This window comes from Parasteatoda tepidariorum, chromosome 8 (genome assembly GCF_043381705.1).
Source record: "Parasteatoda tepidariorum isolate YZ-2023 chromosome 8, CAS_Ptep_4.0, whole genome shotgun sequence".
NCBI lineage: Eukaryota > Metazoa > Arthropoda > Arachnida > Araneae > Theridiidae > Parasteatoda > Parasteatoda tepidariorum.
In genome coordinates this window covers 61760275-61819117 of record NC_092211.1, presented here as the reverse complement: position 1 = coordinate 61819117, position 58843 = coordinate 61760275, and the positions used below count along the sequence as shown (strand labels likewise).

At 27.9% G+C, this 58843-nt stretch overlaps 5 protein-coding genes across 6 annotated transcripts in view; 3 read left to right on the top strand and 2 right to left on the bottom strand.

The window, feature by feature from the left end:
- Positions 1-3873: 3873 nt before the first annotated feature.
- Positions 3874-8116, bottom strand: LOC107447085 (transmembrane protein 256 homolog). The gene is made up of 3 exons (XM_016061899.3): positions 7777-8116; positions 5455-5576; positions 3874-4116 (listed from the first exon to the last, which is right to left on the bottom strand). The coding sequence occupies exons 1-3, from the start codon at positions 7991-7993 to the stop codon at positions 3973-3975; spliced, it is 483 nt and encodes a 160-aa protein (XP_015917385.1). The 5' UTR covers positions 7994-8116; the 3' UTR covers positions 3874-3972.
- A 243-nt stretch (positions 8117-8359) lies between these two features.
- LOC107447080 (angiomotin) lies at positions 8360-25553 on the top strand. Of its 2 annotated transcripts, none has more exons than XM_016061892.3 (15): positions 8360-8780; positions 9117-9211; positions 11616-12459; positions 12562-12700; positions 14087-14231; positions 15098-15138; positions 17056-17134; positions 17243-17388; positions 17656-17805; positions 19262-19378; positions 19512-19579; positions 20231-20365; positions 20878-21122; positions 22730-22873; positions 24980-25553. In XM_016061892.3, the coding sequence occupies exons 2-15, from the start codon at positions 9145-9147 to the stop codon at positions 25063-25065; spliced, it is 2406 nt and encodes an 801-aa protein (XP_015917378.1). In that variant the 5' UTR covers positions 8360-8780; positions 9117-9144; the 3' UTR covers positions 25066-25553. The 2 variants fall into 2 exon arrangements, with proteins under 2 accessions (XP_015917378.1, XP_015917379.1); XM_016061893.3 differs by having other exon boundaries at positions 22730-22878.
- Positions 25554-31419: 5866 nt separating this feature from the next.
- Positions 31420-40927, top strand: LOC107447084 (TBP-associated factor 9). Its single transcript, XM_043052262.2, has 6 exons — positions 31420-31675; positions 33300-33436; positions 35762-35896; positions 35973-36024; positions 38681-38824; positions 40451-40927. Exons 1-6 carry the CDS (start codon positions 31528-31530, stop codon positions 40801-40803), a joined length of 969 nt encoding a protein of 322 aa, XP_042908196.1. The 5' UTR covers positions 31420-31527; the 3' UTR covers positions 40804-40927.
- A 1554-nt stretch (positions 40928-42481) lies between these two features.
- Positions 42482-47340, bottom strand: LOC107447083 (Regulator of cullins 2). The gene is made up of 3 exons (XM_016061897.3): positions 46943-47340; positions 45635-45682; positions 42482-42772 (listed from the first exon to the last, which is right to left on the bottom strand). Exons 1-3 carry the CDS (start codon positions 47121-47123, stop codon positions 42654-42656), a joined length of 348 nt encoding a protein of 115 aa, XP_015917383.1. The 5' UTR covers positions 47124-47340; the 3' UTR covers positions 42482-42653.
- A 304-nt stretch (positions 47341-47644) lies between these two features.
- Positions 47645-58843, top strand: part of LOC107449443 (DNA-binding protein Ets97D) — a 21656-nt gene continuing 10457 nt past the window's right edge. Inside the window, exons 1-9 of the mRNA XM_071183909.1 lie at positions 47645-47760; positions 49571-49785; positions 49867-50020; positions 50673-50757; positions 53784-53861; positions 53944-54096; positions 55340-55552; positions 57706-57807; positions 58838-58843. The exon at positions 58838-58843 is cut by the window's right edge and continues 218 nt beyond it. Coding sequence (XP_071040010.1) covers positions 49583-49785; positions 49867-50020; positions 50673-50757; positions 53784-53861; positions 53944-54096; positions 55340-55552; positions 57706-57807; positions 58838-58843 — 994 coding nt within the window. The 5' untranslated portion in view covers positions 47645-47760; positions 49571-49582. The remainder of the gene's footprint in view (positions 47761-49570; positions 49786-49866; positions 50021-50672; positions 50758-53783; positions 53862-53943; positions 54097-55339; positions 55553-57705; positions 57808-58837) is intronic.

The following is a 58843-nucleotide window of genomic DNA, read 5'->3' as shown; positions in this document are numbered from 1 at the left end:
GGATCTATTTATTTGATTTTAGTTCTTTTATAATGCAAGACTTAAATGATTTTCGTGCATAGCATTTGCTTTTTTTCACTGACGATTTTTAATGCTTTTTATTGAATATAATTTTCTTTGACAAAATAAATATATGTATATATATATTTAGGCTCATATTCATAGAACAAATTTTAGCCACCTTAATTTGGAACAAAAAACAATTGAAATATGTTTTTATATAAATTCCCTTAAATGTTAATAAATGATTAAAGACAAATTTTCTTTTTAAAAAATGGCAAAAATATAATAAAAGAAACAAAATATTAAAAAAAAACTTTCACAAATCGATTCACTATTTTATAACAAACGGTGCATACATGAAAGTTCCCTATATTAACACTGGTTGGGTTAAAACATTTGACTTCCTTTAAGTACTCTTTGAAATTTGCAACATTTATAAGATAAAAATTTTATAAACAATACAAATGTATTACACAATTTAAATTAACAGACACAATGCACAGTTAATGTTAAAAAAATATTTATCTTATAGTTTTGAAACAAATTAATTAGTTTTAATAAAAGGGCTGTTTTTTTATATAATCCTCAAAGTGTTAAAACCTACCTCTGGGGTCGGATTTGACTGAAATTTCTCTGTTACACATTATTTTTACAATAAATAAAATCAAAATCAATTTTTCAATACTGAAATGTTAACGAAATTAAGTACTGAAAAAAAGCCCAAACTGAAACTCAAAAAACTAAATTTGACAAAAGTGTAAATAATATTGTGTTTCTAATGTAAATAATATTTGATATAATAAAGTAAAAATATCTATGCAAATAAGGGGAATAAATTTGGATTGATCATAAAAATAAACTTATGTAATAAATTTAAATTATTCAAGAAAACTACAACTGGAAATTAAAAAACATTAAATTGCATGAAATATCGCTTATGAGCTTTTTTTTTTTCAAGTCACACCTCACAATGCTTTTTTGAAGGAAAAAAAACACAACTAAAATGTGTATTTAAGAAAATAGGCAACAAAAAAATGCACCTTTTCATTATCCAACCAGCCGAGCGTCCTGTGTAGGGGGCAGGGAACTGTCCTTGCATCAGAAAGATTCAGGGTTAGAATCCCGGGCAAGGTATGAATGTTCTTTCATTCTCTCTACTATCTGTCCTTACTGTGGGAGCGACGCTGGCCCACCTAATATGGTGCCCCTATAAAAGAGGTCAACAAAATCGCCCTGTAGATGCCTAAATTGACGGATGTTAACACAGGCGGGCATTAGAAAAAGAAAAAAAAATTATCCAGCCCAAATTTATCAACCAAATGCAGAATTTTGCACTAAGCAAAATCATTATGGGGCAATGTGATAGGATTTGAGGTTCAGTATGTAACACAAGTAAGTTTTCAAGTGATTTCTTGATATTCTGGACACTATGCAATTAAATGGTTTTTTAAAAAAAATCCAAATTTGTATTACATAAATTGAATATCACTATTACAAACTTATAGGACCAGTAATAACCTTGTAAAAAAGCTGATATTTAAAGTGTTTTCAAAAAAGATTAATTTAAAAAAATGTGATTTAGGCAAATGGATACTTCACTATACGAATTTATTTAGATCTATTAGCAGACTTCGTAGTGGGTCAAAGAAAAAAATCATGACAACATTTTTAAAAAAATCAGGCCTCATTTTGAAACTTATACTTATACCAGACTATTTTTTAAAAATTCAAACAGCAAACTAAAAAATTTTAATTGTTCTACTTAAGTGCATTAAAAGCAAAATTTATCACAAAAGAATAACAAAATATACTATTTTTAATTTCAGAATTACTTTGTTTAGGACAGAAATTGTAACAGTATAATTATATCGATACTGAAAAACTGATAATAGCTTCAAATTAATGTATGCAAAATTTTTATAGTACTGTTACATTAAAAAAAGAAGTATGAATTAGTTAATATTCCCCCATAGCAACATATTAATCCAAGATTTCCTCAATCAAATAATTTTAAAGTAGATCTTGAATAATTTCGAAATGAAAACATATTGCATATGCCACTTAGCATTTTTGTAGAAAAGTAATTTTAGTGGATTTATCATATCAAAATTCTACGATATGATTAATGTATAATTGATTGGAATATATCATTTTTAAAATCAGGTGGGAGAGACAAGTCAATAATTGTGAGACTCCAAAAAATCTATCTTACAAAACCTTTTACTTCATTTGCTTAAGCATATGTCCCCTTAATTCATCACTATAAAAATTAGATAATATAAAATTGCTATATGAGTTTCTTTTTTAGACAGATTTGCTAAAAAGATTTAAACAATGAATCCTGTGGATAAGGCAATAAGCCTAAATCACGTACAGTGGCATGTATATGGCAAAATACAAAATTGGAATGACATGGGTCATATAGTCCTTCAGAAATCCAACATTAAATATCTGACTAAGATTAAAATTTGATTTCTCAAGAATGAACAATTTTGCTCAAATTTTGTATTTTTCCATATAAAATTACATTCTTTAAAATTATGTAAATATTTGTATACCTTAGAATTCAAAATTTCCGTGACTATTATTAAATAAAACAATAAAAAAAAGTATTGAACATTATCTTTTGCATGGAATTTTTTCTTGGAAAAATGAATTTTACAGTTGCAGGGTAAAGTTTTTCAATTCATAGTGATATGACAAAATACGCATAAAGCAAAATGAAAATCAAGGGGTCGAAACTTTAGACTGTTCCCTGACCAAAATATAAGGATTGTACACCCCAAACTACCCCCTATTTTTGGGGGACAGTAATCATAATTTGTCATAAAAAAGGTATGTTTATTCAGAGAAAGTGTGCTTTTGTGTTTGATTTTGTAACTAAAACTAATTCCCGCACTGACTAACTAGCATATTTAATGTTGTCCCTACGAACAATTAAGCTTGAACCCTAGTAAATGAAAATCTGATCATCAGATCTAAAATTATCCAAAGTGTTTCGCTTGTTCTTTTTATTCCTGCACACTGTACATAATCAGTAGGTGGTTCCCTACTAAAATTGAACTATCAAATTATGTGATTTCTACTGTCATTATTATTTCCAATAAAAAAAAATGCTGAGTCGAAAATTTAAACTTTTCGATTCTTCAACTCTATTTTTTAAAGATCCGCATTTATATTCTTAGACAAAGGGAAGTTCTGAACACACACACATCAGGATAAAAAGCTAGTAATCAGTACAAACTATCTTTTATCGGGAATAACAGGACCACTAAGAATTCTGTATTAATTAATTCGATAAAAAACATAAAATTTTCATAAGAGAAGTTTGATAAATAAAATCAAATGCGTTGTCAATTTTTTAAAACGTGCATTTTGTGCTAATCAGGACAAAATGTTTTTATCAGTAATAGCAAGACAACTACAAAACCTGAATTAGTTTATTCTATGAAAAGCAAACAATTATCATAAGAGAAGTTTGAAAGACGAAATAAAATGCTAAGTCCATTTTCTTAAAAGTGCATTTTGTGCCGAGCTCATTTTTTCAAACATGTATTTTGAGTTGCATACAGTTCCATAAACACACATTTTGATCTGTGTTCATTTTCTTAAACACATATTTTGAGCTATGACCAGAATAAAAATTTCACCTAAGCAAAGTAGATTGTTAATCAAAATGATATATGATAAAATTAATGGAAAAAAGTACATAAACAAAAAGAACAAATTTAGATTGATCATAAAAAAATTAATGTGATAATTCTTAATTATTCAAAAAAATTGTTGCAAAAAATAAAATAGCTTGGAATGTAATTATTAATAAGAGAAATAACACTGTGAGATAATAAAATGAGTAAAGTAATCATAAAGTAAGTATGTAAACACCAAAATTTATTTCATAACAATAAATGAGATATCAGAGTATAATAAAATTCAACATTCTATCAAAAATATGGAGAAGACGAGAAATCATAAAAGCATTGCAAGCCAAGAAACAATTAGTAAACTTCCACCATAAGGAGTAACTCGTATAACAGTTGTATTTCCAGTAAGGGCATAATAATAACAAGATCCACAAAATATGAACATGCCAGTTGTTAATAAAGTTCCAACCTGAAACAAATAAAAAATTAAATAAAATTGAAACAAGGAAATAATGACATTAACATAAGGCTGAAATCAAACAAATTTAGGAGAGTTTTACAGCATCTTATTGCATTGAAATACATGTGCAACGTAGATTGCATTTTTATATTTTATAGAACTTTTTTTCCTCTAGGTTAGTATTTTATGAAATAAATGAACCCTTTGATGCAGATGGAAAACTTATGTCTCTTTTATATATTTTTTTTCTGATAGGTACTCTAATTACAAGCAAAAATATATTTTGGTATGTTTAATTATAAAAACAGTCCATAGTTACTAAAAAAATAGATTATCAGAAATATTTTTGCACTAATAGGAAATATAAAAATCCAAAAAATCCTTATATTAAATCCCAAAAAAAAAGGTTGCTTGAAAAAAAAAAATTCTTTCATATTAAAATATTTATCAATAATTGATTTCGTAAATTAAAAATATTTCAATCATAAATAACTGTTTCAGATTTAAATAAGCAAATTTGAAAAATTATTGTTTGGAAGTGAGCCATGTTTGGAAGATTTTAGCTTTAAAGCAAAAAAATACCCCACTCTTTCATAACTATAAAATTATCAAAATGCAAAATTTATGTTCCTTTTTATATATTTTGATTTAAATTATTACAAAATAATGAAAAAAAGTATGAAAAATATGTTTAATAAATGCATCAAAGGGTTTAATGAAAATCGCACAATGTTTGCTTAGATTAAAAATTCATGTTGCTGGACTTTAAGGGAAATAAAAAAATTAAAAAAAACAAAACAATTATAAGACTATGTATCTAGGATATAATTGTGCTGGAAAAGTGCTCTGGTGCTTTTTTAATAACTGGAATACAGTATAACTATAATTTGAGTATTAAGCGTTTTTATTATTTATAAATTATTAATTATATATCTTTAAAGAATTATTATTTATAAATCTTTTTTCTCAAAATTTTTGGATTTCTATTTTCAACTTTACTGGTTTTTTACCAAACTCATCCCAGTGGTATGAATCAAGATAGAGTTATATAAAAATGAAACATTTTTAAAACAATCAGTGATTTTCAAACGAATTTTATCAAAATGGGGTGGCAACGAAAATGTTGAAACTAGTTACAAGAGCAAATAAATGTATGCAGAAAGTTTTTTAATGGAGACTTTGTGTTCGCAGAATGTTTTTCGTTTTATCTAAGTCTCGCAGTAATATAGTAAAATAATTTACAACATATTTATTTTGCCGTTGTTTATTTTCCACCTACTTTTGCACTTATATTGCTTTCAAGAATACTATAATAATCTTAAAATAGTAACAATATTGAATACTTACTAATAATGGTTTTCTTGTAAGGGGTACACCCATAAGTGCTAATGAATGGATGAAATGATAAAAATTTGCTGTTTTATAAACATCTTTTAATTCAGCAGGAACATCTGGTTTGGGAAATAAACCTGCAAATAAATTACTTTAACGAAATATTACATAAATTCTATATACTTCTTTTAAATTGACAAGCAAAGTAAGGTTAATAAAACATTTAATTTAGATAAAATTTCACTTAATTTTTCTCAAAGTTAAATTGTTTCACAGATTTTTGGATAAAAATGTAATCAAAACTCAAACCCTAAGATCATCTTGACAGACATCATCACATCACATTAGTATCAAGACTTGCAGAAATTTAAGGTTTATTTCATAAAGTTTGACTTTATTTTTTATGGAGATTATATAAGTCTAGATATAATGTTTAGTTGTGATTACTGCCATTACCATTATTTAAACTATAAAAATTAACCTTTCAATGACTCAATAAATAAAACATAGTGATGCTTCTTTTAATTTACAAAATTTATTTCATGAATTAACTTTGTAACTAAAGAGTCGAATGATTTTCAGAATAAGATTAATATAATTTAATCTAGTGTTAAACATTAAACAAATCAATAAAACATAAAATTAACAATATACTATTTATTAATGTGTTGTACAAAATCAAATAATCACACTTTTAGTTTATAAAAGTTATTTGTCACTTCACTTTATCATAAAATTTTTTATTATCAAATTTCAAAGTGTAAACAAAGAATGCATCAATGTTTATAACCATATTTATAAGATATAACTAAGCTAACGTAACTTGACAATAAAATAAGACAAATAACTCAGCCCAGCCATTTCTGTTTCAATTACATTCGATGAAATCAATGCAAATGGATTACAATTCAATAAAAAAAAAAACATCATTTATTGACAGAAAAATTATTGAAGACCACATATGAGTAAAGTTTAAATTAAAGAAAAGTGTATATATATATATATATATATATACATACAGTCAAACCCCTCTATAGTGAACCTTCAAGGGACCGAAATTTTGGTTCACTATAACCGGGAGTTCACTATATCCGTTATGCAGGCAATTTAAGTAATGGTTCCCAAACTCCTGCTTTTTATCACACATTATTCAAATAAATGACAGAAAAATATAATGTAGTAGCAAAAAATGTGTCATTTTTCATTACTTGCGTACAAATAAAAATTAGTAATCTTTAGCTGATGAGCAATCCTCAACATCAGATATGGAAACACTTCCCGACTCTCAGATAATTTTTCCTGAATTTCTCATTCCGCTTTTTAAACCTGTCTAACTTCCCTTTCGAGCACATGAAAGTAGTAACATAAAATCGCTCAGCAAATTCACCGACATTTGTCTAGATACTGGAAGATTGCGGCTTCTTCGATTGGTGAACCATTTCAGTAATGCTTCTTCAACATCCTTGTGATCTGCTTTTCTCAGCTTTTTACTGCCATCTAAATTTTTTTCATGAGCAGAAATTATTAATTGCCTATTTTTCCATATGTTACAAACTGCAGATTTGGATGGTTTATATTCCCTGCAAATATCAGCTTGATTGCATCCATTTTCAATTTTTCTGATTATGTCCATTTTATCATCAATGAAGAACGTTTTACGTTTACTGCTCACCATAGTTAAATTTGAGACACTTGTTTGCAGGATTTTTTTAACTGAACTGAGAGCAAAAAGGAGTTGAAATGAGGGCCTTATCAACACATATTAGTGCCCAACCCTTTGACCAATAATAATTATTCTGACAATGAATAATTACTCATTCCCTCTGATAGAAAATGCATATTGATCTCACTGACACCTTACAGGTACATCATCTGCTTGGTTTGTTTAGGGATGGTAAAGTGAGATTAAAGAACCAAACACCAAAAAATGCTTATCGCTACATTCCCCTCTATAGATGGTTTTAAATGGTATATGTATTTATTTCGAAGTAGTAATTTCAAAATTATTACAAAAAAATTAAACAAAAATCAGCCGAAGACAGAAAAAAGTTCATTATATCCAACTTACTCAATTTTTTGGTTCACTATATCCACAAAAAATAACATTATACGACAACAAACAAAATAACATTATTACACAAAAATAACATTATATAGCAAGGCACGGGACCGAACATTTCGTTCACTATATTCTGGAATTCACTATAAGCCGTGTTCACTATAGCGGGGTTTGACTGTATTTCTTTACTTCTAATGTAGCATCTGATTTCTCTTTGAATTATTAGTTTCAACAACTACAAACAAAATACGTAGCCCTTTGAAAAAATTAAAACATACCATGAGATCCATAAGCGCCCATAGCAACTGCAATAGCTCCAGAAACCCCAGCTAATTTTACAAACATACTACCAGCTACTTTTGATAAATTTAGAGCGCAAACGTGAGGGGTTGAAATAGCATGAGTTTTGATTCCGTGTTTCGGTATTACAGAGCCATGAATCATATTCAACCAATTCAAAGGATTCGCATAATCCCATGCTTTACTAGGAATCATCTTATTAAATCAATTGGAAATCAGTAGAAATAAAATGAGAATCGAATTGTAAGTGTATCTATCAGTTTCCTGTGCAAAGAACGAAATGAAAAGTAAACAAAACAGAAAACAACACCTCTTGATTGCCACTTTAAGAAAGCAAAAACTAAAATAATAAAAAGAGTTGCCAAACTTGAAATTAGAAAATAAATTTCCTTCTGAAATAATTAATTCTACAATAACATTTTCTGTTTTTAAAATACAAATAAAAAGAACTTTGTTGTTTTAAAATCAGAGCCACTAATTAAAAAAAAAATTAGAATTAATATTCATAACGATTATTTAGAATCGATTGTTTTTAAACGATAACTGAGGAATGTAAACATTTCTTTTCGATATATTGATAGACGACAAATTGTTTTGATTTGATTTTAAAGGAATTTAGGTGTGAACTCACGAAAATGTTTATTATTAGTGGAAAAACTTAGTTTAATGTTAATTTCTATGAACTGAAAAGGTCTATCTAGTCAAGTTAAGTGAAATTAAAGTCCACAGAAAAGTCAAATTAATTTTTATTCGTGTTAAACGAACCAACTTAATAATAAGCCCGCCGGGAAATATTTGTGACGTCAGAGGTTTACTGAATTCCTGAAATTTTTTACGCGATTTGTTATACGCTGTTGCACGACTTACTTTATTGAGCTATTACTTTTATAACAGTTTACCTTTAAACTATTTTATAAAGTTAATAGATTCACAAAGACGCCAACTTCGACAGTTATTTCTTTTACCAAGTTTCCATTTAAATGTAAGTCTTAACTTTTGTTTTTTAAAAATAGTTTTAATTGCAGTGCAATACAAGCTTTCTTTGTTATAAAAAAAGTTTCATCATTTTACTTAATACCAAGAGTGAAACTTTCTTTTTGTTAAAATTTTTGTATCTCAGAAAATGAATTCAATAACTTACTTATTATTTTATAGTTGATTTTGAACGTAATTAACAATTTGTGTCAGCTATTTAAATTATTCTAATTCGCTTATGAATTGAATTAAGTAATTTCATTCACATGAAATGATGTGTATTTCATTCAAATTATTTTAGTAGTTGTTGCCAAGTGTTTGAATCTCATTTAAACTCTTTTAGATGATTTGCTGAACTTATCCGTCGAATAATGATGCATTCCGTCCGAGGCAATTTATCTTCAACTAACAGTCCTCCTCGTCCGTTTATACATTCAGGTAACTATATTATCAATACATCACCAATTGTTATAAATATCCAAAATAAAAAACTATATAGATTTCTAGTTTTTGTATAACATGTTTGAAATCAGGTCCTGAACTTAAGTAGTACCCCTATTTTTATGCAAAAAGTTTCTAACAAAATATGAAGGAGAAAGTATATTTCATTTGAAAATATAAAAGAACATAGTTTCTAATTAATGACTGTATTGTTTTATGAGAAACATAGGTGCTTAAAACGAAAAAGAATTTTTTATTTTAGAAATTTGAGACAATTTGTGGTTATTTTGTTGTCCTTTTTAACATTATGTGTAGGCCTGTGCAATGATGACTCCAATTACTTCGTTTTTCCTACCTGTTATCTAATTTTTGGTCTGTTAACATTTTAACTTAACGTCATGTTAGGCGAAAATATATATTCCCAGGTTGTCTGATTGAGGTAAATTTAAATGAGTGAACATTTAGTGCTTTAAATGAGTAAAATGGCATCAAAACACGAAGAAAAAAAACTTTGAAAAAAAAAGTACTTCATAGACAAATTGGTTATTCCTCTATGCTACGCATAATGAGGAATGCATGAAAAATGATCCCTGAATAAAATTCTTATTATATGAAAAGTTAATTATATTGGGTTTACATTTTCTTAACCGGTGTAGAATAGTCAACCTATTTGCAACTATAAATGTTCAACTCTAACCTTGTAATTTTTACCGTACTCAAAAGGACAAAGGAACTCCTTGATCAAACATTAGGACAAATTAGCATTAATAGAGGACTTTTTGAGAAGTTTTTCCTGTTTTGATCTGCAGCACAATTAATCAAGTCTGGGCAGCTCTGGACAGTGGCCTTCAAGAAACTAAAAAAAGAAAAATTTTGACTAACCTAAAGGGTATAAACTTGTAGCTACCCTCAGGCAAACCTTTAGATTTTTTTTAAAATTGCAAATTAACCTGCATTTACATTACATGGAAAGAAAAAAATCCTCCCACCGTTAATGTGTCAGTGAGGGTGTTTTTACCTATAACCTTTGTCATTAACGTACATCTACATTGTAGTCTGTAAAAGCAAAATAAATATTGGCCGGCCATTCCTCGCATTCGGACCTAGGTCACGTTATTAGTAGATGAATACTTATCTTCTAAGCCATTCCTGCTCTTGAATATGTTTGTTAATGACACTAGGAAGAGAGGTTATAAAATCTATTGCCATCTATTCTCAATTTCAATGCTACGAAATAAAATCTAAGATATACTCAGCTCATTAATGTGTAATTATATCTGCAAATAAAAAAGAAGTCCTTTTAATGAAAATGTGTTTCAATTTAATTCCTTGAATATTTTTCCCACATGTTGTCAATGAAGTAATTATTCACTTCTTATTGTCTGAAAATTAATAAGTTATTAGGGTAATGAATTTAATTAGCAAATTATTTTATTATTAAAAATTTAAGTTTTAACAGTATCAAAATGCCAGTCCTTTGATGATTTTTGTTTGCAGCTATTGAGGTACTTCCAATGTCACACAAAGTTATAGAAATTCTAAATTTTATAAATTTATTTATCTTTCATCTGTCAAGTTTTGTTTAAAATATTAAGAACGTCTAGAATTGAATTTAGTATTTTAATGGTAACAACTAATTACCTAAAATGAGCTTAACAGAATGCTTTGAAACCAAATACGGTGAACTAAGTATGTATAACATATAATCATATAAAATTAATTTAAATAAACAAGTATTTTAATAATCATACAAAGATTTAAGTGAGTCTTGTTTTTAAAAAGTTTGAAAAAATAAGTTTGAAAACAAAATTATTTAATGAGAAAAATTTAATAGCTGAGAAATATGTGTTGTCAACACTTCTCTGTTCGTATTATAAAACTAAGAGTAAACAGTTTCAGGTTGCTTTTTTTTTGTCTTAGTTATGTCCTGTATTTAGTATTACATTTGTCCATTTTACCGAAAACCCTATGACCCTAAGTCTTTCAGACAGTGGGTAATTATTGATAAATAAAAACTAAAATGTTAGCATAACTGACATAAAAGATTATTTTATGACTCTTAACTTACCTCATTTCATCGTAATGTCAAATTTCATTTATAAAAAACATATCCAAAATAATTCTGTATGTTTGCCTGAATAAATTATTTCCATTCTTGTCATTTCAATTTGTTTTAACTACTTTAACTCATATAGAAACTAATAATTAAACTATCAAATATTTATTTAAAAATTTCAAATAAGTACTTAATATTATGGTATTGCTATTAGTTAATGGGTAATAAATATTGGTTTTACGTAGTCAACAAATTGAACGATGTTATTTATCTAAGGTGTTAAGAGGATTATTAAAATGACTGGTTTTAAACTTTCTCATTAAATTGTTTTTATTTCAACTGTAGGTTATCAGCAGAATTTGTCTGGAAGTGATACTGATGTCTCCACATCTAATGAAAACTTAACCATGGAGGAAAGAAGAGTACTCCAAAATGGTGTGAGGCAGGAGCCCCAAGGAGAAGAAACTGTGATCAATGATCCTGATTCTATGTCTTCCAACACTCTTATCATCCATGAAAAAATACCTGTAGATCACAACTCACCCTTCTTCAGCCAAAATTATAAGAGCCCAGAAAATAACATGTACCAAGGGACAGATTATGAAAAATTAGAAAAATACAGGTTATATGAAAATTGCAATTTGATGAATTTAGTAACTAGAAACAGTCCACCTGTGCCATTGTCTCCAAAATCCTCTCCTCGTAGGCAGATGCTTCCTGGGTATCACAACCCTCAACACCGCAATGCCTGGGAACAATATTCACATTTGCCTGCTAATGAATATTCGATGGTTGGGAGGCAGACTCCAATTTATTCATCCCCTAATCAGAACCATCCTATGCCTCCATCAAACTATTTAGAACCACAATCTGTACCTGGTTTAACAGAAATCCCAAAAGACTACCTAGACCAATCTGAAGTGTTGAAATATTTAGCGAAAGAATTGAATCATCAAAATAGAGTAATAGAAAATTACCCTCCACCCCAAGACTATTCTAATTTAGATTTTGCAAAAGATCCTCAAATTATCCTTGGTAGTGCTATACGTAGACGAGGTTATGGAATGTTAGGGTCAAAATCTAAGTCTGCTGAGAGGCTGACTGTGACTAGATCGCATCCAGATCTTAGTCATACCAAGCATTTTCATTCGGAAGACAATAGTGCCAAACTGTCCCTTTCTGTTCAAAGGTAAAATAGATTTTTTTTAACTTCTTGTTTTATTTTAGGACTTTTATTATTCCTGATTAGTACTATAGTCATTTATAAATAATCCATTTTGATCTCCTTTAGGCCTGACTTACATGGAAGAGTTTGTTTAGATTCTGATGCAATGCATGCTAGTCAGATGATTGAACTACTATCAGCTGAAAATACTACACTGAAAACTGAACTAGATTTGTACTATAAGAAAGTCTCCAAATTGCAAAAGGTATTCTGTCCAAGTGTTTAATCTGACTAAAAGCATTGAATTATTAATTTTCTATTTAAAGCATGATATCTGACAAACCTGAAAATTAAAATTTTCAGTTAGTAGCCACTTTTTCCTCAACACTAATGAGTCTGTGATGATCAAACCTAATGATATTAATACAGTAGAGTCTCGATAATTCGAAGTTGACAGATCGGGCCTATCTCGAACTTTCAAAAACTTAAAATTTAATGAATAATTTAGTAAATAGAAACAAAGCAATTTTTAAAATTTCAGTATTTAATGAAAAAATGTATATTTAAAGAAAGTTTATTTGCATTCGAGAATCGGTGTACATTTACTACTTTAAACCGAGTTACAATATTCATTATAATACTGTTATAGTGCTTAACTTTTTTTTGATGCTTGGATTAGATTGTATCATATTCAAAATAATCTATGGCTATAAAATGTCTTTCTTATTAAATCAATTTAAATATGTGTGAAAATTTAGTTAAACATGCTGACTTCAAAGAGTTTTCATTTGAAAATATTTAAGGAGGCAAAATACATCTATTGTATACATTACAACTTTGAAATTTGTGAATTGTTGAAGAACTCTCCTTCTGCAGGATGAGATCACAAATTAATGCATTTTGAATGGAGGCATTCAGGGCCAGATCTCGAAATGTGTTGTCTCAATGCACAAAACTGTGAGGAGACCCCTGGTCATTACTTTAAACAAAATTTATCTGTTTTGTAATGGGATGTTTTCAAATTACTTATATCTATTTCAATCTTTAACTCTTAATTCTAATAGACAATTCTTGATTTTTAAAAAAAAAAACTTGAAAGGAATTTACTTGTAACATTTTAGGGGCTCTCTGAAATTTCAGGGTCTTATATTGGGCCTCTCAGGCAAAACCTCCTAGTAAAGAGAAGGCCACAGCACGGGTTACCATAAACAAGAAATTTGATCCTTTAGTATCCCAAATGTAATGTCATTTTTCGAATTTGTGACCACTACGCAACTTAGTAGCCCGAACGTAGTGACGTCATTCTTTCTTTTTATCCCTTGCGCAGTTTATATTCGTTACGTTGGACTCTGTTATTGAGCATGATTCTGGAACGTGAATCAAAAATTCAATGTTCTAGAGACTTTCCAATGATGTACTTTTGTCATTAAACAAGTTTTTTTTTCTTCCAAAAATAAATAAGAAATAAATGAAGATGTGGAAAAGTGACTGGTAGTATTTTGAAAAAATAATTATATTGTGAATAGATTCATAAATTTAATAGTGTTCCTAAAATGTAAATTTAAGTAAAATTCATAATTGTATAATTTGAAACTTTTAATGATAAAATGTCTTAGGTAATTGATTTTTTAATTATCTTTGCTATTCGCAGTTTGAAATGGAGATACAGAAAGTACATAAAGCCTATGAAGATTTGGTGCACTCTTCTGAAAAAAGAGAAAAATTGGAGAGAACAATCAGAAGTCGCTTGGAAATGGAAATAGGTCGTTTGCAGGAGCAAAACAAAGAACTTAGAGGTAATTATATTGCTGGTGTTTGTTATTATACCTTAATGATCTAGGAATATTTCATGTTTATATCCTATCAGGGAATAAGTTATTTTCCATATGGAAAAAAAAATATTTTAATGAAAATTAATTTAAGTATGACATCAATAATTTTATGATGAAAATGATATTTGCTGCCACATATGATAATGGGACACAGTAAAAGGACTATACTGTTTTTATGGTGGTTATTAGTATTAAATTCCTGTCCATTCATTGATAAAGTAAATACATGCTTATTTAGAGTTTTAAAAAAATTAATTGTAATTGTATAAATAATCTGAAACATAATAAATAAGAATGATAAATGTGCTAATCACAGATTCGGCCTGATTTAAATTAGAGTATTCGTTTTTGTTAATTCTTGTGTTAAAATATTTATTATAATATAGAGGTGCCAACTATTGTGATTTATCCCTAATTACTAAAATTTTGTAGTCAAACAGTTTGATGATTGAGACAGAAAGATTACAGTTTTTGAGGATTTTTGTATTCTATTAGAAGTTCTCCCCTTCCCCTCCCCTTTAGCTACAAGAGTTATAAAAATGTGTTATGTGCCAGGAATATTAGAAAAAATAGCCCTTAAGTATTACTTCTTAATTTTACAGTAAATTGGCGCATGTTTTTAACATTAGATTTAATAATATTATAAGTCAAATTAAGTTGTTAAAAATTCTTTGAAATTTTGCTAATTGCTCTTTGTTAATGTTGTATGTATTTTATTTCCAATGGCTATTTCAAAAAGTTTGCATCTCTGGTAATAATTAAAATATATTAGTTATTTTTAATTGTTTATTTTACCTGTGATACTAATTCTTTTCTTTCATAATTTTTAGAACACATTGCATCTTCCAGTTCTCATCTAGCTAAATTTCCTGTAAGTACAGTAATATGTTTGAATTAGAAATTAATGTACTTTATTAAACTTAATCTCTAACTAAATTAAGTTCGAGATTTTTCTATAACTTTAAGTAAGAAAATTTGTAAAGTTAAATAAGGAACAAAGTCAAATATTTTAAAATTAATAAATAAATACTAATATAATCATCTATGAGGTAATTAATTCATTCCAAAATATTTTAGATCTTGATATGTCATTACAGTTAAACCTCTCGGAAGCGGCCACTCTCTATTCTACAGTAAATTGCTCATTATTGAAGATTTGTTGTTCTTAGAGGTTACCTCCATTGACTTCAAAATGTTATCAAAGATACATAGTTTTTTGCAAACAATTTTAATTTCAGTTAGTTCATTGGTGCGGAAATTCCACTTGTGTTGGCGTCATGAAAACTGAATCTATGAATTAAATTTTACTCTGTACAAAGTGTCCCTACTAATATATTAAGTTTACATTTAATTTTCTATCATAAAAGTAAGCTAGCTTTAAAAGATAAGAAGAGGTTCGTCTTTTTTTTTTTGAGGTGTTTACTTTTTTCTAATTTAACTTTCAGCTCATAAAAATATTGATTTCGTCTTTAGTGCACTCTGAATGCAACATAAGGTTGTAGATCCCTTTCAGGATCCTCAAAAAGCTCTCTAAATAAGAGCCTCACACAAATATTTTTTTAATTTACTTTTTTGTTTTGATATTTTTTTGCATTTCCTTATTTGACCTTTACTGCATTTAGTTCCAGGCAATGGTCTTTCCTGTAGGTTTCACTCTATAATAAAATTCAGTAAACCAAATTTTTTATTGCACTTTTTAATTATTGTCAAACAATTTTTATGCTCGATTGTATTTGACATTGTACGGAAAATTTACTCGTAAAAAAAATTTCTAATTTTGCTCAGTTGCTAGTGTGTTTTTAATAAAAAATACATAAAGAAAGTAAAATACATTAGACTAAAAACTCATTCAAGTTTATACTTAAACTATATATACAAAATTAGATAAAAGTAACTTTCTATACACAGTGTATGCATTTAATGGCTGTACCAAAAAGGCTAAGTTTGTCATAATTTTAAATGTTAAAATTATTAAAATGTATTGTTTGATATAAAAGTAGTCGATGTGTAAGTCGCACTCATACTTTTTAAAAAAAATTTAAGTAAAAAAAAAAATCACATTTTTATGATTTTAACTTCAGTTTTTAATTAAATTTTAAAAATTATAATGGTAATATAATGAAAATAAATCATTATATATATCATTTGAAACTATATTACTGCATAAAATATTTTATAGCTATGCATGATATAAATTAATGTATTGGTGAAATATGTTATTCATTACGGAAAAGCAAGCCTAAAATGAACAGATCGCAAAATTGGTCTCAGTTGTATTTTTTAATTTTTTAAAAAAAAAGTTTGAAAAATAGCAAAATGAATTTTATTGTCTTATACCTTAACTGCTGGTTGACAAATATTTCTTAAGTTTTTGAACTCCTCCAAATGTTTTGATTGACTTAGCATTAATTTTAACATAAATCACCGTAAGAATTTTAAAAAAAATCTGAATTTAAGTTCAATTATTATTATTTTAATACTAGTTGTAGATTCTTAAGATTCATAAAATACAAGCTATATATAAATAAAATGTATTTTTTAAGGATATATTTTCTAACTATGAATTGATAGAATTTATATAACAATGTTTATTATTTTAAAAAAATTGTTAAATAATTCCATTTTAATTATTTTTATAGTAGGTTTTTCTTAAGAGATTATTCTCAAAGGTTTTTAATTTACTGTTGAGATAAGAATTGATAACTATATTAGTAATTATCTCTAGTAAATTTTAATTAAATAGCTTTGAAAATAATTTCTTTTAATTATGAGATTTTGTTATTTCAAGGTTTCTGAAGTAAATGATTCAGAATTAAGGAAAGAGCTGAGTAAGAGGGAAGTTCTGATAGCTCAACTGTTAACCCAAAGTATGATATTAATATGCTTTATAATGTGACGTCCCCTGTTATTTACATAAGTATTTGTCTCTTATGTTTTAATTATTGCCCTCTAAATTTTTTTCATTCTACTTCTAGCAAAAGAGTTGTTAGCAGAAAAAGAAAGGCAAGAGATTGAATTACAAGCTCAACGTGCAACTTTGCAAGAACAAAGAAACCACATTGACATTTTAGATAATGCCTTGACAAATGCCCAAGCGAATGTTATGAGATTAGAAGAGGAGGTTAGTTCTTGTTTTGTTATGTCTCTAAAAAGTATTGTGATTTATTTGGAAGATGCATCTTAATTGTTCTTTATTGATTGTAATAAAAATTTCTTTGTTTGTTAGCTATAATGAAAAGCAATAAGTATTGAAGGCAACAAAATCATTTAATTCTCAATGTGAATGTTGCTTAAAATTTTACCACTAAAATGACATCAAACATTATTATAGCTATTATTTTAAACCCGAATTACATGTGAAATAAATATTTTTTAAATTTTCCTTTAGTCTCGAAAGAAGCAAGTCTACGTTGATAGAGTTGCTCAACTTCAGAAAGCCCTAACTAGTTTGCAGCAGTCTAGTGAGAAACGATTACAAGTTGAAAGGAAACTGCGTGCACAGCATGAAAAAGAAGTTCAAGCCTTGAAGTTACAATTGGTAATTTTTTTTTTTTTAAATTTGCGTGTTAGTTTCTGATAAAATTGTTTTTTAAACAGGGATTTTATCAACTAATTATCTTATGTTATCATTAGACAATTTAAATAAAAAGTTAGAATCTAAAAACAAGCCAAAACCAAAGAAGTAAAAATGATACTAATTATTTTATGATATTATCGTCATTAGACAATTTAAATAAAAGTTAGAAGCCAAAAACAATACGCAAAATTGTTTTTTGGTTTCTAATTTTTTTTATTTTAATTGTTTACATAAGATAAATATAGTTATAGCACTTTTTCAGTTTGACCTATTACTAAGTTGTTTTTTTTCCTTAAAATTTGATTAAATCAATTTCATACTTTGTTTGGATTATCATCATTAGATAAATATTTTGCCTTGTAATTCAAAAAACAACGTAAGTGCTTCAAGATTGATTCATAGAAAAGTGGCAGGACAGCTATTTTCCTTCTATTGCAAATGTTATGAATGTAAAATAAAATTTTAAAAAACTGATAAAGCATTTGTTTTTTTAATCAAATTTGCGATATGTAGAGCTTACCAAACAAAGCCAAAATATATAAAAATCTCAATTTTGAATTTTTTGTCACTTAGTTGATATTTGTATTGCCAGGCAGTATTAACTAATCATTACTGTACTGTAGCATACTTCAAACACAGAGCTCATTTTATTTGGATCTCAGTTTTTAATCATAATTCTTAACTAAATGTCTCAACAAAAAGAAGTTAAGTAAAATAGGAAACTATATAATAATAAGAAGAATCTGACTTAGGTTACAAAAGATGAAACTGAAAAAGAGATTTAAATTAGATTTTTTAAAAACTGAATTCATAATTATCTATGGAAGATCCAATAACTATTTGAAAATATTTACGTATAAATGAACTCTAAATAAAATATTGTGTACATGCTTTTAAAATATGTCACAACATTTTGTTAAAAAGAAACAGAGAAAATTTTCTTATTTTTAATCAAATGTTTTTTGTTTTTTTTCTTTCATGGGTTTATTTCCTACAATTAAGCAATTGCTTCTGTAAAAATTGTTTTATATTTAGTCTATTCATAATTTATTTTGCAGTTTTAAATAAGTTTTGTGATCTATCCTTTCCAATGCATATAATTCATTTTTCTTAAAATAAAAACAAGCAATTGCTAAATTGATGTATATTTCACGTTGACAAAAATAATTTTTGAATATGTAAGAGATTATAGCTTAATATTATGTTCTTTGGTATAAACTAATCGATAACAATTAAGAAAAAAATTTAGTTTAACTTCTCTAAAATGTTAATTAAAAAAGTACTTAAGTTTTAAAAAAAATTGAACTTTTATTTATATTTAACAATTAAGGCTTTAATATAGTATACCCTGTTAGATATTTTTCATAGGAAAAAAAAAATCTGAGTTTAATTTTTTTTTTTTTTTTCCTATTTGCAGCAAGGAAAATCAAATCCACATTCAAAGGCAGAAAACTCAGATAGTGTTGAAAGTCTTAAGAAAACAATTATGGAGTATGAAGAAAAGATAATAGGACTTGAAGCTGAAGTATCAAGGGTAAGAATTAAACTTATTTATTAGTTTAAAGTTTTTAGACATTTACTAATTTTTAAAACAGTTTTATATGCATGGGTAGTAAATTGATAATTGAACTATTTATTGTACTAAATTGTTTCTTACTTTATTTCAGTGGGAACAAAAATATGTTGAAGAAAGCACTATGAGGCAGATAGCTGTTGATGCAGCTTCAGTACCAAAGTATGTTGAAACATTGACTTCATTTTAAAATCACTGTGAAGGTACTTGAATTGTCACTTCCAAATTTAGATGAAATTAACAGGGCAAAAAGGTTGTGATTTGTTTATTTTTTGCAGACAAGGGAAGATCATGTGAGCAATGCTTACATTAGACATCTCTTAATTTTTCCCTGTATCTTTCTTATGTAAGCATGGTAGGGGTTTGTGATTTGCTGACAAAGAGCAAGGTTCATATTAATCCTAATATGTGCCTTGTATGAAATATTTTGTCCTAATTGGTCCCATTGAGAATAAATTTTATTTATTCTTTCCTAACCTAAGAAACTATCAGTAAGAAAAAACTGGCCTTTCAGGTACTTTCCATTTTAGTTAAAAATTATTATAAACTTAGATAATATGCTATGTTGGTGTAGGACATTAAATTTATTTTATCTTCTTTGTTTTACTTTTAGTTAAAATGCTTATATATAATAAATAAAAAAATAAAACAGCTTCTTGATGACTAGAATTAAGATTTGGATCTTTATTTTCTCAAATTCTCTAAAATATTATTTGAGTGTTCCTTAAAGTTAGGACTTCAATTGTAATTAATAAGCTACAATAAATAGCCATTATAAACTGTGTTTTAATGTACTGTACTTTAATCTTTCAGAGATGCTAAAATAGCTGCTTTGGAAAGGACTTCTCAGGAAAGTGAAAAACTTATTGCACAAGCTCGTTCTGAAAAACTTAAACAAATGGATGAACTATATGCTGCAAATAGAAAATGTACTGAATTAGAAAGCAGGTATGTTTTAAGATATTTAGTATGCTAATTCCTCCCTTTTTAAAGTTAAGTTTAAATTATTTCTTATTAAAAGCTAAACTATATGTTTGTGAAGACAATTGTTACGTAATAAATTCATTTTGTTTTATTCCTAACCTGAATTTTTTATTGCTAATCGTATATTTCTGAAAAGTTCATTCAAAGTAAATACTCTGCATTGCTAAACTACAAAGTAAGATTTTTATTTTTTGTGATGAAATATAACTATGTTATGGGACTAAATTACTCTTAGTGACATTTCTATCATTTAATTTCTCTTTTATAAAAAGTGAAATAATGACTTTTATTTGTTTTGTATTGCTAGAAAAAGTCTTAATTTTTAATGATTTCAGATGCAATAACAATTACTGTTCGTTACTGTAATAAATAAAATATGTGCTTAAAAGCACTTTTTCAAATGCGACTGTCTGAGATTTCATTATTTTGTATTCAGTATCAGAGAATTGAACTTTTATTCTGTGTGTCTCTTTAAGGATAAAAGACTTTGAGTCCAAATTAGCTGAAAAAGATGCCATGATTAAAGTACTGCAACAGCATTCTCAAGAGAAAGATGCTGTTCTTCAGCATGCTGTTTTAGGCCGTCCTCCTCGTCACACTAGGTCAGTCAGTACTGTTGGCCTAACGACCAGCACATGTCATACGACCACGACTACAGGTGTTTCTTCTCTAGGAAGAGTTTCTCCTTCTCCTACCAGCAGTCTCCATAAAAGACATGGAAGTTAGTATAACTCATAACTCAGTGTTTTAGTTATTGAACATCGCATAATTGATAAAACTCGAACTATAAATTATTTGTTTTCAGGTATTTACATACTTCTTTACTTTAAAATTAAATTCAAAACAACCTATCTGTGATACTCATAAGGTTTTTTTTTATTATTATTATTATTATTTATTTTTTTATTATTATTTAACCTGTATATAATTAAAATGATGGGTATTGTTTTTAAAAAGTGCTCAAAGGAGATGATTTTTGTTTTTTAAAAGTCCTTTAAGTTTTTTTTTTTTCATTGGGTGTTATTAAAAAGGGCTTAATTTTCCTTCTTCCGAAATGAGATTTTTTTTTTCCCCGTTTACCATGTCTATTTTCGACTTGAATTATGGTGTCACACGACCGTAAATTAAAATTGTGTAGTTTTTCACTTTGTTCTATTCAACACTTTCACAGTTATTTTAAATCAAAATCTGTTTTGGGGTGTTATCGTTCCATATCATATGAAAGCACCAGTCATTTTACACATAGTATGAAATATTTGCAGGTCTGTGTGTGCATTTTCCCCCCTCTTGCAAGCTTAAATGTATATGAATATATTCCATTTTTTAGTATTGTTTTAAATGCAACTTAAATTTAAATATAATTAGTTTTTAAGAGCCTTGTATTTACAAATTTTGTTGTGTAATTTGCTGCATTTTTAGAATAATCTTTGTCTGGCTGCATTGAGATCATAGACAAACTTCAATTCATGAAGATAGCCCTACAAATGATGTGCGAATTGCAATGTTTTAATTTTAAATTGAGCAAGAGTGTTTAAAGAGTTGAGATGTGTCTTTAAAAATATAGGATTTTGTTGGCTACACTTCAGAAAATAAAATGGAAAGACAGTACTTTTTTTCGAGTAAACAATCTATTTAGAATTTGTATTTTAACTGGGCTCCCTTGTCTTAGGGAGAACAAGTAAAACCTCGAGTAGACAGGGAATTTTATTTTGCCTCTAAAAAACCAAGAATTTCAATTTTAAAAAAAAAAAATTCCCATCATACTCGGAGAATAAAACCAGTCTCAATATTGTCAGTAACAGTAATCAGTTAATGAGATTAAGAGTTAAATAATTCTAACATTGATAACTATTTATAAAAATTTCACATTACAGTGAAACTTCCATTCTTCTATCCTCATTCAATGATATTTCTTTGCTCACAAATTCTAATATTTGACATTACAAGTTGCGTAGTATAGATAAAATATGGTTTTAAGTTTCATAGAAATCTTCCTGATATACCTGGAAAAGTCAGAGAAATTTTTTTTCCTAAAATTGAGTGAGAACCCTGTTTAATCAAAATTTTAAATTGTTCTAGATAAAATACTTTGTGTTTTGCCTATTTAAATGAAAATTCAATTAAAATAGAAACAAGTAAGTAAAGTATTGTAACTTCATGCTCATTTTAGTGCTTCTGGGGAAAAAAATTCTTTATAACTTAATGTTTTTGCAATAAGCCCTGCAATTACCATCTAAATTTTTAACAAGAAACCTGTTTGTTGAAAGTGAGGTTGTTTACTTATTACTGTTCAAGTGGACACTATTAATGATTTGTTTTGAATTGCAGGTGCTTCTGGTAGCCTTCTTAGCATTTCAAGCGAATCTTCAAGCACAACACAAACATCACCTTCTTCACCTGTAACGTCATCTGTTACAGAGGATAAGAAGAGTTTAGATGAACAGTTGAAAGAGCTGGACTCTCGACTCTCCAGTAAGGTAAATTTTATTTTAGCATGTTCTAACTAACCATTTCCTTTCCCTCTATCCTTGTATTACCCTGAGTTCTACTCTCACCTTAAAACATAGTTTCATAGTAATTTTTTTTCAAGAAATTTTAAATGTCTCAGTCTTAAAAGAAAAAAACTATACGANCATTGGCACGACAGCCCAGGATGGGCCTTGGCCTTCTCAACAAGCCTATGCCAAGACATTCTTCCCTTAGCCAAGGTTCTCCAGTTTATTATCTTTAAAACTTGTAACCCTGAGTTCTACTCTCACCTTAAAACATAGTTTCATAGTAATTTTTTTTTCAAGAAATTTTAAATGCCTCAGTCTTACAAGAAAAAAACTATACGAAAGTTAAACTTTATTAACTCTAGTGCATCCTACATTTAGTTTCACTGAATTGTAACGACTAAACATACAAACTATTGCACTACAGCTATTTATTACCCAAGCAATGTTTAATATATATCTTCATTCTTTTTGCAACTCGCTTCAAACTGTAAATTAAAAAATTATACCAGAAATCCTTCATTGAATACAAAATTTTAAGTATAAATTAAAATAGCAATAATAGTATGAATCTGTAAATGCTATTATTATTGTTTTAGTACTTAAGATGGTATCTTTTTATTTCATTGAGTAAAAAAAAAATTTATTGAACCTCTTTTAAGTTTTCCAAATTCAGATTTAATGTTTATTCACAATTTGGAAAATATGGTTCCATTAGTTTTGTCACAAGTAGTAGAGAATTTTGCCCCTTCAAATCATTTGCGAATTAAAAACTAATCAGTTAATATTCACATGATTTTAAAACCTGATATTGCGGTTAGTATTTTCGCGTTCTTAACCTTCAATATCGCGATTTTTTTTTTAAGAACTAAGTTTTTCCTAAATTACTTACTAAAATGTGTGATATTCTTTATTGGTACTAATTTAATTATAAATCTTAGTTCAAAAAATTATATTAAATATAAATTGATATCATGTTATAAAGTTTTGCACACTGTTTAATTGTTTGTACGAATTTTCCCTTTAGATCACAATCACCCCTTATATATGTATTCTTTTAAAAAAAATTGAATCGGAAGTTAAATTAGGATAAATTTATTTTAGGCAGTGCAAAATTCTTTACATTTGTTTAATAAATTCCTGAATTATCATTAAAATAAATAAATATAACATTAAAAGGGCCCAATCATTTAAAGAAAAATATTTTTGTGTTTTATTTCATTACTTAATTTATTGATTTGCTCTAAGATTTTCAAACCGTTTAGAACATTAAAATTCCGTTATTAGATAAAACTTTATTGAAGATCCTTTGGCTGACTATATAATTTGCTTTTATTAAGATACTTCCTGTTTATTAAAATTGCAGTGATGTCAAAAATAACTTATTTGCATTAGTCTCTTGTAGCTTAGTCATTTTCCTCAATTTTTTTTTCTTTTTCCCAGAATTTTTTTTAGACAAATATCCTGATATAACGCTTGTTTCTGGACATAATAAGTGCATATCTGAAACAAATACTAATTTTTACTGATTAAGTAATTGTGAGTCAATTTAAATTATCCATATGTTACATATGTGTATTTGGAAACAAAATTTTAATATCTATTGCTCAGAACAAATATAAAATTCCAAATAATAATCTAACATACCTCTTTTAAGGCCTGTAGGTAATTTGATGTTAAACTGTATTTTCAAATCTTTCACAAAAGTTTTTTTTTTTTATGTAGAATTCTTGGTGAAAATCTCAATGCTAAAGGGGTAGAGAATAAGGTTAACATTACTCTTAACTTGAGACAAGCTATATATGAAACCTCTATCACTGTCTCTCCACTTTCCGGTATTGTTTCTTTTATAGTTTAAGTGTGCATGAAACCCCTTCCCTCCCACTCCTCCAAAAGAAAAGAAAAAAACTTATTTCTTCTGTGCTTCTACTGTTCAATGTAAAAAAAAAAGGGATGATTTCCTTGATAAACTTTCTGAACTAGGTACTCTTGATAGGCAAAAAATAGTTAATGGTTTATATTAATAGTTTTACTCATAATGCTTGAATTTCATTAGATGTTTAATTGTTTTGTTCCTTTGCAGGACTCAATCATAAGCGCTCTGCGAGCAGAGAAAGAAAGGTATCCAAATCACTTTTGGAGAGTATGAAAGAGATGATTTGTAATTAGTTAACTCAAGATCCTAGTCAAGCTTAAATATGTTCATTGTTTTTTTTTTTTTTTTTTTTTTTTTTTTTTTTNTCTTCTTTCATGTGTATTGGTACACATTTTGTTAAAAAGCTGCTGGAACAGCTGAACAAAACATTTAACTTTTTTTTGTGTTTTCTTCTTTATTTAAAATTTTGATTTGATTATCTTTAGTTGCATTTTATCATTTGTTATATTTCCAACCAACTTCTTATGAAGTTTTAAATTTGAGGAGGGAAATAAGTTATTTTATTGTTTATTTTCTATTTACATTTCATAATGTAATAATTTACATATAATACTGAATGACACATTTAATACATTTATTAATGAAACATGTGTTATTCAGTTATTTGCATAGTTGCCAACAACGTTAAAGTCTTCATAACTTATTCCTTGAAATTTCCTGTTTGGAAAAAGGCTTATAATATTCCTTGACATAAAATTATAGTTACCAAATGTTCCAAAAATAAGTTTCGAAAATCGGTTAGAGACCAGCAGAAGTACGGAATTGTGCAGTTTGCTGTTTTCTACTTGGGAAACCAGAGCTTTCTTCTGACCAAACCGATGGTGCTTTTCAAAAAAATTATAAAACATTTTATTAGCTATGGATATCTGTTGCATTTGAAGTAATATAGGTTTTCCATTAAAAAAAACATAACTAATTTTGAAATTTAAGAAAATTTCTTAAGCACTACCCTACATATGATAGATTTCCATCTCCTGCCATTTTTCTAAGATTGGTTAATCAAATTTGTGTTTTTTAGGACACTAGGTATAATAATATAACACATATAGGTTATTAAAAAATCATTAATCTGCAAGACTTGTACAATTACTTTTTTACGAAACCCTGTCATTTACATGTCTTGCTATTTCAACATGCTGGCAACTTTGCATTTATGAATGAATAGATATTATACACAAAATTATTTATATATAATTCAAGATATTAAAATATTCAAGATTATAGATTTTTATAAAATATAAAAGTTTATAGTTATTTTTAATATATATATGTTTTTTAAATTATTTTCTGTATTTTTTAAGTACACTTCATTTTTTTAATCGGGAAGTTAAGTGTGATGAAATTTTATAAATTCAAAAGTTATTTAAAGATTAAATAGATATTTCAAGAAGAGTTATATATTATTATAATCAAAATCACTTATTTTATGATAATTTATATATTTTATGAAACTAAATAAAAATTTATACAAATCTTATTAAAATTCAGTTTGTTGCAATTAAGGAATAATGTTATTTTAATAAGAAATATCAAAACTTTATACTTTTTTTTGTCATTTAAATATATCTCCTATGACTTCAAGCATTTTGTTAGAATGCAATTTCATTATCCTTGTAAGGAAAACTTATTATAAATTTTGCTTTGTGTAGATATATTCAACTGCTTAATTTCTTTCCCTTTAAATTCCTATGCTTGGATTGTTTTTTATTTTTTTTTCCCCTTTATGTACAAAACAATATTTCCCGGTGTCAAAGATTGGTACCTTGCAGGTCTAGATATCAATTCTATAAGCTTATTCACAAATTTGGCCTTGGGTTGAATATGCCTTAAATATTTTTTGTGCTTTTGATAACTTTTATATATATAATCTAGTTGCATTGTAGCATCTGTGTGTAACCATTATATTCTTTATTTGTAAATAATCAAAATAATGTGCCACATTTGAAGCAATAAATACTTTGTATTTGAATTGTCTTTCTTTTTTTTATATATATTAGCTGAATATCCATTCTTAGTATGGGGTGAAAAAATAAGCATAGTAAATAGCGAACAATGCTGTAAAATCTTACACAAAACTTTAAGACAAATGCTGACAAATAAAGCTGAAATAATTCCAATATTTTTTATTATTTGTTACCCTTTTCAGTGGCTTTACTTTATTAGATTAAACAACGCAAGTATTTAGTAGTTCATCCCATTAATATAAAAGACTCTTCAGTATCATCTAGCATAATGCTGTAGCCTTGAGGCAACTCAAGATATTTAAAATTAACCATAATCAAGCTACTTCAAGTTTGTAGGTTAGACTAGTCTGAAACCTGCCTTCTATTCCAGGTCCCGCAGTTGTCTTGTTAAAAAATATTTTTTTCCAATTTTTGTGCATGCAGACTTTAAAATTATCAGTTTGATGAATCAAGAGATTTGGATTTTTCACTTGAAAAACCAGTCACCGCTGGAATTCAAACCTAGGTCAACTCATTGAGAGGCTCTCGTCGAAGGTTAAATAAAATCAAATGCATCAAAGGGTGCAACATGACTCGAATTAATAAGCAAAGGGATTAAATTGGCCATAAGAAAATAAGTCAAATAAAAAACCATTCTCACTCTGAATGCAATTTTTTTTGCATGCAAACTAGGACCAGATTGGTGGAAATATACCTTCAACGAACTCTCCAACCAAATCGTATTCAGTCTAAATAACCTTTAATGAGCAGCGCCGCTATTAAAAAAGAAAGTGGAATTCAGGTGTTCCAAACGGCAAAAGAATCCCAAAGTGAAATTTCAAAGACAACACGGACCTTTACTTACAGAATTGAATTCTATGGTTTAGAATTTTTGAGCTGTTCTTAATCCTAATTTAACAATTAAGGTTTACTAGGGGGCCATTTACTATCTTTCTAAGATCTACTACGCAATTATAGTTCAGAGCTAAAAATATAGCAGTTTTGTATAGCCTCTCACTTGATCCTGACCTAAACCTATAAAAATAGTAAAGGATATTGTTTTGTAAATCGTAGAAGTGAATGAAAGGCAGTCTTCATCAGCACTAGAAGCCATCTAAACGGCTTTGTTCTTATCGACTCAAAAGAAATGCAGTCTTCCTTTGAATGAAAAACTGCGTTTCAGTTTAATAATCCTTTATTTACCAAGTTAAGAAATGTGAATTTCCCCCCTGCCCCATATCAAATAATGGCTACTTTGTACTTGGGCAAAAAAAAAAAACTTTAATATTCAATATTATTTCTTAATTTTTTTTAATAAATTTTTTTTATTTTGGACTTAAAGAGTCCCGTTAGGATTTGATACGCAATTAGTGATATAATCAGAGCAGAATTTGTACCCTAAATACTAAGAGTAATAAAATACTTGAGCATATTTTTTTTTTTATTTCTAAATATCAATTAAAAAAGTAAACCGTAATTACTGTGAAGTTAAATCAATCTTTTGATTATTTGCGATCGCAAATATTTTTTTAAGCGCTTAGTATATTTGGTATTAGGATGTGAGGAATTTCAACCTATGCAATTTTAAATTCTTCAACTATCAAATTAAACTATCAAGCCTCCTCATCTACATCCTGCGCAAAAATAAATAAAATAATGAGCTTACATAAAAAGATACAACTGTAACTTAGAGCAAGCCTTGCATGAATACTATTCTCATTAATGTAGTAAAATCACATTCTCCATACAATTTATAAAATATTGATTGTATGAATATAAAAAATAAAAAACTCATCGCAACTTCGAAGTCCTAAGAAAAGATCAAAATTCGATGAAATTTTTATTAAATTTAAGCATAATTACTTTATTGTATAACTTTGTGAAAATAATGAAAAAAAAATATGAAAGGCTTGGGAAAATTCAACGAGATGGAGGACTAAAGGCGTCTTAGGTCGTTCCGCTTATACTTTCGTGGCAGCAACTATGTTTCTTAACATTCAATTGTCTTAACATGTAAAAGCGAAAGACGTGCAACTTTTTTTACGTCGCAGTTTTAAAACAATCTTACAAAGAATTATTAAAAATCCTTTTATATCACAGCGAGATAACATATATCAATCTTGAATTTTCGGGGAATAATCAGATTTGCCGTTATTCTATTAAATAAATTTATCTAGAGAAAAGAAAAGTATGCAAATTAGCTTTTTTGTAACGACTCTTTTTTTCTTCTTTTTTTTAAATGTAAATGATATAATTTTATAAGAATTTCGAATTTATATTTTTTAATTACATTACATATAAACTTTTTTTTCCACAATTGAGGCACAAAAACGGTTTCACCATGACCTTCAAAACAAATCAGAATGGTTTCATCATTGTATTTAACTGCTTGAGATATGAATTTTGTAACTCGCGTTAATCCAGTTCAAAGTGCATTTATTATTATTAATAGCCGTTTCAACAACATTTTTGTTAAATTCTTAGCTATGAACAAATTAAATACTAAAAAAATACAAACGGTGCGAGAATATATCAGCAAAAACAGAGAGAGAATGATCACGAGAAAAGTCACTTGAGCTTCTTATAATCGTGAGATTTGTACTTATCTAACCAAGATAATTATGGCTGATTAAGTGTAGAACTGAATAGCACGAGAATCGGAAGCTGATGAGAATGTAACTAAATGCAATATTCAATATTATAAATGCAAAAAATAGAAAAAGGGGATCGTTCATTGTGGTTGAGAGACATTATTAACCTGAAGATACGTCTAGGCCATTTGGGGATAAGATAATAAAAGAAAAAAAGTCACAGTCGATGGTTGAGAAATGAATTCTGATCATGTTAGAAAAGGATGGGGGGGGGGCCGTTTTATCCATTAGGCACTGTAGGCAACTGCCTAGGGGCCCCGCCACGTTCAGGGGCCCTGTGCTACAGAGAAAAAAATTGACTATGTTTCTTCAACAGTAATTATAAACAGTGATGTATTGGAAAAGGTTAACTTTCAGGATGTCTTGAACGATTTTGTAACAAAAAAAGTTAGAAGAGTTAATATTTAAGCTTATTGTATGATTTTTTTTAAATGCATATATTAATTACTTATATTCTTTTCGTTTGATTCAATATTTTTATTGAATAATGTGATAATATACCTATGTAGTAAAAAACAGCGTAATTATGAATAAAGTGTTGTGTTAGCGAAAAAATATATTAGGGAGTTAGAAGACGGTAGGAGGGGGGGGCGAGAGGAGCATTGCCTAGGGGCCCCGACATGCATAAGCCGGCCCTGGGGGGGAAAGTAAACTAGTCTGATTGCACTTCATAATTGTTTCAATTCAACTTATTTATACGAGAAGTTCCATACCAAGCAAGTAATTAAATAAAATAAACTCAAAACACACACACTACATAAATACAAGACAATACACCCACAATAAATAAAATAAAGACATTAATATGAAAGCACAAAACTTCGTAATAAGAATTTAAAGCCAAATTTAAATATGTATCAAATTACCGCTAATTGTGATCGAATTGTGAATGATTGTTCCTCTTTGACGAAGCGTTCGAGAACCAGTCGCTAATTCTAGTCTTTTCATAGTCGGGTAGGGTGTTCCATAATCACTGCTCTCAATAATACTTTTAGAATCCTTGACAAAAATGTAATAATAAATATCAATATCAAATTATAAATATCAAGTTATAAATACCACAGTAATAAATATCAAATTTCGATGGAATTTTTTTTTTTTATTGAATTGTTGTTGTAGCTCATTTACGCCACACTGGAGCTGCACAATGGGCTATTGGTGACGGTCTGGAAAACATCCCTGAGGATGTTTCCCAGACATGTCATCACAATTTTGATCCTCTGCAGAGGTGATGGGACCACCGCTTTGGTAGCCCGACGACCTGCACGTAAATTTGAGCGCTTTATGGTAGAACGGTTCAACGAGGACCAATACCGCACTCCCTCGGTCCCTATGCAAACTAAACCAAGTGGTCACTCACCCGCACACTGACAGCAGCCAGTGATGCTTGACTTCGGTGATTTGCTGGGAACCGCGTCTTAACGATCAGTCCATTGCGGGACTTTTTTTATTGAAATCTGACTATTCATTTTTGAGGAATGTGAGGAAAAAATATTCGCGATCGCAACACTCGAATACGCCATCTGGGGAGAGACCGGTTTCATGCTTTTAGCCCTTCTCCCTTCCCTCTCCTCCTCTTTTCAGTTGTATAGGAATGTACTACGATAATTTCCGTTTTCTTAATATTTTTCCCTTTTATTTAATAAAAATATTTTTTTAAATTTCTATGATACTTTTCTTTAGAACTATGTTTAATGCAGTTTTCAGTTCCATATAGTTTTTTAAGTTAAAAAATTTTAATCTATGTGAAAATCAAGAGAGAAACTAACGTAGTTCCTTCCTCTATGACTTTCCACACGCTAATGGGGAAAGCATGTGAAGTGTTGCCATAGGAAAAGAGTTCTGCTCTACGCCACCTGCAGCCCATTTCGATCGCCAATCTGCAAGTGAGAAATGAAAAAAAATTCTCACTTGCATCTCCTCCGAATTCGTTTGTAGGTAGCGCTACTGCATCTAAATATAATTTGATTGAACTTTAACTGGAAAGACATAAGCAGTTAAAGTCGTTTTAATGTTTGTCTAAAAAGACATTCAAAACCAAAACAAATATTCATTAATAAGTAAAGTTAGACGTTCAATTCAATATATTTCTATAATAAATATGGCTGAAGCTGTAGATCCTACTTCATCTGTTGGGTCTGTGAGAAGTTCACCGAAAGATATTCAATTAATGGCTAGTATATTAAAAGAAATGGGTATAAGTGATTATGAGCCCCGAGTTCTTAACCAAATGTTGGAATTTAGCTATCGTAAGTTATCCAGAAAAAGAAAAATCTTACTTACAATGCTTGTTAAAATGAAATAATAATTATTTCAAAAGCTTATTTTGGTTTATTTGAAAAATAAATTAGAGTGTAAAGATTAATATCTGTAATGGTAATTTAAAGTATTCTTACTACTTACATATTAAATCTAGTTACTTTAAGGAAATCGTTTTTTCCCCATGAAAAAACTGCCATATAAAGGCAGAAACTTGTGTGAACATATTTAAGGATATAAATATCTTTAAATATGCTCATTAAGTGGTAAGATTATGCTATTTTGGTAATCTTTTTATTTGTGTAATGTGTCTGTTATATTGCTATTCCCCCCATTATAATTCTCCTAAAATAAAATTTAAACGAAATTTTGTTTTCTGCTTTAAAATTGCTTTGTAGAACTATAATCAAACAAGTCAATTATTTCTTAGATATTTCATTATAAAACTCAGAGTAATACTGAAGTTACAAAAAGAAATATCCCTATCATGCAACCCTTAATCAAGCCTAACCATATACCCATTTAATCCCACCTTAAAAAAGGCAATTCATAATAAATAGAACTTTGAAATTTATTTTTACATTTCTATGTAGATCTGTTCTTTAGATATCCCTATAACCAGTTTGAACTAAAATTTTTAGTTTTTGCCAGTTTTTAATGATATTCGAAGAAAATTCATCAGTAGCTTAAACTAACATAAAGTTGATACATACAACCAGATAATTTGTAAACATTAAACTTTTTATCAGTTTTAGGATATTTCTGAATCGTTATCTGTAGCGTCAACTACAATCGTCAAGGTGCCAAATAGATTTTAAGCTTGCAAATTTTTTTAAAAAAAGGATGTAGATGTTTGCCCGCGAGTGGCTGCGAATTATACCTTTCGAGTTGGTCCCTCTCTGTGATGTTTTCTTAGTCTCTTGTGGGCCACTACACAGAAGTTTCCAAGACTTGGCGATTATTCTGCCACAGATTACGATACAGAAATCTCCCCATCTGTTTCTTGCCCTAATCCCATTAAATCTTTCTAAAAATATTAAATGAAATTCTCAATTTAAAAGGACAAAATAGATTATTTTTAACATATCCCCATTTAATCCCATCTGACTTGATTGATGAATAATGTACTCAAAACTACGAAAACAAAATAAACCTTTTAATCGTGATATTTTTAAAAAAGCTGAAAGGAAGAAAATAATTATATTTTTTTGTCAGACCAAAAGCAGGACTTAAATACTTTCCTGGTTGGAAATTTTTAGCTATAAATTGTAATAAACTTCAATCCCCATTGAAGTTTATTACAAAAGTGTTACAGCTTATATTTTTTTGTCTGTTGGTTTACTTAAAATTTATAGTCTTTAAAATATTTATTATAAATAATAGTTTTTAGTCTGCATTATACATTAAGAAATGTTTCTAAAAATAATAATCTTCTGAATATTATTTTATTAAGTGTAAATGCTTCTTAAATCAAACTTGTTTTTAATTTTTTTCTATTAAAAAAAAAAAACAATTCCCCCCCTTTTTTTTATGAGGATCTTTGTACAATTTTAATTGAAATAAATTTTTTACCTATGTGATTCTTGAATATTTATTTTATTTTGTTGTTTTTAGGGTATCTGACAACTATTCTTGATGATGCTTTTTTATATTCAACTCATGCAAAAAAGAAATGTGTTGATAATGAGGACGTAAAGCTGGCTATAAGTTTATATCAAGAAAGAGTAATGGCTGCTCCACCTGCTCGAGATGTAAGACTTTTGTTAGAAAGTTCTTTTTCAATTTTATCTTGTATTCCAGTAGTTTCAACTAATTTCCCACCTAACACCACTTTTCAAAGATAGTACACACAAACCACATTTAATCAGATTAAAATTATTTCTGAAAATTTTTTTAGAAATCAAATAACGAAAACTGCTTCATGAAATAATTTTCAAGAAATTGGAAAAAATTAATTTTCTCATGGTGTCTGGTTTATGATCGTAATGACACATTTTTGTGTTGGCTGTTTAACATTGAACATGTAATTCCTCCATTAAATCCAGGATACCCTCAAATCAAGGCATGATATAAATAGTTTGATTGCAATACTAACAATTATAATGCACTTTTTATTTGGAATTGATGCCAATAATGTTTGCTAATTCTTGGATACATATATGAATACTTGAAAGGTACAACACGTATCACTTCTGACAACCAATCTACTTTGAATCTGAACTTTACGCTAATTTTAAATTTTTGAAAGTTCTCAAATGATGTGAAATTTTTTTTTTTAAAGCTTCCTTAAAGAATTAAATCACCCACATCAAGAAATTATTTTAAATTATAAAGCATTACAACAATTTTCAAAATCAAGTTTTTCTTAGTTGTAAGTTAATTTACTTAAATTTACTTACTTTTCACTTCACGAACAGCTTTCAAAGAGCCAATGAATTTTATGCTGTTTCAATTCCTTTTTTTCTTTGCATCTAAAGGTTCACTCTATTCCACTGATCAAAAATATCAACCGAATAAGCAAGTTTATGAATTCATTTCTGATAATGCTAAATCTATTTGCCTTTTACAGAGAAAATAAATTTTAATTCATTTCTAAGCTTCAATATTTTCTCAGTAACAATTCCAAAGTCACTTCATATTTGAATAAGAAAGAAAGAAGTAAATGATGATCTGCTTCAAAATAATGCATAATTGCAATACATTGCTTTCTTTTCAATGTTCCATTGTTATTATAGTTTGATAATCTTAAATTTTGTTTTATCTAGTGGAAAAATCAAAGCAATATTTGTTAAAATTCGCCATCAAATTCTAATATTATTATTAGAATTTTGAATTCTATTTTAATTGATATTAATTAAGTTGTGTTTCTTATTTGTACAGATACTTGATTTTTTATTTTATTTTTGGTGTGTTAAAGGCTTAACATAAGCTTAATAAAGAGCATACTTGCTAACTCAACTGTTTTTTAATGGGGGGTTTCCATATTTGATTATCTGTCCATGTGAAGTATCTCTTGCGATTTTTATGTGGTCTTTGATAAAAAAAAAAAGTTAAACTATTCTCAAATTTATAAACTGGTATGTTCCAATATCATGCATTGAAAAGTCAGGAGAAGCAAAAAAAGATTATGATGCATCTTGAGCCATACAGCAATGCTGAGTGCTAGTGAGATTTTAGTATAGTGAAGAAAAAAGAAACTGTGGTAAAAATGGGATAGCCTAGTTGGTAGAGCATTTGGATCATATCCATGAGGTTGTGAGTTCGATCACCGTCAGATGAAGAGTTAATGGTGACTGAAGCACATTAAATCTGTCGGGGTCACAAAGTCCTCCAAGTTCTCATAACAAATCAATACTCTTGGGGTATTGAATTGGTGATTGACCATTCTCTGGTTCTGGTTAAAATTATGATCTATGGATGAATAAATGGGTCCATCCTATAAACAGGGTATGACGTGTGTGGCTGAGTCGTACTCTTGGCCATAGATAGTGCCACTGTAGAAACAAGAAAAACACCCTCTGCCTTAAATTCGCTTGGTTTCACCAAGCAGTACCTACTAATCTGTACTAATGCATGTATCTGTATTAACGAAGTTAGTTTGTGAAGAATAAATTTAGTGGATATTCTCACGAAAAAATCTTAATTGTGATTAATATTGAATAATTTTTCTTAAATTCTGTGGGTTTTTTTTAAAGCCATTTTAGATAAATATTCTGTATTTCTGTAATGTACATTTTTATGTCATTCAAACTTAATTTTGGTATCTCCTCTTTCTCTGAAAGGAAGTAGGATTAGTTGTTATTATTGCTTATAACTCTCAATTAAGTTATTTACAGTTTTTTTTGTTACTTTTTCATATTTTTTAATAATATAAGAAGATAATTCTATACTTTTTAAAATTTTATTGAATTTATTATACATGTAATAAATTTATTGCTCCTCATATTTGACTAATAATGTCCTTAATTTGCCAAAAATATTTTTAGAACAATTACTTGTTATATTTTCTGAATCTAATAATTAACCGTTGTCATTCTAAATTAATCACCTACTTTTATAATATTTTATTTATTAAGGTAATTTTAGAGGTTGCTAAGCAAAGAAACAGTATGCCTTTGCCACAAATCAAATCAACAGCTGGATTGCGTCTTCCTCCTGATCGTCACAGTCTTACTTCTTGTAATTATCGATTAAAGTCAGCTTCAAAAAAAGTGAGTTTTAGAAAGTTAATGCTGTTTTAATTTTTATTTATTTTGTTACAATATTCTTTTTTTCTTTTCTTTTTAGAGAGTTCATACAGTTTCCAGATTAAGCATAAGTAATGTCACTTCCAATTTAGGTAAGATCTGTCACAAATCTCAATGTAAATCCTTTTATCACCCAAACTTTTTGCCAGACTTTGTTGTCTCATTACATGATTTGTTTTTATTGTGGTTTCTCCAAGAATTATATATGTTCTAAATTAGTTAGCTCTCACATGATAATAAATAATGTATGTACTAAGAAGATCCCATTTTTACAATCAATGCTTGATGCAAGAATTAATAGAAACAGTTACACAACTACTTGAATACATTGATGTATTTTGCATGTTTTTGATGGAAAATAACTGTGGATATGTGTTGAAACTAATTAGCTTTAGTGTTAAAACTACATTGGTTATATTCTACTATTTAGTTTTTAGATGATGGTGGTTAGGGACATTTAAATTGAAAATTCACAGTGTTCTCCCTACGTATTTTTTAGAAGGGAGGCCCACCCTTTTACGGAGGTAAATGCGCCTTTCTTGTCCTTTTTGTAAAAATGCTGTCCTCCCTTTTTCTTTAGAGAATGTTATCTTTTTTTTATTTTAAAAGAAATTGCAGTTGCAGAAACTGGGTACTTCAAATTACTATAACTGTTGCAAATTATTTTTGGGCTAAATTAACCTAAAATATTGAAGTTCACTAATCTATCTAAATATAATTGATAGATTAGTACCCTTCAAAACTGAAGGTCCCCTTGTTTTTAAAAAAATACCCTGCTTTTTTTTTTATTTTAGAGAAATCTTTAAAGTCACATAATAAAATTTATCGTCATCTGTGCCAAACTTAGATAACCACATCTATTGGATTATTTAAAGTATATGGGCAATGATGTGCTCTTATTAATGAAGTTGAAATAAAAGAGGGCTTTATGTCGAAACATAAAGAGTGAAAGTATATTGTAATAATGGCTCTAATAATAAAGATGCATAGAAAATTTTAAAAATTGTGATAAAAACTTTTAGAAATACAGTGAAACCTCCAGGAAAGACTTATTTATGACCACTTTTGGGAGGCATGGAAGTTTTTCTGTAGATTTCCTCCTCTAGAGACAATTAAAAATTCTCCCAGCGACCAGCAAACATTTGTACCGAATGCGGGAAAGGTCAAATATCAAAACAAATAAGAGTAAAATTAATTCAAAATATTTGTGTGACGCTCTTATTTAGATCTTTTTTGACGATGCCTCATGTTACAGTCAGAGTGCACTAAAGGTGATACAATCAATGATTTACTTCTAGAGTTGAAGGTTAAATTAGAAAAAAAGTTATTTCAGAAAAAACAAGCATCTCAAACAAAAAAACTCTTCCTTTCTTTTTAAGATAACTATTTTTTATGACATAAAATTAAATGCAGACTTAAACAGAAAGCAAAATGTTGTTCGAACGGGATTTATTTAAAATAGCTTTATCATTCATGATTAGTAAATTTGTTTTTACACATAATTACAGTTGGGATCATTTTTATATATGCTGAGATTTTATTCATCGATACATCTTTTCATGATTCCAACACAAGTGGTATTTTTGCACCAAAAAAATGACACTAATTAAAATAATTTTTTTTGCCAAAACTTATGTAGGTCAATGGAGGTAACCTGTAAGAACGACCAACCTCCATCAACGACTATTTTACTGTCGAACGGGAATAGTGGTTGCTCCCGACAGGTTTCACTGTAGTAAAAACAACTTTTCTAAATAAATCGAAAAAATTTAAAACTTGATTCATTTTTTGTATAACCACGATTTTAAAAATATATATTAGTTTGTAACAAACAAGTAGCTGTTTAATTGAATATGCCCTTATTTTTTTTTGGGGGGGGGGGATAAGCATTGATCTCTTAGTCATGGAGGATTGTTAATTGTTTAATTTCTAAGAAAATAATTTTTTAAAATTGTTACTGCGGTAGGCATCAATTCTCAAACTTCTATTTTTTTTTAAATTTTTTTTTTGTGTTAGTGTAAATTTTGTTTAAATATAAAAATAACCCTTTGTAAGAACTTTAATCATAATCTTTCAAAATGTTCTAGTATTTAGACAAATGAATTTTTAAATTGCTGCTATTAGTATAATATAAAATTTATTATTCTGTTTACTGTTATGAAGTATTAATAAATTTTTACTTTAAAATTCTTATTTTTTTGGATTAGAATTCTTGATCACTATGAGAAGCACAAATATTAAGAACCTAAAATTTTTTACCAAAGGACTGATCAAGTTGGACATCTAAGTTTTAAATTCCAAAAAAAAAAAAAGTTTTTCTTCTTATAATTGAAATTCCCTTTTTATATTCCACGTTCTAGATTATTTGAAGGGCTTGGAATATCAATGTAGTCATAAGCCAAATGTTTTCTAAAGATAGTTCGAATTCTCTCCCTAATTTTGCTGAAAACTGTGCCTAGATATTTTGTCCAGATTAATTCTTCATAGATTTTTCTGAATTTCCTCTAAAAAACAGTACAGTATTCCGATCTCTTATTACATGAAGATCATAATGATTTCCCCTCAAAGCTTTTGCATACAAAGTTCCATTAAAAAATTTGAAAATGTGGTTTATCATTGTCCTAAATTCTTCATCTAATCATTTAAATATTATGTTTCAAATAGTATATGATGTTTTAATCTATTTATGAACTGTATGTAGTTTACATTAAATCTTTTTCTATAATAAAATTTTGATTATTTTTCCAGGAAACAAGAATTCTGCATTGATAAATGTGAACAAGGCACCTTCTGTTCTTTCCAAAGGTAATACAAATCTGTCTCCAGCAATAACAAAACCAGTTGTAAGCATTTCAAAGCCTGTGCCGACACCAATCATCAAATTCTCTGATGGTAATAAAAAATATTATTTCTTTTATATAATATTTACTGGTTGAAATCATAATATACTTTTTTTTTTCTCAATAAATGTATATGCATTGTTCATTTGACATATAAACGTAAATGTTATATTGACATATAAACATTTATTTACTGTTAATATTATTTAAAAATATATCTACTGGCTAAGTTATAAATATATATATGTATATATATACTATTGCATTATCTTCTTATAAATTTTTATGCATTGTTTTTTTTTTCTTTTGGACATACACAGAGAAATTTTGCTATTTTCTCCTATTTTTTAAACATTTCTTTTATTGTGGAATATTTTATTGATATTAGTTATATTAAAGTTACCAGAATCTTTTAAATACTCTGAAATAGTTATATCTAGGGAGATGTTAATTAGTCTCATATACAATATTTTAATAATTTTCAATATTATTTTAGCCATTTTAAAATCAATATTGCTAATTATTTAATGCAAAACAAAAAATCTTTTTTAATGAAACAATATTTGTTGCAATTTTTTTTTATTTCTTTAAGCGTTTTTTTATTATTATAATAGAAAAGTAAAGGTGCTCAAGTGATTATTGAAAACATTTTTATATTATTAGATAAAGTTTTAAATTCTGTGACTTTTTAAAGCTAAATTAAAAGACAATAATTTTTAAACATGATAAATCATACTTCACATTTTAAAGCAACTATGTCATTTCATAATTATGCTTTGTCTTGGCTAAGCATAATAGACAACTTCAACCATTGTGTTCAAAGCAGGGGAGTGGATCGTCCAACAGAAACATTGTTTTTCAGACAGATCATTTTAGTATAATGAGATGTCCTGATAAGTAACTGCTAAGTTATTGATCTATTTAAGCTATGGTCTGCTGAAGCTAACATAAATTAAGTCTTGTTGTCTATTTATTATTTTTTTTTTTAAATAAAAACAGGTACTCTCTAAAACATCCTAATAATTCAGGTTAAAAATACTATTTTTTTTAATTGGATCTACAACTTAAAATAAAATCCAAGTTAAAAATGCATTAGTCTAGAAAAGTGATATTTGTTATCTTCAATTATTCTTAAATACCAGTGGAAATTCTAAATGCCAGTTATTTTAAAAATATTTTTTTTAAACAAAAATGCTAAAGCTTCTAAAACTTTGAATTGTACAAGATTGATGTAACTGATTTTATTACTATGATAAAGAATAATATAATTGTACCTCATAAAATCGCATATTTATGTTTTGCCTGTTGACCAATGACCTGAATTTTTCCCAATACTCATGCAAAAATTATATTACTTTATTTCTGGAGCATCTAAAGCTCCCTATGTGGTTTTATGAAAAATGAGTGACCATGATGATTCAAGAAGACTTTCTTAAATCTTCATAGTGTTTAAATCTTTGATCTGTTAAAAATCTGATAGTCTCTGATTTTGATAGTTCCCAAGCTTGTATTTTTAGTATTTGACCTGTACAAATTTAGAATATATATATATATAGAATTAATTTTATTCTAACTTCGGTCATTTTTCGCCAAATGGTTGCATTTTAAATATTAAATCTTTATTTATGTAATAATATTTATTTATTTATATAATAAAAATTAAATCTTTATTTTTCAGGAAAAGGGGTGACATCTTCTTTATTTCCCACACCACCAGCAGTGACAACAGCAATCAATTCTCTGCCTCAATTACTAATGCCTACAATCGGAATAAACCCAGCAACTACTACGCATATTTTAATGCCTACAATTGGTGTGCCTACTACTGTTACAAACCAGCTGTTGATGCCATCTATTAACATTACCACGGCTTCTCAACAAATATTAATGCCTAATGTAGGCACAACTTCTGCATCAACTCCACAAATAAATATGCCCACTGTAGGTACAATGAATACTGAAATTAAGATGCCTAATGATGCTAGTGCCAAAGGGGATATGGAGGAAGATGATGACTATGACATGGAATAAATGAAATCTCACTTGTCATTGTATTTTCAGTTTAGCATTCTCATTGTCCTATTATTGTATGTTTTATTATTCTCATTTAAATTCATATGAAATACTAATAAAAAAAAATTATCATTTGTGTTTATATATGTTTTTGTATAGTCTAAATAAAGACTTTGCATAATATATAATTCCATACAAATTCTTTTTACTTATTTTAATATCTTTTAAACGAACAAAGGAAAATATTTGAAGAATTTTACTTTAGAGGTTCTTTTTGGTAATTGTATGTATAGATCTTTCTCAATCATTTATTTTCAGTAAAAATATGGACAGTTTTATTCAGTGCTTCAAATTCAAGAGAGTAATTATTTTGCTTTTAAAAAAAAACTCAAAATTTTAAAATAAGATGGCTTTATAAAGAGGAAACTAAGAAGTTTTGTGGTGTGAAACAAAAATGTTAAGAGGGGAAAAAAAACTCTAAATGATTTCTATATTTAAATACTTTTTGTGAAATATTTATTTCATGCATTAGAATCAATTATACAAACATAAATTAGGCAGGTTACAATTGTTTAAAAATTTATATTAATAATATTGGGTGCAGAGGAACTTTATCTGCTGTCACAGAATAAAATATATTAAGTTTTACATAATACAGTACAGAACCCGTTATCCGGAAATCGGAAAACCAAAAAACCGGAACGAAATTCGATAAATTTTCCCACCATTATAAAAAAAAAAAATTTTTTTTTCCTTATAAAATTTTATTTTTTAGTTGGGTTTAACAATAAAAAAACAGCTTTTTGTAGCGATTCAGAAAATCGGAAAAATCAGTTATCCGGAATAGCGATGGTCCCGATCGTTCCGGATAATCGGTTCCCTACTGTATATGAATACATCTTTGAGGGTTATAAAACATGGTGAAGCAATAATATTTTTTCTTCATACAATATGTAGTTAATAAGCTAGGTTTAAAAAGGATTACGTTTTTACTGAAGTTAAATTCAAAGTGATTAAATTTGTAATTAAAAAAGAAAAAATTAGTTTAGTTAAACTCATTTATTGTGAACCCTGATTTATGAACTTTCTAGATGCAACAATGGAATTTTTACAAAATAGAAAATATTAAAAAGCCTGCACTAATCTGTTTTTACGAGCAAAACTTGGATTTGTCGCAAAATCTTCCTGTAACTCATTTAAAGCTTTGGGAGAAAATTTATATGTTTGACAACTATGAAAGAGTGATAAAAATTCCTTTAGCTCAAAAATTTCCTTACACAGCTTCTGATTTGTCTTTCACAGCTACTTGATCCATATACTATAGATAATGGATGAATTAAATTATGTAAGTGCAATGATTTATCGAAAATGTTGCATACAAACTATTAAATAGATTCTACCACCAATTATGTGAACATGCCTGCTTTGCTCTTCTTGTTTAGTGTTGCATTTAATTTATTAACACATATCTTGGATAATGGTGAAATATGTTAAACAATTGCCAGAAAAAGGACATAACCTGATAGTAAATAAATTAAGGTCCAAGCCTAAGCTTGAAAACATAAGTAGAAATAATAGCCCACAGTTCTTGATTATGGCTTTCTTTAATACCATCATATATGATGATGAGCCTTTTACATATTTTTTTTTATAAAAATATAATGTAAATTTTTATTCAATACCAAACAAAAAAAAGTTAGTTTGAAAAGGTTTATTGAGATTTCATTTAATAAACAATCTATACTAATAATAAAATATCTGTATAATAAAATAAATGAACACAATTTTTGCAAATATTTTTAGTATCATAAACATATTTAAATACACATTGTACAAATTGAAATATTATAAATACAAGAAACATAGAATCATTTTCCAATTCTTTGTACGAGCCAGTCTTGTTGGCATAAGGGACACCTGTTATTTTGTTTCACCCATAGAGACATGCAGCAATTGTGAAAAGAATGATTACATTCACCCCATACAACTGCAAAAATGAAAGAATATTTTTAATATTGAATATAATATTATACAAGCATGTCACAATATTATACACATACAAAAAAATCCAAATTTTGAGTTTATAAAAATAAATGAGCCTATACAATTGTTAATGGATATTAATAAATGAATTTACTGTAGTTGAAGAGAACATGTTTTTCAAAAAATTGTGTCACGCTATACATTAATATAATGTATATAAATATAATTGAAGAGTGAAGACAAGATGTGCTTCCACTATTTATAACACCATGCAGTTTGTAAAAAAACTTCATAGTTTAAGAATATGCAACCCTCTAAGTGTTAGTCACAGCTTCTTCAAACTTTTTAGTGGCAGGCCATAAACCGGGTTTTCTCATAATATTCAATACGAAAGTAGTGCAAAGCAGGGAAATTTTTGTACAGTTTCACACAGAACTCATTAGTAAACTTAAGACAAAACTGAAATTAGTGTTATGCAGAAACTAATTGTTAAAAAATTAGACTATAAATTAAAAATTTGCTTAATTTCATATTTTTTTATTTATGTCAAACAAATTATCTTAACTAGAAGGAGATATTTTACAGCTGAATGAACAATACAAAATAATACATACAACATTATTGTATGTTACAGAGTTACTGTAACATTCTAACTTCCCTAAACTGTCACTAAACTATTCCAGTGAAAAATTTTGTTTAAGTTTAAAAGGTTTCTAAAAAAAATTACAGGGTTATTTCTTTCAAAAATATTGACGTTCAATATTTTTTATCCATTTTTTTAGCATTTTAAACCACTTGTTTCTTCACCACAATATTTTTTTTGTTTGCAACTGTCATTACGTTTTTATTTTATTACGTTTAAGAGATAAATAAATCAATTTTTTTTACAGTACACAATGCAAGTAGGTACAGTAAATCTAAAAATTATTATCAAGTCATGAATGTTGCCACCCATTTCAGGTTAATTTGAAAAGACTAATGGAATTTGAGTAATGGCAGAATCTGCCCTTCCTGTTTGACTGATTGATTGGTTCATTTACGTCGCACTAGAGCTGCACAATGGGCTATTGGCGACGGTCTGGGAAACATCCCTGAGGATGATCCGAAGACATGCCATCACAATTTTGATCCTCTGCAGAGGGGATGGCACCCCCGCTTCGGTAGTCCGACGACCTGCACACGAAGTCGAGCACTTAAGGGTAGAACAGTTTAACGAGGACCAATATCGCACACCCTCAGTCCCTACGCAGACTAATCCAAGTGGTCACCCACCTGCACACTGGCCGCAGTCAGTGATGCTTGACTTCGATGATCTGCTGGGAACAGTGTCTTAACAATCAGTCCACTGCGGAACCTTCCTGTTTGACATAGAACTATATAGATTTTAATTATACATTGTTGTATCTTCATTAAGTTAAAAACTTTTCTGTTGTTAACTATTTTAATGTTGCGTAACAAAACTAAGCCACTTCTTAGGTCTTAGGACTCTTTCCTATTGTAGGGTTAAAAAAAAAAGTAATGCAGAAACATATGAGCCAGACAATCCCTATTGTTCACAATTATTTAATAATATTAAATGCTACATTGTTATAAAGAACTATGAATTCTTTGGTTCAAAAAATATTAGTTTATTTTTTGAGTATGAGGTAAAGAATTCTTTAACTTATTCTACATTTAATAATTTACAGTTTCTCATTGCAAAGGAAAACCGAAGATACACAAATAATTGAAGATTTAATAATTAAAACAATTTTTTAAATTTTCTTTTCAATGCTAAAAGTTGCTGCATTTTTATGCATCATGATTATTACCAGTGTCTTAAAAACAACATTCTAGCTCATGTCCAGCAAAGAAAAATTTAAAAAAAAAACTTATACTATAAAATGAGAACCAATAATTTAATTTTACACAATAGAGTTTTCTTAATAATTTATTCTCATTTAGGATTAATAAAGAAAATAGAATTTAGTAGTGTTTGCAAAAGCAGCAGTATATTTTTAGAACAAAAGTTGAAATCATGAAAAGATAAAGAACATTTTTTTTAAAGGCAGAACTTACAGACAATAATTACAGGGCAACGAACTACTATGCTTTTTGCAAAATATCTTTCTTATGGAGCACATCACCATACAGATTTTTTGGTAATTTTGCCAACATTTTAAAAGCTTCACCATGTGAGAGTTGGAATAAAGTGGTCTTTTATATAAATGAATCATTTACATGTAGTAGTGTGGAAAATAATTTTAAATCAAATTTACAAAACAAAGGATCATAGATTAAAATATGAACTTCTAGGTTGTTATCAATACACATTATCAACTTTTAACTAGAAGATATTTTCCCACAAGGCAGTGATAGAAAGTTGACAGGCCCGTAATTATAAAATCTACCCATTCCAATGAAAAAGAAGGAAAACTATAAAGATATTAGGAATATATTTTTTTTGAGACAAATGAAGAAGAAAAATGTATAAAAGTAACTCAACATACTTTTCTGAAAAATTGATTAAAAAGAAAACAATATGCAATGCAAAAAAATTATTGATACACTTTAAAATGATAAATATACCCTTATTTTTGTCAAACATTACATTATTACAGAATTGATATAATTTAAATAGATGATAAATGAGTAAGACTAATGAACTAAAAAACAGTCCTTTTTTTTTAAACTTTACATGGAGAAATTATTGAACAATTATAGGAGAAGCCATATAAATAAATTAACTGAAAAAATTACAGAAAAAATTAATAAATTAGCAGAATTACATAAAAAGAATACATTAACAGAATTACAGAAAAATTACTACTTACATTAAAATTGAAATGATTAATATGATTAGACAATATAAAATAAATATATTTACCAACACAATCATCCTGTTTGTTTTCAGCTTGACATCTTAAACAAGCATCTAGAAAAGTTTTTAACAGACAATCAATTTTTAAAAAAATAAACACAAATAACTGGTTCAAAAATTTGGTACTGAAATTCATTTCGAGGAGGGAACTTATCCAATCTGTAAAAAAGATTTCCTAATAACTATGTCAGCTGCTATGTATCTATGAAATATAGCTGAGGTATATTAGGTAACTATTAACATAAAACAGAGAAATAATAGTTCGGTGTTTTTTTATTGCCTCCAAATCGGATAAGTTCCCAAATTTTTTATTTATAAAAAATTTTATTATTGTAATAACAGTGTTTTATCTTATGGCTTCTTAGCAGCAAGTTTCATAACATTTTTCAACAATATCTCAATTACAGATTAGAATAAGGCAAGTCACATATTTGCATTCAAAACTCGGGAAAATGAATTAACTCACATTCAATTATTTTAAAAAAGAAATGAAACATGTAGAGATTTGGCGGGGATAGCTACGTGTTATACCTTTCAATTCATTCTCTTCTGTGATGTTATTTTTTTCTTTTCAATTTCTGCGAGTTGTACTCTTCGCGTCGTTCTATGATGTCTTTCGTTAGTTTCTTCTTGCAGGTCACTCACTGTTCAGAAGAGGCCAAGATTTGGTGTTTACTTTGGACATGATCGTGATACGAAAATATTCCTTTTTTCATTTATTAGTTTTAATTGAGAGTGCTCCTTGTAAAGCATCAAATAGTATCTGCCCATAATCCTTAATTTCTCTAAGTATCCCATTATTATATCAAGACTATCTTATTTCTGTTTTATGTTATATAAATATACTTTTTACACTGTTTTTACAATTCGTAAAGAGATTTCCTGTTGCACTCAATGTACGACCAAAAAATAATAATAATTAGTTTTAATAAATCAAGTGCTACTCATATTATATATATAATAAAGGTTGGTCTTAAATAAAATTAATAAATGCGTGTGAGGATATTTTCGTATTGTGATCTGTTGCGTCAACTAAAATTGCCGAGACGTCAAATGGGTTTTAAACTTGTAATTTTTTTTTTTTTAAAGCATATTCGACAGAGGCTACGAATTATACCCTTCGCATTGGCCCTCTTTTGTGATGTTTTTCTTTTTTTTCTCGAAGGCGCCGCCCGGAAATTTGCCAAGTCTTGGTAATTTTTGAATTCGATAGTTGTGCCACAGATCAGGATACGGAAATCTTCCCTTGTAAGCTACTTTATAAAAAAATATAAAGAAATCAAAATTATTAGTGAAGAATGCAAATAAAGTTACCCATGACTTGAACTCGACAAATAGCACAAGTATCACATTCAACATCCCAACTCCACATAGCAACTGCATTCCATTTTTTTAAAGTAAACATTTTTTCAGGTTTGTGTCCATTGTTCTCAAATTCCCGATCGTTTACATCTTCATCATCTCCAAGAACGGCATCATCATTGTCTTTAGACATTTTTAAACTCTTGCACTGAAGATAGTTTTTAATTTGAGATTTAAAATAATTAGGATTTAAATCTAAGTTTAATGGATTTTAAGACAACAACATTTTTCGAGAAAAAGTTTCATTAATAAATGCTTAAATTAAAAAATAAATTAAATTCTCATAAGGACAAAATAAAAACAAACCCAAAGGCAGTGTCTATTACACCGACTATCGGTAAGATAGCCTCAGAGCTATCGCGCACTTTACAGAAACTAATTCATCGGTACAATAGCTATAAGTTATGCTTTTCTACCTGGGTATGTGAAATTGGTAATGGGTTGTCATTGTTTGATGGGTTATCATTGTTTCACCAACAACAAAAAATTTAAAAATAAAAGAACATTATTTCTTTTTTCCTTAAAGCGTATAAAATTTTTCACAGAATTTTTAAAAACTAAATTATTTATTAACATTATATTGGATTTATTTAAATATATTAATNATTTAAAATTAATTACTTAAGGCATTTAAACTTAACATCCGGTTTAAATGACATTCGTTATTTCCGGTTTGGTCTTGTTTGTTTATAAATTTTTTAAAGTATTATTTACGTTCTCCGCAAAATTTTGTAAAAAATCATTAAAATTGAAAGAAAAGAAGAATAAAGGTCAGAAAAATTGAAATTTTCTCATAGTTGAAATGTTAATAAATTTTCCTCCAATATATTTGATATTAATATAAACCACTATTAGGGGAATAAATAGATAAAAATTATTTGAAGGGATTGAACTTTTTGATTCTGAGATTTCCGTATCAGTACCTACGCCGAGAAAGTCGCTAAAATCTGGGGAGAGGCGGTAGAAAACTGGGGATATTTACGTATCGTGATCTGTCATGCCAAACGCATGTCTATAAGGCACCAAATGGGAGATTTGAAACTTGAATTCCGAAAATCACAATACTGTAATTTTCCCAAAAAACTGGAATAAAAGGGAATGTTTCCATATTAATAACTAATGCTAAACATCTAACGTCATTAACAAAATTGAGAATTGCGAGATTTGTACTAAATTTTCGTTTAATTCCACTTTTTTTTTTTTTTTNTTGAGATATTTCTCATAACCCCCCCCCCCTCCCATCACCACCAGAAATCAGTTAACTGGCCATTAATTTTCTAAAGGTATCCAATTTTTGCTGGTTATAAAATGTAAAAGATTTAAAATTAAACAGTTAAATTATGTCAAAAGTTTTATAGTTTTTTAAATTTCACTAAAAAAAATTAAGAAAGATTATTATATCTGTTACATGCTTGCAAGTTGTTATTTCTCAATATGGTTTTTATTTAGCTGAATTTAAATTGGAGATTCAGACGAAGTTTTTTCATTTGTCTAAACTTAAGAGATTTTTAAAGTTATACCCACCTTCCAATCACTTTTTTTTCTATATCCGTCGTTAAACAGCCAACTCAAATTTTTTTTGAGTTTATAACATCTAGTGTTCAATTCCATAGTCTTATAATTTTGAACTAATCCAGAAGGCAAGGAAACTCCTGGATAAGTACTCTCAGAGGTATGATTTGTTATTGGAACATGGAGGACTTTGTGACTTGACAGATTTAACTCGCATCAATCACCATTTACTACATGGGGAGTCTTCGGCCGGTGGGGATCGAACCCACGACATCCTAGACAAGGGCCCAATGCTCTACCAACCAGGCTATCCCGGCCCCATCCGGTCAATTATAAAATTTTACCGAATAAAAATTAGTTGTTCGCAGTTAAAAAAGTAGTTCACCACAGTTTCCTTACCAACGACATACTTGTGGTAATGTGGTCAGCACTGTGTCTGTGTGATGCAAAAAGTCAGCATCGATGGGTACCAGACAAGCTGGTACCCGTCGATCTGGCGCTATGTGGGATTCAAGCTACCACTGAGGACCGAACCCCAGTCTATCACAATGACAGTTTAGTACTTTAACCTCTGAGCCATCACAGTTGAATTTAACAAAGTATTTGCTTGAATGAAACATTTTTTAGCATGTCATATTGTTTAAATCTAAGTAATAAAAACTAAATATTTATTAGACAATTTGTAGCATATCATCTTGTTCAAATCTAAGTAGTAAAACTGTTTTAAAAGAGATATATTATTCTTTGGAAATAGAGCTTTCCTATGAAACAATTTTTCATTCTCTTAATTTTTAAAATGTTTAATATAACAAATTTAAAGTGGAAATGTACTGTATTTAATTTAAAGAAACTTTTAAAGAGAATTTTTCATTACTAATTTGTTAAAACTATTTTAGAAGAAATATATTATTCTTTGAAAATAGAGCTTTCCTGTGAAACAATTTTTCATCTAACTTAATTTTTAATATGCTTAATGTAACAAAGTACAAATGCACTGTATGTAATTTAAATAAACTTTTAAAGAGTATTTTCATTGCTATTTTCTAATTTTGTTCACTTTTTTATTAGATATTCACTGTAATGAAGCGGGAGAGTGAAACAGACAATCCTGATGAACCAGAAGAGAAAAAAGCTAAGGTGTCTAATGTGTCACCTAGTCAAACATGTGCCTTAAATGTTGATAGAGTACACATGTCTGAAAATGTTATAGAAACTACACCTGAATGTAGTATAGAAGTATCTCAAGAAGTTAGCGAAACTCAAATGACTCAGGAGAGTTCAAGGTATTCATTAATCTTTTTTTTTAAATTCCTTTTTTCTAATTTTATTCCTATTAAAATATGATTCTTTCTGTTTATTTTCAGTGTGACATTAGATTCGATATATAATATGTATGTAGAGGCTCATGTAGAGTTTATGGATATAGTAGAACCCTTGAATCATCTCAGATCTCTTCTTGAGCAGAAAACACGAAAAGACCTTTCAGATTTCAAGTTTGTTTTGCAAGATGCGCAGGAGGTAAAAGTATTATCTCTTCATTTACAAAGATTCAGAATTCAAAGAGTCAGAGAAGATTGCTAGACTGCGTATTATTTGGATATTGAGACATATGTTAAACAAAGTCTTTTATCTAATAAAATTATTTAGACAAATATTTATAATAATGTCAGCAAAAATATTACTCAAACAAATATTATGACAATTATTATATCTAATAATTTCATCTTATCACAAAATTTATTTATTACAATTGAATGTTTTTGAGCCTATGTTTCATTGAATTATTGAACAAAAACAGGCAATTATTAAACTGAAAAATCAATATAATATAAATGAATTAGTAATAAATTATTTTCTGATTTTAAAATTTCTAAACCATACTTATTAAATATATAATCTGAATTAATTTAATATTATACTCATAATAGCTTCCTAATTCAGGAATATTCACTAAAGAATCTTCTTGTAATAAGGTGAAATTTTTTAGAGAATTTAAGTTTCAGAAAAGTCACAAGTCTAACTAGAATATTCGATCTACCCACTCTACAACTTTAATTATAATTTAATGGTGTAGAGCTTTTATGTTAATATTTTTTATTATCATTTTTATATTTTTCTTCTTTATAATTCATTTCTATGTGCTGAAAAAAATCTAATCTTCTATTTTTAGTTGGATGCTACAAAAAATTTGGTTAACCAATGTGTACAAGGGGAAGGTTTGGTTCAAATTAATGTGGAAATATTTGAGAAAGATGGTATGAATTTGTGATTTAAAATTTTGTTCAATTGTTTTAATTTGCTAGAAAATAAAATTAGCATTTAATAGATTAGAATAAACATATCGATGATAAAGCTTAAATCGTTTGGTGCAGTATCCTGAAGAGCCACAATTTTCAAAGGGACATCAAAAAACTAATAAACATGGTGCATAGCATTTTTAAAAACTGCTTAAAGGTGCTTATTCTCGATTTTCGTTTTTTAAAAGTCCTTAAAGGTGCTTTTTTCATTGCGTGTTTTAAAAAGTGCTGAATTTTCCATTATTGAAAAAGGACTTTTTTTTTCTTTACCATGTCTATTTTTGCCATGTATTATGCAAAAGCATGCTTTTCACACTGTTCTATTCAACGTTTTCTCAATTCATTCAACCACAATCCATTTCGGCGTACCGTGGATCAGTAGCATATGAAAGAGCTAATCGTTTTACTTAATTTGATGAAATATGAGTCCACCTACTGAGCTGGGTTTGGTGAGATTCTTGCTCTCTCATGTGCAACTCTGCTGCATTTTGCAAGATATTCTCAATTTCAAGCTTCATATTCCACCCTGTGATATCGAACTGAAACATCTCTTGATCATTTTATGATAGCTAATATAATAAAAAAAAAAGAGTTTTTTGTCAGAAACTAGTAGTTATTTTATCATAAACATGTAATGTCTTTGAAAATAATTTTGCATTTTGTTAAAGTATATAGTGCTTAAAAATTTTTTTTGAGTGCTTAAAAAGTACTTTAAAGGTGCTTATTTTTTGTGAAACGATTTGACTGCCCACCCTGATAAAAAATTTTTCCATTTTTCACTTTACATATCAGGCATTCTAAACAGAGAATGTAAAAAAGTAAAGAAGGCCAGTTTCTAAAGCTGTAATGTATAACAGTTCTCAAAGATTTAGTACAGTCACTGAGTATAAAGGAAAAAGCAACATTTAGGGGCAGAGTAACGGAGATTTTTCATAAAATGGGTTTCACACACCTTTCCCCTAACCGCTGCTAGGGTTGGGGGGAGAAGAAATGTTTTTTTTTTAACTGATTCTTAACAGTACTGTTCTATTTAAAATATTTCTTTTAGAATTCATTTATATAATTCTGGTTGATTATATCTCCCAACACATTTTGAGATGGAATAAAATAATGGGAGGCTTAGTACATATAATGACGCCTGGTGGCTGAGTGGTAGCACTTCGCGCTCCCGTGCCACAGGTCCTGGTTTCGATCCTCGGGCCGGGCAAGGTTCACTCAGCCTTTTTATCCCTTCAGTGGGTTGATAAATGAGTACCAAGCATGCTTGGGAACTAAACACTGGGGGTTCCACGTTCGTCTGACCACCTAACCAGAACATCTGCTCCTGAACCCCAGAGCCCAAGGTCAAGAAAACTGAGATGGGCACAGTAGGCCTTGGCCCACTATGGGCTGTCGCGCCACTGAGTTTAGTTTAGTTTAGTACATATAATGCTATGCTAAATCTGAGTATGTAGTTCACATTGTAAGCTGTTTTTCTAGTACAGCCACCTGTACTGAGCAGTTTTCTATCTTAGTTACATATTTAGAGAACTGTACTTCTCCTTTCCATATTCTTTGTCTGGAATATGCATATGTAGCAAAGAAGCTTCGAACAGAAAAAAAAATTTAGATCAATGTGTTATGTGTTTTTATATTGAACGTTAAAATTTGAATGATTATATTTATAACAACCATACTTTTTTTTTTTTTAAAGTTTGAGCAAAGATTTATATTTTTTGTCTTTGATTCAATATAAAAATTTGGATTGCATTTTTTTTTTTTAATAAATTACATTACCAAGTATTATACTTCGATGTCACAGACATCTAATTTTTACTGAGTACAAAATTAATAAGCACAGTTAGAATAATTGTCCAAGTTTCCCATGCAAAAAAATCGGAAAAGATTTCCATCTGCTGTAGATTTGAAAATTTTGTTATTTTTTCCCCTATTTCTGAACTAGGTTTTAACGTAGCTGAATTCAAATTAATAATAATCCATGGACGTTTTCTTACTTTGTCTGAAAATATTTTAAATTATGCATGTAGAATTAAGAATGGACTGTAGAATTTACTATTGATGTATTTTAATTTATCCTGGTTCTTATTGAATATTTAACAATATCAAAACTAAATTTTTTTTAATGAATATCCATTGTTTTATCACAGGATGATCATCATAGAACATAACATCACGCAAAATGGTCCCCACAATTGGCGAACTATCTTTCACATGGCAACAATAATAATTCATGACATTTAACAATACATATAGTGCGAAATATCATCTTTTTAATTTTATTATTTTAAATACAACTAAAAATGTTGATTTTAGTGCAAAATGGACTAATTTTAAAAAATTATTTTTTTTTACATTAAATTAAATAAAAATTGTCAATTCTTTATTTGAAATATTTTAAAGTTTTTTTTTTTTAGTTTAAAAATCCCGTTTCCAATGAGAAGTGATTTCCCATTAAAATGTTAAGTAAGTTTATTTTCGGTGAAAGTTGATTCCCTGTTCCTTTTCAACAAAATTAAACAAATTACAACTTGATCTATGTCTATAAATGTTTTTTTTTTTTTTTTTTGAGAAAGACNTTTTTTTTTTTTTTTGAAATTTTATTATTTTTGTAGTTTACAAAATGTTAGAGACTGTAATTAAATAAAATTTAGATCTTGCCAACCATTCCTCATACAAATGCAAATTGATTTCAAAATAAATAAATAAAGGTACGTGTCAGTATTTTAAAATCATTATGTAAATGAAATAATACTCTTTTTCAAAATGAATTCAATTTTTTAATAATTTTCTTGGTACCTCACATCAATTTACATAGTACTTATATATTAAAAAAGAAAGAAAAAAACGTTGAGCTACTCAGTATTTTGAATAGCATGCTTTAGTAGAATTTTTTTTCTTTTCAAATAAGCTTCTGCAAATTTTCTCTTTTTAATTCTTATTGTTTGTTATGTTGTCATTCTGTAAAAATTGGCATATTTTCACAGATGTAAAGAAATTAAACATTGTTGATGTGTTGAAACCAGCTGAAGAAATACCAATATCTGCATCTGTATCTGGCGAAGGTATACTTTAAAGATATACAAGATATGTAATAAAAGATATTTCATGTTTAAACAAATTTTGAGTTTTATTTTCTACTTCAAGGTTCGCCTCGTATATTTCTCCTTGGGGACAGCACTTACATTGAATCATCTTCTCAGTCTAAGACTCGAGAGTCACCAACTGATTCACAAGTGACTCGATGGATAATGTCACCAGTTTTTCGAAAATTACAAGAAAGGTGCCAAATTTCTAATGGTAAGCATTATTTTTAAAATCCTTTATCTAGGCTGATTGTTTGATTATAATCTTTAATCTGGGCTTATTTTTGGTTTAACTTAAATAATAAATTTAAAATCTGAAAATTTTCCTCGAAAATCTGTAATGCTAAAATCCACCACATGCCATATTTAAGAGGGCTTAATAAAAGCTAAACCAAGCTTGTTTGGAAAAAAATATTTGATTGATCAAATTGTATCTTATATGAGAAATTAGTTCCTCACAACATAGAATTTGTTTATTAAATTTTAAAATAATAAGTGCCTTATTAAGCTTTATTTATGTACTTTTTATCTATAAATTAAATTTGAGATAACTCTAATTTGATAGGATTGATATAATATTTTTCTCTACTGTCCTTCCTAACTTACCTTTATTTTTGACTCCCGACTTGAAAATAACAAAAATCGTATTTTGGGAAGCAGGCTCATAGATGTATGTGTCATGTATGGATTCTTTCTCTTTTTAATATTGTCAAAAGGGTGATGGGAGGATTTCCATGTTTGAGCATTATACCTTTCTCAAAGCTGTCAACTCTATTTAATTTTCCAGTAAACTGTAAATTATGCTAGTTTCTCTAGGTTATCGTTAAATCCAGCATTCTACAGATTTTTTTATTTTTTAAAAAAAATTCATTAAATTTGAGAAATATTTTGGAAAAAAATCTGTATAAAAATAAACTTTTTATTCTGTTTATTGCCTGCTCGAGTATTTAAACAAATATTATTGCTAAATAATGAAGTAAGCTTCATCTATAGCAGTTCATTTGAAGCTTTTCTTTTTGTAAACATTGTTAGTTTTTTTTAATTGTCTTTTTAAATTAATTAGAGGGAATATTTTATAACAAGTCTAAAATGAATTAAATTTCTATTACAATACAAAATTATAAATCTAAAAGTGTAATGAAAACATTTTACTGCTATGCTAATTTAATTTCAATCATAGAAACATCTCAAGTCATTTAAAATTCGTAGTTATTAATATAATAGTTAAAATAAATTTGTACCATTTTATTGACTGTAAAAATACATTATTTTATCATTTATAAAAAATCATTGACTTCCACGATTAACATTTATTGCATATTAACTGTAATAGTAAATAATAGAAACGCAGTACTGAAAACTTGTTGAGTTTTTTTCTCAAATAAATTACTATCCAATTAAAAAAAAAGCATTCCTTCTAAATAATGAGTATTTATAATTCATTTAAATATTTCTAGATCCTTCAGCTTGGACTGAAGATCATGTTAAATTATGGTTTGACTGGGCAACGTCACATTTTAAAGTTTCAAAGCATGGGATGCGTGCCTGGAGTTTAACAGGCAAAGAACTTATGACATTCCCCATGGAAGACTTCAAAGCAAGATTAAATATTGATGCTAATGATATGTTTTGGACTCATTTAGAATTATTGAGAAAGTTTAAAATTGTTGGTAAGGATGTTTTTTTTTCTTTTAGAGTTTTATAGAAATTCTATATGGAAAAATTTTGTTATATCGGTAGTTTATCTTTATTTTCCATCGATTTATAAATTTCACTTAGGTTTTATTAGTTTAAAATGTAAAAATGTACTTTATAATATTTTTAGATTTTGTTTTGTTTTCTATTGTTTGAAAACTATCACTCTTAATTGTTTTTCATTGATACATTTGTTTATTATAAAAGATATTTTAGATTGCAAATGAATAATGTGTTTGATGGAGAAACTACTTTTTATAAAATTTATCATAATTTTAGGTTTACTTTTTAAATCTTTGTTGTAAATAGATATATATTTCTTTTAATTTTTATTAGTTCAAGGTTATGTCTGAAACTAAAAAATTATAAATCAGCTTGTAATTTTATTGTCCCAAAATAATGTGTAAAAAGATTAAAATTCATTTTTCTTAACTCTATTTATCTGTATTACCAACTAATAGAATCCTTTTCAGAAAATAAAATTAAAGAAAAATGGGAATAAACTAAAGCGTTATATTGAGCTTGGCACAAATGTAAATATTATTTTAGCTTCATTGTATTAATACGAAATAACAAAATTAAACTTTTGCAAAAAATAACACTTTTCCTTATTTTCTGATCTGATAGAAATCATTTGTAACTTTACTGTATTTTAAATTGATGTTGTAGATTTCTTTCTAACACAATAAGAAAGTTTAAGAAAAAGTTTAAAAAATATGCATCTTAAAAAATATATTTTCTTTCTTTCTTTCTTTTTTTTTAAAAAAAAAGAAGAAGACTTTTATATCTTGAATAAGTGTTAAGTTTGTTTTATTTTGTTGTTTTAGAATATTTTTTAACGTAATTTAATTTACTAATCAACCAACAGTTAAGATCCTGAGCAAAATAGTAATTAAATATAAGGCAAAAATTTTGTGCTTAGAAAATTATATGGGAGTTTTTTGTAAGGTCATTAAACATGCATTATGTTCTATAGAAAATGTGATTAAATAGTTCCCTAAGTAAGTTTGAAATTCTTTTTTCTTCAAAAATGTTTTGTGATCATTAATTTATTCTTGTTTTTAATCTGACCAGTCTGGTGTAGCAAATCATACATTTTTCTCACATAAATTAAAATAAATTAATAAATATTTAATCACCAATGTTTCTTTAAAAATGTGTGAAGAAAGTGCAAACTTAATACCGTCAAAAGTCCTAAACTCAAAAAATTTTGTTTAATTATAATTGTAAATTTGAATTATAATTAATTTAAGTTTTCCCTAGCAATAAAAAAGGACTGTGCTTTCTCACAGAAAAGGCACTTTGAGTTTTGAAAGGGCACTCACTTACTACCATTAAATTTATCAAAATGTTTTATATTAAGTTATAACTTTGATCCTCCATTTTTAAGTTACCCTCTTATACTATTTTATGTGTATATTTCACCAAAAAGTAATTCTCTATCAAAATAAAAGAAAATTTGTAAGTTTTTAAAAAATAATTAAGGAATACTAAAAGACAATCTCTGTGTCTTATTTTTTTTAAAAGTAAATTGAAAAAAAATGAAAAAGAATTAATTAATAAACAACTTGAAAGCTTTTTTTTTGTATTTTAAACTAAAATTTTTGAAAAAATAAAAATTTAAAGGGGCAATTTTAAATAAAAGGTATTTACTTGTTGAAAAAAACAATAATAGTGAAATTTAAAGTCATTAGAGAACTCATTTATGTACCCTCAAATAAAAGATTTGAATATCACTTGGGCCGAATATTGTGCGAATTTTAACTATATAACTAGACAACAAGAGAAAAATCATTTTTGTAAAACAGACTTTTCATTAAAATAGGTGGTTATGAAAAAATAACTTTTTCCTGAAGAAAAAAAAATAGAAAGGCAGTGTTTTTTAATGGTTGATGGCTTATTTTACAGATAAAGCAAGGAGTCTTTTTTATAGGGATCAAACGGTAGGCTGTCTTTCTAAAAATGCTTAGGGAGAACAAAGATAGAGAACAATATTTCCTATTGTCATAGTTGTAGGGGTCACATAGTTGTATTCTTTTTTATGCTTTGTTAAAGTTTTGTTTTGTAAGTTATTATCTTGATGCATTGTCTCTCTTAACTCCATTAAAAAAAAATTTTTTTTACATAGCTGTAATTCAAAACAGTGAAGATAGAAGCAGGATTCGAAGAGTTCCAAGAATCGGTCCTCCTAAAATTTCTTCTTACGAAGGCAGTCCTGGAAATCCTACTGGTTTGTGATTTTATTTATATTTCAGCAACTCTTCAATCCATGACTGTAATTGTATATGTATAATATCTGTTTATTAATAATATCTTAATTAAATTTAATCTTTTGAGTTTCCTCATTCCCATGATGTTTTTTTATATTTTATGTGCTATTACCTGACTCATGCTAATGCTTTGTGAACAATTTGACCCTAGATCTCGTACAGAATTTTGTTTGATATTTAGTACTCATCAAGCTTTATAGTACTATAAAGTTGATATTTCTTGGATTCCTTATTTATAATGAGAGATTAATGAATTTAAATAACTGACAATCTATATAAACTTTTATGTTATTTTTCATGTGTCGAATACAAACAAAATTCTGTTCAAGAATGATACTCGTCAATCCTTATAGTACTACTCATAGAAATTTGTTGGATTATTTATTTATGGTGAGAGATTAACAAATTTAAATAATTAGCAATCGGTATAAACCTTTTTGTTATTTTTCATGTTTCTCATGTGAAAAAAATTCTGTACGAGTATGGTACTCATTAAATTTTATAGCACTCCATAGATGTTTGTTGGATTATTTATTTATGATGTGAGATAAATAAATTATAATAACTAACAATCTATATAATTTTTTATGTTGTATTTCATATTTGTAATAAAGTATACTCACTCAAAATTTGAAAGCTTAAAGATCGAAAGATAAAGAAACATGAAATTGTAACTTTTCTGAGATCATGTACCATTAAAGAAAAACAAAATGTATGTATATATAACCTTATCACCTATAACAAAAAAAAATTTATGTAATTAACTAATTTATTCATATTATAAAAGAATCTTTCTAAAAAAAAGCTGTTTTTTTTCTGTAATTAAATTGTATTATGTTTGCTTTAGTTTGAGGTAAAATGTATCGTCTTAACAAGTAGAATGGCCAGAAAACTAAATTATAAAATATTAAAAAGATAAAATTATTTTCTTAAAATACTTTTAGAATTAATAAATCATTCTCATTAACATCAATTTTTAATCATCATTAGGAAGCA

What these genes read in the sequence shown, in the direction of transcription:
- LOC107447085 (XM_016061899.3), bottom strand. Translation starts at nt 7,993, where the DNA reads ATGATTCCTAGTAAAGCATGGGATTATGCGAATCCTTTGAATTGGTTG. An exon ending in GGGCGCTTATGGATCTCATG is followed by an intron (nt 5,577 to 7,776) that starts GTATGTTTTAAT and finishes ATTTATTTGCAG; the next exon opens with GTTTATTTCCCAAACCAGAT. An exon ending in TTACAAGAAAACCATTATTA is followed by an intron (nt 4,117 to 5,454) that starts GTAAGTATTCAA and finishes TATTTGTTTCAG; the next exon opens with GTTGGAACTTTATTAACAAC.
- LOC107447080 (XM_016061892.3), top strand. Translation starts at nt 9,145, where the DNA reads ATGATGCATTCCGTCCGAGGCAATTTATCTTCAACTAACAGTCCTCCT. An exon ending in AAGTCTCCAAATTGCAAAAG is followed by an intron (nt 12,701 to 14,086) that starts GTATTCTGTCCA and finishes TGCTATTCGCAG; the next exon opens with TTTGAAATGGAGATACAGAA. An exon ending in AAGCCTTGAAGTTACAATTG is followed by an intron (nt 17,806 to 19,261) that starts GTAATTTTTTTT and finishes TCCTATTTGCAG; the next exon opens with CAAGGAAAATCAAATCCACA.
- LOC107447084 (XM_043052262.2), top strand. Translation starts at nt 31,528, where the DNA reads ATGGCTGAAGCTGTAGATCCTACTTCATCTGTTGGGTCTGTGAGAAGT. An exon ending in AATGTTGGAATTTAGCTATC is followed by an intron (nt 31,676 to 33,299) that starts GTAAGTTATCCA and finishes TGTTGTTTTTAG; the next exon opens with GGTATCTGACAACTATTCTT. An exon ending in AATCATCAAATTCTCTGATG is followed by an intron (nt 38,825 to 40,450) that starts GTAATAAAAAAT and finishes TTTATTTTTCAG; the next exon opens with GAAAAGGGGTGACATCTTCT.
- LOC107447083 (XM_016061897.3), bottom strand. Translation starts at nt 47,123, where the DNA reads ATGTCTAAAGACAATGATGATGCCGTTCTTGGAGATGATGAAGATGTA. An exon ending in TTGTCGAGTTCAAGTCATGG is followed by an intron (nt 45,683 to 46,942) that starts GTAACTTTATTT and finishes AAACTTTTCTAG; the next exon opens with ATGCTTGTTTAAGATGTCAA. An exon ending in CAAACAGGATGATTGTGTTG is followed by an intron (nt 42,773 to 45,634) that starts GTAAATATATTT and finishes TCATTTTTGCAG; the next exon opens with TTGTATGGGGTGAATGTAAT.